This window comes from Syngnathus scovelli, chromosome 12 (genome assembly GCF_024217435.2).
Source record: "Syngnathus scovelli strain Florida chromosome 12, RoL_Ssco_1.2, whole genome shotgun sequence".
NCBI lineage: Eukaryota > Metazoa > Chordata > Actinopteri > Syngnathiformes > Syngnathidae > Syngnathus > Syngnathus scovelli.
This window is the reverse complement of record NC_090858.1, coordinates 15,568,271-15,639,343: the sequence shown is the minus strand read 5'-3', so window position 1 is coordinate 15,639,343 and position 71,073 is coordinate 15,568,271. Positions and strand designations below refer to the sequence as shown.

General features: G+C 45.6%; 2 long non-coding RNA genes across 2 annotated transcripts; both read right to left on the bottom strand.

Annotated features, from left to right (window-relative positions):
• Positions 1-40,802: 40,802 nt before the first annotated feature.
• Positions 40,803-47,223, bottom strand: LOC137840808 (uncharacterized). Its single transcript, XR_011087869.1, has 3 exons — positions 47,072-47,223; positions 46,873-46,987; positions 40,803-42,238 (listed from the first exon to the last, which is right to left on the bottom strand). It is a non-coding gene; the product is annotated as an uncharacterized lncRNA (long non-coding RNA).
• Positions 47,224-47,232: 9 nt separating this feature from the next.
• On the bottom strand, positions 47,233-48,321 carry LOC137840809 (uncharacterized). Its single transcript, XR_011087870.1, has 3 exons — positions 47,601-48,321; positions 47,424-47,501; positions 47,233-47,349 (listed from the first exon to the last, which is right to left on the bottom strand). It is a non-coding gene; the product is annotated as an uncharacterized lncRNA (long non-coding RNA).
• Between the last annotated feature and the right edge of the window lie 22,752 nt (positions 48,322-71,073).

The following is a 71,073-nucleotide window of genomic DNA, read 5'->3' as shown; positions in this document are numbered from 1 at the left end:
AATCGCATTTTCTCGAGGAGCTGAGCACGTTTTCTGAAATGTGCTCCTCCCGTCACTCTGGTTGGGTGCGCATGGTAAAAAGTGCTCTTGGCAGCTAGAGAGTGCCGCGTTGACCACTGCGCATGAAGAAATAACCGCCTGCAACGTTTGGTTTAGGTTTTGGGTGCATTTTTAATTTTATTGCTTAAATCGCATTTTCTCGTCGAGCTGAGCACGTTTTCTGAAATGTGCTCCTCCCGTCACTCTGGTTGGGTGCGCATAGTAAAAATTGCTCTTGGCAGCTAGAGAGTGCCGCGTTGACCACTGCGCATGAAGAAATAACCACGTGCAACGTTTGTTTTAGGTTTTGGGTGCATTTTTAATTTTATTGCTTAAATCGCATTTTCTCGTCGAGCTGAGCACGTTTTCAGAAATGTGCTCCTCCTGTCACTCTGGTTGGGTGTGCATAGTAAAAAGTGCTCTTGGCAGCTAGAGAGTGCCGCGTTGACCACTGCGCATGAAGAAATGACCATCTGCAACGTTTGGTTTAGGTTTTGGGTGCATTTTTAATTTTATTGCTTAAATCGCATTTTCTCGACGAGCTGAGCACGTTTTCTGAAATGTGCTCCTCCCGTCACTCTGTGTCACGTGCTGGTGCCACCTGCGACGGGACCACGCCCCCCTGTCAGTGGGATCACCGTCACCTGCCACGGGTTCATGGACAGCGCTATATCAGCGCCGCCAGCGCAGACCCGAGTGCCAGTCTGTCCCTTGATGCTGCTTCGCTCATCATTCCCGGAGAGAATTGACTCACTTGACTACTCGAAACCCTCGCAGAATCGTTGTCCTCTCCAGCCCGATCGCCGCTCCAGCGCCAGCTGTTCCCATCATCCCCTTCAAATAAAGTCCGTCGTTACGCACTTGGCTGTACTGTCCGATCCTTAACACTCTGGTTGGGTGCGCATAGTAAAAAGTGCTCTTGGCAGCTAGAGAGTGCCGCGTTGACCATTGCGCGTGAAGAAATAACCACCTGCAACGTTTGGTTTAGATTTTAGGTGCATTTTTAATTTTATTGCTTAAATCGCATTTTCTCGACGAGCTGAGCACGTTTTCTGAAATGTGCTCCTCCCGTCACTCTGGTTGGGTGCGCATAGTAAAAAGTGCTCTTGGCAGCTAGAGAGTGCCGCGTTGACCACTGCGCATGAAGAAATAACCACCTGCAACGTTTAGTTTAGGTTTTGGGTGCATTTTTAATTTTATTGCTTAAATCGCATTTTCTCGTCGAGCTGAGCACGTTTTCTGAAATGTGCTCCTCCCGTCACTCTGGTTGGGTGCGCATAATAAAAAGTGCTCTTGGCAGCTAGAGAGTGCCGCGTTGACCACTGCGCATGAAGAAATAACCGCCTGCAACGTTTGGTTTAGGTTTTGGGTGCATTTTTAATTTCATTGCTTAAATCGCATTTTCTCGTCGAGCTGAGCACGTTTTCTGAAATGTGCTCCTCCCGTCACTCTGGTTGGGTGCGCATAATAAAAAGTGCTCTTGGCAGCTAGAGAGTGCCGCGTTGACCACTGCGCATGAAGAAAAGACCATCTGCAACGTTTGGTTTAGGTTTTGGGTGCATTTTTAATTTTATTGCTTAAATCGCATTTTCTCGACGAGCTGAGCACGTTTTCTAAAATGTGCTCCTCCCGTCACTCTGGTTGGGTGCGCATAGTAAAAAGTGCTCTTGGCAGCTAGAGAGTGCCGCGTTGACCAATGCGCATGAAGAAATAACCACGTACAACGTTTGTTTTAGGTTTTAGGTGCATTTTTAATTTTATTGCTTAAATCGCATTTTCTCGACGAGCTGAGCACGTTTTCTGAAATGTGCTCCTCCCGTCACTCTGGTAGGGTGCGCATAGTAAAAAGTGCTCTTGGCAGCTAGAGAGTGCCGCGTTGACTGCTGCGCATGAAGAAATAACCACCTGCAACGTTTGGTTTAGGTTTTTGGTGCATTTTTAATTTTATTGCTTAAATCGCATTCCCTCGACGAGCTGAGCACGTTTTCTGAAACGTGCTCCTCCCGTCACTCTGGTTGGGTGTGCATAGTAAAAAGTGCTCTTGGCAGCTAGAGAGTGCCGCGTTGACTGCTGCGCATGAAGAAATAACCACCTGCAACGTTTGGTTTAGGTTTTAGGTGCATTTTTAATTTTATTGCTTAAATTGACTTTTCTCGACGAGCTGAGCACGTTTTCTGAAATGTGCTCCTCCCGTCACTCTGGTTGGGTGCGCATGGTAAAAATTGCTCTTGGGAGCTAGAGAGTGCCGCGTTTACCACTGCGCATGAAGAAATAACCGCCTGCAACGTTTGGTTTAGGTTTTGGGTGCATTTTTAATTTTATTGCTTAAATCGCATTTTCTCGTCGAGCTGAGCACGTTTTCTGAAATGTGCTCCTCCCGTCACTCTGGTTGGGTGCGCATAGTAAAAAGTGCTCTTGGCAGCTAGAGAGTGCTGCGTTGACCACTGCGCATGAAGAAATGACCATCTGCAACGTTTGGTTTAGGTTTTGGGCGCATTTTTAATTTTATTGCTTAAATCGCATTTTCTCGACGAGCTGAGCACGTTTTCTGAAATGTGCTCCTCCCGTCACTCTGGTTGGGTGCGCATAGTAAAAAGTGCTCTTGGCAGCTAGAGAGTGCCGCGTTGACCACTGCGCATGAAGAAATGACCATCTGCAACGTTTGGTTTAGGTTTTGGGTGCATTTTTAATTTTATTGCTTAAATCGCATTTTCTCGACGAGCTGAGCACGTTTTCTGAAATGTGCTCCTCCCGTCACTCTGGTTGGGTGCGCATAGTAAAAAGTGCTCTTGGCAGCTAGAGAGTGCCGCGTTGACCACTGCGCATGAAGAAATAACCACGTGCAACGTTTGTTTTAGGTTTTAGGTGCATTTATAATTTGATTGCTTAAATCGCATTTTCTCGACGAGCTGAGCACGTTTTCTGAAATGTGCTCCTCCCGTCACTCTGGTTGGGTGCGCATAGTAAAAAGTGCTCTTGGCAGCTAGAGAGTGCCGCGTTGACTGCTGCGCATGAAGAAATAACCACCTGCAACGTTTGGTTTAGGTTTTAGGTGCATTTTTAATTTTATTGCTTAAATCGCATTTTCTCGACGAGCTGAGCACGTTTTCTGAAATGTGCTCCTCCCGTCACTCTGGTTGGGTGCGCATAGTAAAAAGTGCTCTTGGCAGCTAGAGAGTGCCGCGTTGACCACTGCGCATGAAGAAATAACCGCCTGCAACGTTTGGTTTAGGTTTTGGGTGCATTTTTAATTTTATTGCTTAAATCGCATTTTCTCGTCGAGCTGAGCACGTTTTCTGAAATGTGCTCCTCCCGTCACTCTGGTTGGGTGCGCATAGTAAAAAGTGCTCTTGGCAGCTAGAGAGTGCCGCGTTGACCACTGCGCATGAAGAAATGACCATCTGCAACGTTTGGTTTAGGTTTTCGGTGCATTTTTAATTTTATTGCTTAAATCGCATTTTCTCGACGAGCTGAGCACGTTTTCTGAAATGTGCTCCTCCCGTCACTCTCGTTGGGTGCGCATAGTAAAAAGTGCTCTTGGCAGCTAGAGAGTGCCGCGTTGACCACTGCGCATGAAGAAATAACCACCTGCAACGTTTGGTTTAGGTTTTAGGTGCATTTTTAATTTTATTGCTTAAATCGCATTTTCTCGACGAGCTGAGCACGTTTTCTGAAATGTGCTCCTCCCGTCACTCTGGTTGGGTGCGCATAGTAAAAAGTGCTCTTGGCAGCTAGAGAGTGCCGCGTTGACCACTGCGCATGAAGAAATAACCACCTGCAACGTTTGGTTTAGGTTTTGGGTGCATTTTTAATTTTATTGCTTAAATCGCATTTTCTGGACGAGCTGAGCACGTTTTCTGAAATGTGCTCCTCCCGTCACTCTGGTTGGGTGCGCATAGTAAAAAGTGCTCTTGGCAGCTAGAGAGTTCCGCGTTGACCACTGCGCATGAAGAAATAACCACGTGCAACGTTTGTTTTAGGTTTTAGGTGCATTTTTAATTTGATTGCTTAAATCGCATTTTCTCGACGAGCTGAGCACGTTTTCTGACATGTGCTCCTCCCGTCACTCTGGTTGGGTGCGCATAGTAAAAAGTGCTCTTGGCAGCTAGAGAGTGCCGCGTTGACCACTGCGCATGAAGAAATAACCACCTGCAACGTTTGGTTTAGGTTTTAGGTGCATTTTTAATTGTATTGCTTAAATTGCATTTTCTCTACGAGCTGAGCACGTTTTCTGAAATGTGCTCCTCCCGTCACTCTGGTCGGGTGCGCATAGTAAAAAGTGCTCTTGGCAGCTAGAGAGTGCCGCGTCGACTGCTGCACATGAAGAAATAACCACCTGCAACGTTTGGTTTAGGTTTTGGGTGCATTTTTAATTTTATTGCTTAAATCGCATTTTCTCGTCGAGCTGAGCACGTTTTCTGAAATGTGCTCCTCCCGTCACTCTGGTTGGGTGCGCATAGTAAAACGTGCTCTTGGCAGCTAGAGAGTGCCGCGTTGACCACTGCGCATGAAGAAATAACCACCTGCAACGTTTGGTTTAGGTTTTGGGTTCATTTTTAATTTTATTGCTTAAATCGCATTTTCTCGTCGAGCTGAGCACGTTTTCTGAAATGTGCTCCTCCCGTCACTCTGGTTGGGTGCGCATAGTAAAAAGTGCTCTTGGCAGCTAGAGAGTGCCGCGTTGACCACTGAGCATGAAGAAATGACCATCTGCAACGTTTGGTTTAGGTTTTGGGTGCATTTTTAATTTTATTGCTTAAATCGCATTTTCTCGACGAGCTGAGCACGTTTTCTGAAATGTGCTCCTCCCGTCACTCTGGTTGGGTGCGCATACTAAAAAGTGCTCTTGGCAGCTAGAGAGTGCCGCGTTGACCACTGCGCATGAAGAAATAACCACGTGCAACGTTTGTTTTAGGTTTTAGGTGCATTTTTAATTTGATTGCTTAAATCGCATTTTCTCGACGAGCTGAGCACGTTTTCTGAAATGTGCTCCTCCCGTCACTCTGGTTGGGTGCGCATAGTAAAAAGTTCTCTTGGCAGCTAGAGAGTGCCGCGTTGACCACTGCGCATGAAGAAATAACCACCTGCAGCGTTTGGTTTAGGTTTTGGGTGCATTTTTAATTGTATTGCTTAAATCGCATTTTCTGGACGAGCTGAGCACGTTTTCTGAAATGTGCTCCTCCCGTCACTCTTGTTGGGTGCGCATAGTAAAAAGTGCTCTTGGCAGCTAGAGAGTGCCGCGTTGACCACTGCGCATGAAGACATAACCACCTGCAACGTTTGGTTTAGGTTTTAGGTGCATTTTTAATTTTATTGCTTAAATCGCATTTTCTCGACGAGCTGAGCACGTTTTCTGAAATGTGCTCCTCCCGTCACTCTGGTTGGGTGCACATAGTAAAAAGTGCTCTTGGCAGCTAGAGAGTGCCGCGTTGACCACTGCGCATGAAGAAATAATCACCTGCAACGTTTGGTTTAGGTTTTAGGTACATTTTTAATTTTATTGCTTAAATCGCATTTTCTCGACGAGCTGAGCACGTTTTCTGAAATGTGCTCCTCCCGTCACTCTGGTTGGTGCGCATAGTAAAAAGTGCTCTTGGCAGCTAGAGAGTGCCGCGTTGACCACTGCGCATGAAGAAATGACCATCTGCAACGTTTGGTTTAGGTTTTGGGTGCATTTTCAATTTTATTGCTTAAATCGCATTTTCTCGACGAGCTGAGCACGTTTTCTGAAATGTGCTCCTCCCGTCACTCTGGTTGGGTGCGCATAGTAAAAAGTGCTCTTGGCAGCTAGAGAGTGCCGCGTTGACCTCTGCGCATGAAGAAATAACCACGTGCAACGTTTGTTTTAGGTTTCAGGTGCATTTTTAATTTTATTGCTTAAATCGCATTTTCTCGACGAGCTGAGCACGTTTTCTGAAATGTGCTCCTCCCGTCACTCTGGTTGGGTTCGCATAGTAAAAAGTGCTCTTGGCAGCTAGAGAGTGCCGCGTTGACTGCTGCGCATGAAGAAATAACCACCTGCAACGTTTGGTTTAGGTTTTAGGTGCATTTTTAATTTTATTGCTTAAATCGCATTTTCTCGACGAGCTGAGCACGTTTTCTGAAATGTGCTCCTCCCGTCACTCTGGTTGGGTGCGCATAGTAAAAAGTGCTCTTGGCAGCTAGAGAGTGCCGCGTTGACCACTGCGCATGAAGAAATAACCACGTGCAACGTTTGTTTTAGGTTTTGGGTGCATTTTTAATTTTATTGCTTAAATCGCATTTTCTCGTCGAGCTGAGCACGTTTTCAGATATGTGCTCCTCCCGTCACTCTGGTTGGGTGTGCATAGTAAAAAGTGCTCTTGGCAGCTAGAGAGTGCCGCGTTGACTGCTGCGCATGAAGAAATAACCACCTGCAACGTTTGGTTTAGGTTTTAGGTGCATTTTTAATTTTATTGCTTAAATCGCATTTTCTCGACGAGCTGAGCACGTTTTCTGAAATGTGCTCCTCCCGTCACTCTGGTCAGGTGCGCATAGTAAAAAGTGCTCTTGGCAGCTAGAGAGTGCCGCGTTGACTGCTGCGCATGAAGAAATAACCACCTGCAACGTTTGGTTTAGGTTTTAGGTGCATTTTTAATTTTATTGCTTAAATCGCATTTTCTCGACGAGCTGAGCACGTTTTCTGAAATGTGCTCCTCCCGTCACTCTGGTTGGGTGCGCATAGTAAAAAGTGCTCTTGGCAGCTAGAGAGTGCCGCGTTGACCACTGCGCATGAAGAAATAACCACCTGCAACGTTTGATTTAGATTTTGGGTGCATTTTTAATTTTATTACTTAAATCGCATTTTCTGGACGAGCTGAGCACGTTTTCTGAAATGTGCTCCTCCCGTCACTCTGGTTGGGTGCGCATAGTAAAAAGTGCTCTTGGCAGCTAGAGAGTGCCGCGTTGACCACTGCGCATGAAGAAATAACCACCTGCAACGTTTGGTTTAGGTTTTGAGTGCATTTTTAATTTTATTGCTTAAATCGCATTTTCTCGTCGAGCTGAGCACGTTTTCTGAAATGTGCTCCTCCCGTCACTCTGGTTGGGTGCGCATAGTAAAAAGTGCTCTTGGCAGCTAGAGAGTGCCGCGTTGACCACTGCGCATGAAGAAATAACCACGTGCAACGTTTGTTTTAGGTTTTGGGTGCATTTTTAATTTTATTGCTTAAATCGCATTTTCTCCTCGAACTGAGCACGTTTTCAGAAATGTGCTCCTCCCGTCACTCTGGTTGGGTGTGCATAGTAAAAAGTGCTCTTGGCAGCTAGAGAGTGCCGCGTTGACCACTGCGCATGAAGAAATGACCATCTGCAACGTTTGGTTTAGGTTTTGGGTGCATTTTTAATTTTATTGCTTAAATCGCATTTTCTCGACGAGCTGAGCACGTTTTCTGAAATGTGCTCCTCTCGTCACTCTGGTTGGGTGCGCATAGTAAAAAGTGCTCTTGGCAGCTAGAGAGTGCCGCGTTGACCACTGCGCATGAAGAAATAACCACGTGCAACGTTTGTTTTAGGTTTTGGGTGCATTTTTAATTTTATTGCTTAAATCGCATTTTCTCGTCGAGCTGAGCACGTTTTCAGAAATGTGCTCCTCCCGTCACTCTGGTTGGGTGTGCAAAGTAAAAAGTGCTCTTGGCAGCTAGAGAGTGCCGCGTTGACCACTGCGCATGAAGAAATGACCATCTGCAACGTTTGGTTTAGGTTTTGGGTGCATTTTTAATTTTATTGCTTAAATCGCATTTTCTCGACGAGCTGAGCACATTTTCTGAAATGTGCTCCTCCCGTCACTCTGGTTGGGTGCGCATAGTAAAAAGTGCTCTTGGCAGCTAGAGAGTGCCGCGTTGACCATTGCGCATGAAGAAATAACCACCTGCAACGTTTGGTTTAGGTTTTAGGTGCATTTTTAATTTTATTGCTTAAATCGCATTTTCTCGACGAGCTGAGCACGTTTTCTGAAATGTGCTCCTCCCGTCACTCTGATTGGGTGCGCATAGTAAAAAGTGCTCTTGGCAGCTAGAGAGTGCCGCGTTGACCACTGCGCATGAAGAAATAACCACCTGCAACGTTTGGTTTAGGTTTTTGGTGCATTTTTAATTTTATTGCTTAAATCGCATTTTCTCGTCGAGCTGAGCACGTTTTCTGAAATGTGCTCCTCCCGTCACTCTGTTTGGGTGCGCATAGTAAAAGGTGCTCTTGGCAGCTAGAGAGTGCCGCGTTGACCACTGCGCATGAAGAAATGACCATCTGCAACGTTTGGTTTAGGTTTTGGGTGCATTTTTAATTTTATTGCTTAAATCGCATTTTCTCGACGAGCTGAGCACGTTTTCTGAAATGTGCTCCTCCCGTCACTCTGGTTGTGTGTGCATAAAAAAAAGTGCTCTTGGCAGCTAGAGAGTGCCGCGTTGACCACTGCGCATAAGGAAATAACCACTTGCAACGTTTGGTTTAGGTTTTAGGTGCATTTTTAATTTTATTGCTTAAATCGCATTTTCTCGACGAGCTGAGCACGTTTTCTGAAATGTGCTCCTCCCGTCACTCTTGTTGGGTGCGCATAGTAAAAAGTGCTCTTGGCAGCTAGAGAGTGCCGCGTTGACCACTGCGCATGAAGACATAACCACCTGCAACGTTTGGTTTAGGTTTTAAGTGCATTTTTAATTTTATTGCTTAAATCGCATTTTCTCGACGAGCTGAGCACGTTTTCTGAAATGTGCTCCTCCCGTCACTCTGGTTGGGTGCACATAGTAAAAAGTGCTCTTGGCAGCTAGAGAGTGCCGCGTTGACCACTGCGCATTAAGAAATAATCACCTGCAACGTTTGGTTTAGGTTTTAGGTGCATTTTTAATTTTATTGCTTAAATCGCATTTTCTCGACGAGCTGAGCACGTTTTCTGAAATGTGCTCCTCCCGTCACTCTGGTTGGTGCGCATAGTAAAAAGTGCTCTTGGCAGCTAGAGAGTGCCGCGTTGACCATTGCGCATGAAGAAATGACCATCTGCAACGTTTGGTTTAGGTTTTAGGTGCATTTTTAATTTTATTGCTTAAATCGCATTTTCTCGACGAGCTGAGCACGTTTTCTGAAATGTGCTCCTCCCGTCACTCTGGTTGGGTGCGCATAGTAAAAAGTGCTCTTGGCAGCTAGAGAGTGCCGCGTTGACCACTGCGCATGAAGAAATGACCATCTGCAACGTTTGTTTTAGGTTTTAGGTGCATTTTTAATTTTATTGCTTTAATCGCAATTTCTCGACGAGCTGAGCACTTTTTCTGAAATGTGCTCCTCCCGTCACTCTGGTTGGGTGCGCATAGTAAAAAGTGCTCTTGGCAGCTAGAGAGTGCCGCGTTGACCACTGCGCATGAAGAAATAACCACCTGCAACGTTTGGTTTAGGTTTTAGGTGCATTTTTAATTTTATTGCTTAAATCGCATTTTCTCGACGAGCTGAGCACGTTTTCTGAAATGTGCTCCTCCCGTCACTCTGGTCGGGTGCGCATAGTAAAAAGTGCTCTTGGCAGCTAGAGAGTGCCGCGTTGACTTCTGCACATGAAGAAATAACCACCCCCAACGTTCGGTTTAGGTTTTAGGTGCATTTTTAATTTTATTGCTTAAATCGCATTTTCTCGACGAGCTGAGCACGTTTTCTGAAATGTGCTCCTCCCGTCACTCTGGTTGGGTGCGCATAGTAAAAAGTGCTCTTGGCAGCTAGAGAGTGCCGCGTTGACCACTGCGCATGAAGAAATAACCACCTGCAACGTTTAGTTTAGGTTTTGGGTGCATTTTTAATTTTATTGCTTAAATCGCATTTTCTCGTCGAGCTGAGCACGTTTTCTGAAATGTGCTCCTCCCGTCACTCTGGTTGGGTGCGCATAATAAAAAGTGCTCTTGGCAGCTAGAGAGTGCCGCGTTGACCACTGCGCATGAAGAAATAACCGCCTGCAACGTTTGGTTTAGGTTTTGGGTGCATTTTTAATTTCATTGCTTAAATCGCATTTTCTCGTCGAGCTGAGCACGTTTTCTGAAATGTGCTCCTCCCGTCACTCTGGTTGGGTGCGCATAATAAAAAGTGCTCTTGGCAGCTAGAGAGTGCCGCGTTGACCACTGCGCATGAAGAAAAGACCATCTGCAACGTTTGGTTTAGGTTTTGGGTGCATTTTTAATTTTATTGCTTAAATCGCATTTTCTCGACGAGCTGAGCACGTTTTCTAAAATGTGCTCCTCCCGTCACTCTGGTTGGGTGCGCATAGTAAAAAGTGCTCTTGGCAGCTAGAGAGTGCCGCGTTGACCAATGCGCATGAAGAAATAACCACGTACAACGTTTGTTTTAGGTTTTAGGTGCATTTTTAATTTTATTGCTTAAATCGCATTTTCTCGACGAGCTGAGCACGTTTTCTGAAATGTGCTCCTCCCGTCACTCTGGTAGGGTGCGCATAGTAAAAAGTGCTCTTGGCAGCTAGAGAGTGCCGCGTTGACTGCTGCGCATGAAGAAATAACCACCTGCAACGTTTGGTTTAGGTTTTTGGTGCATTTTTAATTTTATTGCTTAAATCGCATTCCCTCGACGAGCTGAGCACGTTTTCTGAAACGTGCTCCTCCCGTCACTCTGGTTGGGTGTGCATAGTAAAAAGTGCTCTTGGCAGCTAGAGAGTGCCGCGTTGACTGCTGCGCATGAAGAAATAACCACCTGCAACGTTTGGTTTAGGTTTTAGGTGCATTTTTAATTTTATTGCTTAAATTGACTTTTCTCGACGAGCTGAGCACGTTTTCTGAAATGTGCTCCTCCCGTCACTCTGGTTGGGTGCGCATGGTAAAAATTGCTCTTGGGAGCTAGAGAGTGCCGCGTTTACCACTGCGCATGAAGAAATAACCGCCTGCAACGTTTGGTTTAGGTTTTGGGTGCATTTTTAATTTTATTGCTTAAATCGCATTTTCTCGTCGAGCTGAGCACGTTTTCTGAAATGTGCTCCTCCCGTCACTCTGGTTGGGTGCGCATAGTAAAAAGTGCTCTTGGCAGCTAGAGAGTGCTGCGTTGACCACTGCGCATGAAGAAATGACCATCTGCAACGTTTGGTTTAGGTTTTGGGCGCATTTTTAATTTTATTGCTTAAATCGCATTTTCTCGACGAGCTGAGCACGTTTTCTGAAATGTGCTCCTCCCGTCACTCTGGTTGGGTGCGCATAGTAAAAAGTGCTCTTGGCAGCTAGAGAGTGCCGCGTTGACCACTGCGCATGAAGAAATGACCATCTGCAACGTTTGGTTTAGGTTTTGGGTGCATTTTTAATTTTATTGCTTAAATCGCATTTTCTCGACGAGCTGAGCACGTTTTCTGAAATGTGCTCCTCCCGTCACTCTGGTTGGGTGCGCATAGTAAAAAGTGCTCTTGGCAGCTAGAGAGTGCCGCGTTGACCACTGCGCATGAAGAAATAACCACGTGCAACGTTTGTTTTAGGTTTTAGGTGCATTTATAATTTGATTGCTTAAATCGCATTTTCTCGACGAGCTGAGCACGTTTTCTGAAATGTGCTCCTCCCGTCACTCTGGTTGGGTGCGCATAGTAAAAAGTGCTCTTGGCAGCTAGAGAGTGCCGCGTTGACTGCTGCGCATGAAGAAATAACCACCTGCAACGTTTGGTTTAGGTTTTAGGTGCATTTTTAATTTTATTGCTTAAATCGCATTTTCTCGACGAGCTGAGCACGTTTTCTGAAATGTGCTCCTCCCGTCACTCTGGTTGGGTGCGCATAGTAAAAAGTGCTCTTGGCAGCTAGAGAGTGCCGCGTTGACCACTGCGCATGAAGAAATAACCGCCTGCAACGTTTGGTTTAGGTTTTGGGTGCATTTTTAATTTTATTGCTTAAATCGCATTTTCTCGTCGAGCTGAGCACGTTTTCTGAAATGTGCTCCTCCCGTCACTCTGGTTGGGTGCGCATAGTAAAAAGTGCTCTTGGCAGCTAGAGAGTGCCGCGTTGACCACTGCGCATGAAGAAATGACCATCTGCAACGTTTGGTTTAGGTTTTCGGTGCATTTTTAATTTTATTGCTTAAATCGCATTTTCTCGACGAGCTGAGCACGTTTTCTGAAATGTGCTCCTCCCGTCACTCTCGTTGGGTGCGCATAGTAAAAAGTGCTCTTGGCAGCTAGAGAGTGCCGCGTTGACCACTGCGCATGAAGAAATAACCACCTGCAACGTTTGGTTTAGGTTTTAGGTGCATTTTTAATTTTATTGCTTAAATCGCATTTTCTCGACGAGCTGAGCACGTTTTCTGAAATGTGCTCCTCCCGTCACTCTGGTTGGGTGCGCATAGTAAAAAGTGCTCTTGGCAGCTAGAGAGTGCCGCGTTGACCACTGCGCATGAAGAAATAACCACCTGCAACGTTTGGTTTAGGTTTTGGGTGCATTTTTAATTTTATTGCTTAAATCGCATTTTCTGGACGAGCTGAGCACGTTTTCTGAAATGTGCTCCTCCCGTCACTCTGGTTGGGTGCGCATAGTAAAAAGTGCTCTTGGCAGCTAGAGAGTTCCGCGTTGACCACTGCGCATGAAGAAATAACCACGTGCAACGTTTGTTTTAGGTTTTAGGTGCATTTTTAATTTGATTGCTTAAATCGCATTTTCTCGACGAGCTGAGCACGTTTTCTGACATGTGCTCCTCCCGTCACTCTGGTTGGGTGCGCATAGTAAAAAGTGCTCTTGGCAGCTAGAGAGTGCCGCGTTGACCACTGCGCATGAAGAAATAACCACCTGCAACGTTTGGTTTAGGTTTTAGGTGCATTTTTAATTGTATTGCTTAAATTGCATTTTCTCTACGAGCTGAGCACGTTTTCTGAAATGTGCTCCTCCCGTCACTCTGGTCGGGTGCGCATAGTAAAAAGTGCTCTTGGCAGCTAGAGAGTGCCGCGTCGACTGCTGCACATGAAGAAATAACCACCTGCAACGTTTGGTTTAGGTTTTGGGTGCATTTTTAATTTTATTGCTTAAATCGCATTTTCTCGTCGAGCTGAGCACGTTTTCTGAAATGTGCTCCTCCCGTCACTCTGGTTGGGTGCGCATAGTAAAACGTGCTCTTGGCAGCTAGAGAGTGCCGCGTTGACCACTGCGCATGAAGAAATAACCACCTGCAACGTTTGGTTTAGGTTTTGGGTTCATTTTTAATTTTATTGCTTAAATCGCATTTTCTCGTCGAGCTGAGCACGTTTTCTGAAATGTGCTCCTCCCGTCACTCTGGTTGGGTGCGCATAGTAAAAAGTGCTCTTGGCAGCTAGAGAGTGCCGCGTTGACCACTGAGCATGAAGAAATGACCATCTGCAACGTTTGGTTTAGGTTTTGGGTGCATTTTTAATTTTATTGCTTAAATCGCATTTTCTCGACGAGCTGAGCACGTTTTCTGAAATGTGCTCCTCCCGTCACTCTGGTTGGGTGCGCATACTAAAAAGTGCTCTTGGCAGCTAGAGAGTGCCGCGTTGACCACTGCGCATGAAGAAATAACCACGTGCAACGTTTGTTTTAGGTTTTAGGTGCATTTTTAATTTGATTGCTTAAATCGCATTTTCTCGACGAGCTGAGCACGTTTTCTGAAATGTGCTCCTCCCGTCACTCTGGTTGGGTGCGCATAGTAAAAAGTTCTCTTGGCAGCTAGAGAGTGCCGCGTTGACCACTGCGCATGAAGAAATAACCACCTGCAGCGTTTGGTTTAGGTTTTGGGTGCATTTTTAATTGTATTGCTTAAATCGCATTTTCTGGACGAGCTGAGCACGTTTTCTGAAATGTGCTCCTCCCGTCACTCTTGTTGGGTGCGCATAGTAAAAAGTGCTCTTGGCAGCTAGAGAGTGCCGCGTTGACCACTGCGCATGAAGACATAACCACCTGCAACGTTTGGTTTAGGTTTTAGGTGCATTTTTAATTTTATTGCTTAAATCGCATTTTCTCGACGAGCTGAGCACGTTTTCTGAAATGTGCTCCTCCCGTCACTCTGGTTGGGTGCACATAGTAAAAAGTGCTCTTGGCAGCTAGAGAGTGCCGCGTTGACCACTGCGCATGAAGAAATAATCACCTGCAACGTTTGGTTTAGGTTTTAGGTACATTTTTAATTTTATTGCTTAAATCGCATTTTCTCGACGAGCTGAGCACGTTTTCTGAAATGTGCTCCTCCCGTCACTCTGGTTGGTGCGCATAGTAAAAAGTGCTCTTGGCAGCTAGAGAGTGCCGCGTTGACCACTGCGCATGAAGAAATGACCATCTGCAACGTTTGGTTTAGGTTTTGGGTGCATTTTCAATTTTATTGCTTAAATCGCATTTTCTCGACGAGCTGAGCACGTTTTCTGAAATGTGCTCCTCCCGTCACTCTGGTTGGGTGCGCATAGTAAAAAGTGCTCTTGGCAGCTAGAGAGTGCCGCGTTGACCTCTGCGCATGAAGAAATAACCACGTGCAACGTTTGTTTTAGGTTTCAGGTGCATTTTTAATTTTATTGCTTAAATCGCATTTTCTCGACGAGCTGAGCACGTTTTCTGAAATGTGCTCCTCCCGTCACTCTGGTTGGGTTCGCATAGTAAAAAGTGCTCTTGGCAGCTAGAGAGTGCCGCGTTGACTGCTGCGCATGAAGAAATAACCACCTGCAACGTTTGGTTTAGGTTTTAGGTGCATTTTTAATTTTATTGCTTAAATCGCATTTTCTCGACGAGCTGAGCACGTTTTCTGAAATGTGCTCCTCCCGTCACTCTGGTTGGGTGCGCATAGTAAAAAGTGCTCTTGGCAGCTAGAGAGTGCCGCGTTGACCACTGCGCATGAAGAAATAACCACGTGCAACGTTTGTTTTAGGTTTTGGGTGCATTTTTAATTTTATTGCTTAAATCGCATTTTCTCGTCGAGCTGAGCACGTTTTCAGATATGTGCTCCTCCCGTCACTCTGGTTGGGTGTGCATAGTAAAAAGTGCTCTTGGCAGCTAGAGAGTGCCGCGTTGACTGCTGCGCATGAAGAAATAACCACCTGCAACGTTTGGTTTAGGTTTTAGGTGCATTTTTAATTTTATTGCTTAAATCGCATTTTCTCGACGAGCTGAGCACGTTTTCTGAAATGTGCTCCTCCCGTCACTCTGGTCAGGTGCGCATAGTAAAAAGTGCTCTTGGCAGCTAGAGAGTGCCGCGTTGACTGCTGCGCATGAAGAAATAACCACCTGCAACGTTTGGTTTAGGTTTTAGGTGCATTTTTAATTTTATTGCTTAAATCGCATTTTCTCGACGAGCTGAGCACGTTTTCTGAAATGTGCTCCTCCCGTCACTCTGGTTGGGTGCGCATAGTAAAAAGTGCTCTTGGCAGCTAGAGAGTGCCGCGTTGACCACTGCGCATGAAGAAATAACCACCTGCAACGTTTGATTTAGATTTTGGGTGCATTTTTAATTTTATTACTTAAATCGCATTTTCTGGACGAGCTGAGCACGTTTTCTGAAATGTGCTCCTCCCGTCACTCTGGTTGGGTGCGCATAGTAAAAAGTGCTCTTGGCAGCTAGAGAGTGCCGCGTTGACCACTGCGCATGAAGAAATAACCACCTGCAACGTTTGGTTTAGGTTTTGAGTGCATTTTTTATTTTATTGCTTAAATCGCATTTTCTCGTCGAGCTGAGCACGTTTTCTGAAATGTGCTCCTCCCGTCACTCTGGTTGGGTGCGCATAGTAAAAAGTGCTCTTGGCAGCTAGAGAGTGCCGCGTTGACCACTGCGCATGAAGAAATAACCACGTGCAACGTTTGTTTTAGGTTTTGGGTGCATTTTTAATTTTATTGCTTAAATCGCATTTTCTCCTCGAACTGAGCACGTTTTCAGAAATGTGCTCCTCCCGTCACTCTGGTTGGGTGTGCATAGTAAAAAGTGCTCTTGGCAGCTAGAGAGTGCCGCGTTGACCACTGCGCATGAAGAAATGACCATCTGCAACGTTTGGTTTAGGTTTTGGGTGCATTTTTAATTTTATTGCTTAAATCGCATTTTCTCGACGAGCTGAGCACGTTTTCTGAAATGTGCTCCTCTCGTCACTCTGGTTGGGTGCGCATAGTAAAAAGTGCTCTTGGCAGCTAGAGAGTGCCGCGTTGACCACTGCGCATGAAGAAATAACCACGTGCAACGTTTGTTTTAGGTTTTGGGTGCATTTTTAATTTTATTGCTTAAATCGCATTTTCTCGTCGAGCTGAGCACGTTTTCAGAAATGTGCTCCTCCCGTCACTCTGGTTGGGTGTGCAAAGTAAAAAGTGCTCTTGGCAGCTAGAGAGTGCCGCGTTGACCACTGCGCATGAAGAAATGACCATCTGCAACGTTTGGTTTAGGTTTTGGGTGCATTTTTAATTTTATTGCTTAAATCGCATTTTCTCGACGAGCTGAGCACATTTTCTGAAATGTGCTCCTCCCGTCACTCTGGTTGGGTGCGCATAGTAAAAAGTGCTCTTGGCAGCTAGAGAGTGCCGCGTTGACCATTGCGCATGAAGAAATAACCACCTGCAACGTTTGGTTTAGGTTTTAGGTGCATTTTTAATTTTATTGCTTAAATCGCATTTTCTCGACGAGCTGAGCACGTTTTCTGAAATGTGCTCCTCCCGTCACTCTGATTGGGTGCGCATAGTAAAAAGTGCTCTTGGCAGCTAGAGAGTGCCGCGTTGACCACTGCGCATGAAGAAATAACCACCTGCAACGTTTGGTTTAGGTTTTTGGTGCATTTTTAATTTTATTGCTTAAATCGCATTTTCTCGTCGAGCTGAGCACGTTTTCTGAAATGTGCTCCTCCCGTCACTCTGTTTGGGTGCGCATAGTAAAAGGTGCTCTTGGCAGCTAGAGAGTGCCGCGTTGACCACTGCGCATGAAGAAATGACCATCTGCAACGTTTGGTTTAGGTTTTGGGTGCATTTTTAATTTTATTGCTTAAATCGCATTTTCTCGACGAGCTGAGCACGTTTTCTGAAATGTGCTCCTCCCGTCACTCTGGTTGTGTGTGCATAAAAAAAAGTGCTCTTGGCAGCTAGAGAGTGCCGCGTTGACCACTGCGCATAAGGAAATAACCACTTGCAACGTTTGGTTTAGGTTTTAGGTGCATTTTTAATTTTATTGCTTAAATCGCATTTTCTCGACGAGCTGAGCACGTTTTCTGAAATGTGCTCCTCCCGTCACTCTTGTTGGGTGCGCATAGTAAAAAGTGCTCTTGGCAGCTAGAGAGTGCCGCGTTGACCACTGCGCATGAAGACATAACCACCTGCAACGTTTGGTTTAGGTTTTAAGTGCATTTTTAATTTTATTGCTTAAATCGCATTTTCTCGACGAGCTGAGCACGTTTTCTGAAATGTGCTCCTCCCGTCACTCTGGTTGGGTGCACATAGTAAAAAGTGCTCTTGGCAGCTAGAGAGTGCCGCGTTGACCACTGCGCATTAAGAAATAATCACCTGCAACGTTTGGTTTAGGTTTTAGGTGCATTTTTAATTTTATTGCTTAAATCGCATTTTCTCGACGAGCTGAGCACGTTTTCTGAAATGTGCTCCTCCCGTCACTCTGGTTGGTGCGCATAGTAAAAAGTGCTCTTGGCAGCTAGAGAGTGCCGCGTTGACCATTGCGCATGAAGAAATGACCATCTGCAACGTTTGGTTTAGGTTTTAGGTGCATTTTTAATTTTATTGCTTAAATCGCATTTTCTCGACGAGCTGAGCACGTTTTCTGAAATGTGCTCCTCCCGTCACTCTGGTTGGGTGCGCATAGTAAAAAGTGCTCTTGGCAGCTAGAGAGTGCCGCGTTGACCACTGCGCATGAAGAAATGACCATCTGCAACGTTTGTTTTAGGTTTTAGGTGCATTTTTAATTTTATTGCTTTAATCGCAATTTCTCGACGAGCTGAGCACTTTTTCTGAAATGTGCTCCTCCCGTCACTCTGGTTGGGTGCGCATAGTAAAAAGTGCTCTTGGCAGCTAGAGAGTGCCGCGTTGACCACTGCGCATGAAGAAATAACCACCTGCAACGTTTGGTTTAGGTTTTAGGTGCATTTTTAATTTTATTGCTTAAATCGCATTTTCTCGACGAGCTGAGCACGTTTTCTGAAATGTGCTCCTCCCGTCACTCTGGTCGGGTGCGCATAGTAAAAAGTGCTCTTGGCAGCTAGAGAGTGCCGCGTTGACTTCTGCACATGAAGAAATAACCACCCCCAACGTTCGGTTTAGGTTTTAGGTGCATTTTTAATTTTATTGCTTAAATCGCATTTTCTCGACGAGCTGAGCACGTTTTCTGAAATGTGCTCCTCCCGTCACTCTGGTTGGGTGCGCATAGTAAAAAGTGCTCTTGGCAGCTAGAGAGTGCCGCGTTGACCACTGCGCATGAAGAAATAACCACGTGCAACGTTTGTTTTAGGTTTTGGGTGCATTTTTAATTTTATTGCTTAAATCGCATTTTCTCGTCGAGCTGAGCACGTTTTCAGATATGTGCTCCTCCCGTCACTCTGGTTGGGTGTGCATAGTAAAAAGTGCTCTTGGCAGCTAGAGAGTGCCGCGTTGACTGCTGCGCATGAAGAAATAACCACCTGCAACGTTTGGTTTAGGTTTTAGGTGCATTTTTAATTTTATTGCTTAAATCGCATTTTCTCGACGAGCTGAGCACGTTTTCTGAAATGTGCTCCTCCCGTCACTCTGGTCAGGTGCGCATAGTAAAAAGTGCTCTTGGCAGCTAGAGAGTGCCGCGTTGACTGCTGCGCATGAAGAAATAACCACCTGCAACGTTTGGTTTAGGTTTTAGGTGCATTTTTAATTTTATTGCTTAAATCGCATTTTCTCGACGAGCTGAGCACGTTTTCTGAAATGTGCTCCTCCCGTCACTCTGGTTGGGTGCGCATAGTAAAAAGTGCTCTTGGCAGCTAGAGAGTGCCGCGTTGACCACTGCGCATGAAGAAATAACCACCTGCAACGTTTGATTTAGATTTTGGGTGCATTTTTAATTTTATTACTTAAATCGCATTTTCTGGACGAGCTGAGCACGTTTTCTGAAATGTGCTCCTCCCGTCACTCTGGTTGGGTGCGCATAGTAAAAAGTGCTCTTGGCAGCTAGAGAGTGCCGCGTTGACCACTGCGCATGAAGAAATAACCACCTGCAACGTTTGGTTTAGGTTTTGAGTGCATTTTTTATTTTATTGCTTAAATCGCATTTTCTCGTCGAGCTGAGCACGTTTTCTGAAATGTGCTCCTCCCGTCACTCTGGTTGGGTGCGCATAGTAAAAAGTGCTCTTGGCAGCTAGAGAGTGCCGCGTTGACCACTGCGCATGAAGAAATAACCACGTGCAACGTTTGTTTTAGGTTTTGGGTGCATTTTTAATTTTATTGCTTAAATCGCATTTTCTCCTCGAACTGAGCACGTTTTCAGAAATGTGCTCCTCCCGTCACTCTGGTTGGGTGTGCATAGTAAAAAGTGCTCTTGGCAGCTAGAGAGTGCCGCGTTGACCACTGCGCATGAAGAAATGACCATCTGCAACGTTTGGTTTAGGTTTTGGGTGCATTTTTAATTTTATTGCTTAAATCGCATTTTCTCGACGAGCTGAGCACGTTTTCTGAAATGTGCTCCTCTCGTCACTCTGGTTGGGTGCGCATAGTAAAAAGTGCTCTTGGCAGCTAGAGAGTGCCGCGTTGACCACTGCGCATGAAGAAATAACCACGTGCAACGTTTGTTTTAGGTTTTGGGTGCATTTTTAATTTTATTGCTTAAATCGCATTTTCTCGTCGAGCTGAGCACGTTTTCAGAAATGTGCTCCTCCCGTCACTCTGGTTGGGTGTGCAAAGTAAAAAGTGCTCTTGGCAGCTAGAGAGTGCCGCGTTGACCACTGCGCATGAAGAAATGACCATCTGCAACGTTTGGTTTAGGTTTTGGGTGCATTTTTAATTTTATTGCTTAAATCGCATTTTCTCGACGAGCTGAGCACATTTTCTGAAATGTGCTCCTCCCGTCACTCTGTTTGGGTGCGCATAGTAAAAGGTGCTCTTGGCAGCTAGAGAGTGCCGCGTTGACCACTGCGCATGAAGAAATGACCATCTGCAACGTTTGGTTTAGGTTTTGGGTGCATTTTTAATTTTATTGCTTAAATCGCATTTTCTCGACGAGCTGAGCACGTTTTCTGAAATGTGCTCCTCCCGTCACTCTGGTTGTGTGTGCATAAAAAAAAGTGCTCTTGGCAGCTAGAGAGTGCCGCGTTGACCACTGCGCATAAGGAAATAACCACTTGCAACGTTTGGTTTAGGTTTTAGGTGCATTTTTAATTTTATTGCTTAAATCGCATTTTCTCGACGAGCTGAGCACGTTTTCTGAAATGTGCTCCTCCCGTCACTCTTGTTGGGTGCGCATAGTAAAAAGTGCTCTTGGCAGCTAGAGAGTGCCGCGTTGACCACTGCGCATGAAGACATAACCACCTGCAACGTTTGGTTTAGGTTTTAAGTGCATTTTTAATTTTATTGCTTAAATCGCATTTTCTCGACGAGCTGAGCACGTTTTCTGAAATGTGCTCCTCCCGTCACTCTGGTTGGGTGCACATAGTAAAAAGTGCTCTTGGCAGCTAGAGAGTGCCGCGTTGACCACTGCGCATTAAGAAATAATCACCTGCAACGTTTGGTTTAGGTTTTAGGTGCATTTTTAATTTTATTGCTTAAATCGCATTTTCTCGACGAGCTGAGCACGTTTTCTGAAATGTGCTCCTCCCGTCACTCTGGTTGGTGCGCATAGTAAAAAGTGCTCTTGGCAGCTAGAGAGTGCCGCGTTGACCATTGCGCATGAAGAAATGACCATCTGCAACGTTTGGTTTAGGTTTTAGGTGCATTTTTAATTTTATTGCTTAAATCGCATTTTCTCGACGAGCTGAGCACGTTTTCTGAAATGTGCTCCTCCCGTCACTCTGGTTGGGTGCGCATAGTAAAAAGTGCTCTTGGCAGCTAGAGAGTGCCGCGTTGACCACTGCGCATGAAGAAATGACCATCTGCAACGTTTGTTTTAGGTTTTAGGTGCATTTTTAATTTTATTGCTTTAATCGCAATTTCTCGACGAGCTGAGCACTTTTTCTGAAATGTGCTCCTCCCGTCACTCTGGTTGGGTGCGCATAGTAAAAAGTGCTCTTGGCAGCTAGAGAGTGCCGCGTTGACCACTGCGCATGAAGAAATAACCACCTGCAACGTTTGGTTTAGGTTTTAGGTGCATTTTTAATTTTATTGCTTAAATCGCATTTTCTCGACGAGCTGAGCACGTTTTCTGAAATGTGCTCCTCCCGTCACTCTGGTCGGGTGCGCATAGTAAAAAGTGCTCTTGGCAGCTAGAGAGTGCCGCGTTGACTTCTGCACATGAAGAAATAACCACCCCCAACGTTCGGTTTAGGTTTTAGGTGCATTTTTAATTTTATTGCTTAAATCGCATTTTCTCGACGAGCTGAGCACGTTTTCTGAAATGTGCTCCTCCCGTCACTCTGGTTGGGTGCGCATAGTAAAAAGTGCTCTTGGCAGCTAGAGAGTGCCGCGTTGACCACTGCCCATGAAGAAATAACCACCTGCAACGTTTGGTTTAGGTTTTAGGTGCATTTTTAATTTTATTGCTTAAATCGCATTTTCTCGACGAGCTGAGCACGTTTTCTGAAATGTGCTCCTCCCGTCACTCTGGTTGGGTGCGCATAGTAAAAAGTGCTCTTGGCAGCTAGAGAGTGCCGCGTTGACCACTGCGCATGAAGAAATGACCATCTGCAACGTTTGGTTTAGGTTTTAGGTGCATTTTTAATTTTATTGCTTAAATCGCATTTTCTCGACGAGCTGAGCACATTTTCTGAAATGTGCTCCTCCCGTCACTCTGTTTGGGTGCGCATAGTAAAAAGTGCTCTTGGCAGCTAGAGAGTGCCGCGTTGACCACTGCGCATGAAGAAATGACCATCTGCAACGTTTGGTTTAGGTTTTGGGTGCATTTTTAATTTTATTGCTTAAATCGCATTTTCTGGACAAGCTGAGCACGTTTTCTGAAATGTGCTCCTCCCGTCACTCTGGTTGGGTGCGCATAGTAAAAAGTGCTCTTGGCAGGTAGAGAGTGCCGCGTTGACCACTGCGCATGAAGAAATGACCATCTGCAACGTTTGGTTTAGGTTTTAGGTGCATTTTTAATTTTATTGCTTAAATCGCATTTTCTCGACGAGCTGAGCACGTTTTCTGAAATGTGCTCCTCCCGTCACTCTGGTTGGGTGCGCATAGTAAAAAGTGCTCTTGGCAGCTAGAGAGTGCCGCGTTGACCACTGCGCATGAAGAAATAACCACCTGCAACGTTAGGTTTAGGTTTTAGGTGCATTTTTAATTTTATTGCTTAAATAGCATTTTCTCGACGAGCTGAGCACGTTTTCTGAAATGTGCTCCTCCCGTCACTCTGGTTGGGTGCGCATAGTAAAAAGTGCTCTTGGCAGCTAGAGAGTGCCGCGTTGACCACTGCGCATGAAGAAATAACCACCCCCAACGTTTGGTTTAGGTTTTAGGTGCATTTTTAATTTTATTGCTTAAATTGCATTTTCTCGACGAGCTGAGCACGTTTTCTGAAATGTGCTCCTCCCGTCACTCTGGTTGGGTGCGCATAGTAAAAAGTGCTCTTGGCAGCTAGAGAGTGCCGCGTTGACCACTGCGCATGAAGAAATGACCATCTGCAAAGTTTAGTTTAGGTTTTAGGTGTATTTTTAATTTTATTGCTTAAATCGCATTTTCTCGACGAGCTGAGCACGTTTTCTGAAATGTGCTCCTCCCGTCACTCTGGTTGGGTGCGCATAGTAAAAAGTGCTCTTGGCAGCTAGAGAGTGCCGCGTTGACCACTGCGCATGAAGAAATAACCACCTGCAACGTTTGGTTTAGGTTTTAGGTGCATTTTTAATTTTATTGCTTAAATCGCATTTTCTCGACGAGCTGAGCACGTTTTCTGAAATGTGCTCCTCCCGTCACTCTGGTTGGGTGCGCATAGTAAAAAGTGCTCTTGGCAGCTAGAGAGTGCCGCGTTGACCACTGCGCATGAAGAAATAACCACCTGCAACGTTTGATTTAGGTTTTGGGTGCATTTTTAATTTTATTGCTTAAATCGCATTTTCTCGACGAGCTGAGCACGTTTTCTGAAATGTGCTCCTCCCGTCACTCTGGTTGGGTGCGCATAGTAAAAAGTGCTCTTGGCAGCTAGAGAGTGCCGCGTTGACCACTGCGCATGAAGAAATGACCATCTGCAACGTTTGGTTTAGGTTTTAGGTGCATTTTTAATTTTATTGCTTTTATCGCATTTTCTCGACGAGCTGAGCACGTTTTCTGAAATGTGCTCCTCCCGTCACTCTGGTTGGGTGCGCATAGTAAAAAGTGCTCTTGGCAGCTAGAGAGTGCCGCGTTGACCACTGCCCATGAAGAAATAACCATCTGCAACGTTTGATTTAGGTTTTAGGTGCATTTTTAATTTTATTGCTTAAATTGCATTTTCTTGACGAGCTGAGCACGTTTTCTGAAATGTGCTCCTCCCGTCACTCTGGTCGGGTGCGCATAGTAAAAAGTGCTCTTGGCAGCTAGAGAGTGCCGCGTTGACTGCTGCACATGAAGAAATAACCACCCCCAACGTTTGGTTTAGGTTTTAGGTGCATTTTTAATTTTATTGCTTAAATCATATTTTCTCGACGAGCTGAGCACGTTTTCTGAAATGTGCTCCTCCCGTCACTCTGGTTGAGTGCGCATAGTAAAAAGTGCTCTTGGCAGCTAGAGAGTGCCGCGTTGACCACTGCGCATGAAGAAATAACCACCTGCAACGTTTGGTTTAGGTTTTAGGTGCATTTTTAATTTTATTGCTTAAATCGCATTTTCTCGACGAGCTGAGCACTTTTTCTGAAATGTGCTCCTCCCGTCACTCTGGTTGGGTGCGCATAGTAAAAAGTGCTCTTGGCAGCTAGAGAGTGCCGCGTTGACCACTGCGCATGAAGAAATAACCACCTGCAACGTTTGGTTTAGGGTTTGGGTGCATTTTTAATTTTATTGCTTAAATCGCATTTCCTCGACGAGCTGAGCACGTTTTCTGAAATGTGCTCCTCCCGTCACTCTGGTTGGGTGCGCATAGTAAAAAGTGCTCTTGGCAGCTAGAGAGTGCCGCGTTGACCACTGCGCATGAAGAAATAACCACCTGCAACGTTTGGTTTAGGTTTTAGGTGCATTTTTAATTTTATTGCTTAAATCGCATTTTCTTGACGAGCTGAGCACGTTTTCTGAAATGTGCTCCTCCCGTCACTCTGGTTGGGTGCGCATAGTAAAAAGTGCTCTTGGCAGCTAGAGAGTGCCGCGTTGACCACTGCGTATGAAGAAATAACCGCCTGCAACGTTTGGTTTAGGTTTTGGGTGCATTTTTAATTTTATTGTTTAAATCGCATTTTCTCGTCGAGCTGAGCACGTTTTCTGAAATGTGCTCCTCCCGTCACTCTGGTTGGGTGTGCATAGTAAAAAGTGCTCTTGGCAGCTAGAGAGTGCCGCGTTGACCACTGCGCATGAAGAAATGACCATCTGCAACGTTTGGTTTAGGTTTTGGGTGCATTTTTAATTTTATTGCTTAAATCGCATTTTCTCGACGAGCTGAGCACGTTTTCTGAAATGTGCTCCTCCCGTCACTCTGGTTGGGTGCGCATAGTAAAAAGTGCTCTTGGAAGCTAGAGAGTGCCGCGTTGACCACTGCGCATGAAGAAATGACCATCTGCAACGTTTGGTTTAGGTTTTAGGTGCATTTTTAATTTTATTGCTTAAATCGCATTTTCTCGACGAGCTGAGCATGTTTTCTGAAATGTGCTCCTCCCGTCACTCTGGTTGGGTGCGCATAGTAAAAAGTGCTCTTGGCAGCTAGAGAGTGCCGCGTTGACCACTGCGCATGAAGAAATAACCACCTGCAACGTTTGGTTTAGGTTTTAGGTGCATTTTTAATTTTATTGCTTAAATAAATGGTTTTCAAGATGGCGGCGCGTGCACACGCAGCGGCCACTCTCTGTCCCGTCGGTACGGTGATTTGTTCGTCTAATGAGTGTTCGTCCGACAGTCTTGTGTGTTCGTCTCGTCCGTGCTACAAGTACAGCAGGCAGGTTCTGCTTGACATCGGCAGAAGTGGGTTTTGCGGCGTTCTGGACTTTGAAGCGTCGACATTAAAGGCGCTCGGACTGCTACGTCCTGAAACGTCGCCGACCTCACCCGCTATTCCTCCCCCGGTTGGGAGCCGTCGGAAACGGTGTGCGAGGAGGCAGAAGAGGGGCAAGCGCGGAGGCGTCCGGGCCAGGCTGGCGGCCAACCCAGCGCGACCGGCGGTGCCCTCCATTCTTCTGGCGAATGTTCGATCGCTGGACAACAAAATGTTCGCCTGCTGAGGTCTACGAACCGGACGGTGCGGAACTGCTGTGTGCTCGTGTTCACCGAGACCTGGTTGAGTGACAACATTCGGGACTCTGCAGTGCACCTGGAGCGGCTAGCGTGCTATCGGGCGGACCGTGCCATTGTTCAACGGGGAAAGTCGCGTGGAGGTGGAATATGCGTCTACATCCGAGAAGAATGCTGCCGGGACTCTGTGGTGGTATGTAAGCACTGCTCGCCGCTTGTGGAGTTTGTGATCATTAAGTGCCGTCCTTTTTATCTGCCGAGGGAATTTACCGCGATTCTGCTAGTCGCGGTATACATCCCGCCTTCCAACATCGAAGGAGACAGGATCGCGGCGCTTGGTGAACTGTACCAGGCTGTCAGTGAACAGCAAACAGCGCACCCTGACGGTTTCACCATCTTCGCTGGAGACTTCAATCATGCCAACCTGAAGTCTGTTTTCCCGAGGCTTCACCAGCATGTTCCTTTTCCGACACGTGGCGACAGCTTCCTGGACCTAGTCTACTCGGCGCAAAAGGGAGCTTTCAAAGCCACCCCCCTCCCCCATCTGGGGCTTTCTGACCATCTCACCGTTTTGCTTTTGCCCGCATACAGACAATTGGTAAAGGCATCCAGGCCGGTTCGGAGGCAGGTTCGAGTGTGGCCTGAGGGTGCCTCCGATGCACTTCGTGACTGTTTCGACACCACTGACTGGGACTTGTTTAAGCAGGCAGCCACCTACAACGATTGGACGGACATAGAGGAGTATGCTGACTCTGTTACCTCTTACATCACGAAGTGCATCGATGATGTGACTTGCTCGAAATCCGTCGTCACTCGCGCGAACTGGAAGCCGTGGCTGACGGGGGCTGTCCTCAGACTGTTGAGGGCCAGAGACAAGGCTTTCAGAGCGGGGGATGAGGCTGGCTTGAGGACAGCGAGGGCCGACCTGTCCCGAGGCATCAAAGAAGCGAAGAAGGCGTTCTCGTGCAAGGTCTCCACCCACTTCAAGGACAGCAAGGACGCACGTAGCCTTTGGCGGGGCATTCAGACCATCACGGACTACAAGCCCGCGCCGAGGAGCTGTGAGGGCGACATCCGTCTGCTGAACGATCTGAACCGCTTCTTTGCTCGCTTCGACGCCCAGAACAGCACTTGCCCGCTGAAGACCACTCCCCCCCCCACACGAGCAGCCCCTGCGCCTCTCTGCCGACGGTGTGAGGAGGGTGCTTGCCGCTATTGACACCCGTAAGGCGGCGGGCCCTGACAACATCCCGGGTCGAGCGCTGAAGGACTGCGCTGGGGAGCTGTCGGGTGTCTTCACGGACATCTTTAACGTTTCCCTGCAGCAGGCCATCGTCCCCTCGTGTTTCAAGGCTGCCACCATCGTTCCTGTGCCGAAGAAACCTGCACCGTCCTGCTTCAATGACTACCGCCCCGTGGCACTGACGCCAATCATCATGAAGTGCTTTGAGCGGCTGGTCATGGAGCACATCAAGTCCGTTCTCCCCCCCACCATTGACCCTTTCCAGTTTGCGTACCGTGCCAAGCGGTCCTCTGAGGATGCCATCTGCTCTGCCCTCCACTCGGCCCTCACCCATCTGGAGAGAAAGGACTCATATGTGAGGTTGCTGTTTGTGGACTTCAGCTCTGCCTTCAACACCATTGTGCCGCAGCGACTCATCTGCAAACTCGACGAGCTGGGCCTCAGTACCTCCCTCTGCAACTGGATACTGGACTTCCTCTGTCAGAGGCCTCAGGTGGTGCGTGTTGGCGACAAAATCTCCGCCAGCATCACGCTGAGCACGGGGGCCCCCCAGGGCTGCGTGCTCAGTCCATTACTCTTCACCCTGCTGACGCATGACTGCACTGCGACCTACAGCGACAACCGCATAGTGAAGTTTGCTGACGACACGACTCTGGTGGGTCTCATCACAAAGGGCGACGAGACTCGGTACAGGTCGGAGGTTGACCTTCTGACCACGTGGTGCAGGGACAACAACCTCCTGCTGAACGTTAATAAGACCAAGGAAATCATTGTTGACTTCCGGAAGGGTCACACAACACACCTGCCGTTGATCATCGATGGTGCTGTGGTGGAGAGGGTGAGCTGCACCAAGTTCCTGGGGGTGCACATCAGTGAGGACCTCTCCTGGTCCGCAAACACCTCGTCACTGGCAAAGAAAGCTCAGCGCCGCCTGTACTTCCTGCGGAAGCTCAGGCGTGCATGTGCTCCTCAGGCAGTCCTGTCTACATTCTACCGTGGCACTATTGAGAGCGTCATCACCAGTTGCATCGCTGTCCGGGGTGGTAACTGCACTGAACAGAACTTGAAGGCCCTGCAGCGCATAGTGAATACGGCTGGTAAGATTATTGGTGCTTCGCTCCCCTCCCTGAAGGACATTTACACCTCCCATCTCGCCCGCAAGTCAACCTCGATTGCCAGAGATGTGAGTCACCCGGCTCACTCTTTGTTTGACCTTCTGCCCTCTGGGAAGAGGTACAGGAGCCTGCGCTCCCGCACCACCAGACTTGCCAACAGCTTCTTTCCCCAGGCTGTTAGGGCCCTGAACTCGCTACCCCCCTTCTGAGTAGCGTGTGGCACTGTTGCGCTATTTTCGGGAATGTCTGCTGTACGCGCACTTGCTCCTTTTTTTTTCTGCTCCTCTTATTTATTTATTTATTGTTGTGTTATTTATTCATTATTTATTCAGCACGCTTTTGTTATACTTGTTACTTGATTGTCTGTTGTGAGCCATGTCTTGTCACCGTGGGACAGGGGGGAACGAAATTTCGGTTTCTTTGTGTGTCTTTGGCATGTGGAGAAATTGACAATAAAGCTGACTTTGACTTTGACTTTGACTTTGACTAAATCACATTTTCTGGACAACTGAGCACGTTTTCTGAAATGTGCTCCTCCCGTCACTCTGGTTGGGTGCGCATAGTAAAAAGTGCTCTTGACAGCTAGAGAGTGCCGCGTTGACCACTGCGCATGAAGAAATGACCATCTGCAACGTTTGGTTTAGGTTTTAGGTGCATTTTTAATTTTATTGCTTAAATCGCATTTTCTCGACGAGCTGAGCATGTTTTCTGAAATGTGCTCCTTCCGTCACTCTGGTTGGGTGCGCATAGTAAAAAGTGCTCTTGGCAGCTAGAGAGTGCCGCGTTGACCACTGCGCATGAAGAAATGACCATCTGCAACGTTTGGTTTAGGTTTTAGGTGCATTTTTAATTTTATTGCTTAAATCGCATTTTCTCGACGAGCTGAGCACGTTTTCTGAAATGTGCTCCTCCCGTCACTCTGGTTGGTTGCGCATAGTAAGAAGTGCTCTTGGCAGCTAGAGAGTGCCGCGTTGACCACTGCGCAAAAAGAAATAACCACCTGCAGCGTTTGGTTTAGGTTTTAGGTGCATTTTTAATTTTATTGCTTAAATCGCATTTTCTCGACGAGCTGAGCACGTTTTCTGAAATGTGCTCCTCCCGTGACTCTGGTAGGGTGCGCATAGTAAAAAGTGCTCTTGGCAGCTAGAGAGTGCCGCGTTGACCACTGCACATGAAGAAATAACCACCTGCAACGTTTGGTTTAGGTTTTGGGTACATTTTTAATTTTATTGCTTAAATCGCACTTTCTCGTCGAGCTGAGCACGTTTTCTGAAATGTGCTCCTCCCGTCACTCTGGTTGGGTGCGCATAGTAAAAAGTGCTCTTGGCAGCTAGAGAGTGCCGCGTTGACCACTGCGCATGAAGAAATAACCGCCTGCAACGTTTGGTTTAGGTTTTGGGTGCATTTTTAATTTTATTGCTTAAATCGCATTTTCTCGTCGAGCTGAGCACGTTTTCTGAAATGTGCTCCTCCCGTCACTCTGGTTGGGTGCGCATAGTAAAAAGTGCTCTTGGCAGCTAGAGAGTGCCGCGTTGACCACTGCGCATGAAGAAATGACCATCTGCAACGTTTGGTTTAGGTTTTGGGTGCATTTTTAATTTTATTGCTTAAATCGCATTTTCTCGACGAGCTGAGCACGTTTTCTGAAATGTGCTCCTCCCGTCACTCTGGTTGGGTGCGCATAGTAAAAAGTGCTCTTGGCAGCTAGAGAGTGCCGCGTTGACCACTGCGCATGAAGAAATAACCACCTGCAACGTTTGGTTTAGGTTTTAGGTGCATTTTTAATTTTATTGCTTAAATCGCATTTTCTCGACGAGCTGAGCACGTTTTCTGAAATGTGCTCCTCCCGTCATTCTGGTTGGGTGCGCATATTAAAAAGTGCTCTTGGCAGCTAGAGAGTGCCGCGTTGACCACTGCGCATGAAGAAATGACCATCTGCAACGTTTGGTTTAGGTTTTAGGTGCATTTATAATTTTATTGCTTAAATCGCATTTTCTCGACGAGCTGAGCACGTTTTCTGAAATGTGATCCTCCCGTCACTCTGGTTGGGTGCGCATAGTAAAAAGTGCTCTTGGCAGCTAGAGAGTGCCGCGTTGACCACTGCGCATGAAGAAATAACCACCTGCAACGTTTGGTTTAGGTTTTAGGTGCATTTTTAATTTTATTGCTTAAATCGCATTTTCTCGACGAGCTGAGCACGTTTTCTGAAATGTGCTCCTCCCGTCACTCTGGTTGGGTGCGCATAGTAAAAAGTGCTCTTGGCAGCTAGAGAGTGCTGCGTTGACCACTGCGCATGAAGAAATAACCACCTGCAACGTTTGGTTTAGGGTTTGGGTGCATTTTTAATTTTATTGCTTAAATCGCATTTTCTGGACGAGCTGAGCACGTTTTCTGAAATGTGCTCCTCCCGTCACTCTGGTTGGGTGCGCATAGTAAAAAGTGCTCTTGGCAGCTAGAGAGTGCCGCGTTGACCACTGCGCATGAAGAAATGACCATCTGCAACGTTTGGTTTAGGTTTTAGGTGCATTTTTAATTTTATTGCTTAAATCGCATTTTCTCGACGAGCTGAGCATGTTTTCTGAAATGTGCTCCTTCCGTCACTCTGGTTGGGTGCGCATAGTAAAAAGTGCTCTTGGCAGCTAGAGAGTGCCGCGTTGACCACTGCGCATGAAGAAATGACCATCTGCAACGTTTGGTTTAGGTTTTAGGTGCATTTTTAATTTTATTGCTTAAATCGCATTTTCTCGACGAGCTGAGCACGTTTTCTGAAATGTGCTCCTCCCGTCACTCTGGTTGGTTGCGCATAGTAAGAAGTGCTCTTGGCAGCTAGAGAGTGCCGCGTTGACCACTGCGCAAAAAGAAATAACCACCTGCAGCGTTTGGTTTAGGTTTTAGGTGCATTTTTAATTTTATTGCTTAAATCGCATTTTCTCGACGAGCTGAGCACGTTTTCTGAAATGTGCTCCTCCCGTGACTCTGGTAGGGTGCGCATAGTAAAAAGTGCTCTTGGCAGCTAGAGAGTGCCGCGTTGACCACTGCACATGAAGAAATAACCACCTGCAACGTTTGGTTTAGGTTTTGGGTACATTTTTAATTTTATTGCTTAAATCGCACTTTCTCGTCGAGCTGAGCACGTTTTCTGAAATGTGCTCCTCCCGTCACTCTGGTTGGGTGCGCATAGTAAAAAGTGCTCTTGGCAGCTAGAGAGTGCCGCGTTGACCACTGCGCATGAAGAAATAACCGCCTGCAACGTTTGGTTTAGGTTTTGGGTGCATTTTTAATTTTATTGCTTAAATCGCATTTTCTCGTCGAGCTGAGCACGTTTTCTGAAATGTGCTCCTCCCGTCACTCTGGTTGGGTGCGCATAGTAAAAAGTGCTCTTGGCAGCTAGAGAGTGCCGCGTTGACCACTGCGCATGAAGAAATGACCATCTGCAACGTTTGGTTTAGGTTTTGGGTGCATTTTTAATTTTATTGCTTAAATCGCATTTTCTCGACGAGCTGAGCACGTTTTCTGAAATGTGCTCCTCCCGTCACTCTGGTTGGGTGCGCATAGTAAAAAGTGCTCTTGGCAGCTCGAGAGTGCCGCGTTGACCACTGCGCATGAAGAAATAACCACCTGCAACGTTTGGTTTAGGTTTTAGGTGCATTTTTAATTTTATTGCTTAAATCGCATTTTCTCGACGAGCTGAGCACGTTTTCTGAAATGTGCTCCTCCCGTCACTCTGGTTGGGTGCGCATAGTTAAAAGTCCTCTTGGCAGCTAGAGAGTGCCGCGTTGACCACTGCGCATGAAGAAATGACCATCTGCAACGTTTGGTTTAGGTTTTGGGTGCATTTTTAATTTTATTGCTTAAATCGCATTTTCTCGACGAGCTGAGCACGTTTTCTGAAATGTGCTCCTCCCGTCACTCTGGTTGGGTGCGCATAGTAAAAAGTGCTCTTGGCAGCTAGAGAGTGCCGCGTTGACCACTGCGCATGAAGAAATAACCACCTGCAACGTTTGGTTTAGGTTTTAGGTGCATTTTTAATTTTATTGCTTAAATCGCATTTTCTCGACGAGCTGAGCACGTTTTCTGAAATGTGCTCCTCCCGTCACTCTGGTTGGGTGCGCATAGTTAAAAGTCCTCTTGGCAGCTAGAGAGTGCCGCGTTGACCACTGCACATGAAGAAATAACCACCTGCAAGTTTGGTTTAGGTTTTAGGTGCATTTTTAATTTTATTGCTTAAATCGCATTTTCTCGACGAGCTGAGCACGTTTTCTGAAATGTGCTCCTCCCGTCACTCTGGTTGGGTGCGCATAGTAAAAAGTGCTCTTGGCAGCTAGAGAGTGCCGCGTTGACCACTGCGCATGAAGAAATGACCATCTGCAACGTTTGGTTTAGGTTTTGGGTGCATTTTTAATTTTATTGCTTAAATTGCATTTTCTCGACGAGCTGAGCACGTTTTCTGAAATGTGCTCCTCCCGTCACTCTGGTTGGGTGCGCATAGTAAAAAGTGCTCTTGGCAGCTAGAGAGTGCCGCGTTGACCACTGCGCATGAAGAAATAACCACCTGCAACGTTTGGTTTAGGTTTTAGGTGCATTTTTAATTTTATTGCTTAAATCACATTTTCTCGACGAGCTGAGCACGTTTTCTGAAATGTGCTCCTCCCGTCACTCTGGTTGGGTGCGCATAGTAAAAAGTGCTCTTGGCAGCTAGAGAGTGCCGCGTTGACCACTGCGCATGAAGAAATAACCGCCTGCAACGTTTGGTTTAGGTTTTGGGTGCATTTTTAATTTTATTGCTTAAATCGCATTTTCTCGTCGAGCTGAGCACGTTTTCTGAAATGTGCTCCTCCCGTCACTCTGGTTGGGTGCGCATAGTAAAAAGTGCTCTTGGCAGCTAGAGAGTGCCGCGTTGACCACTGCGCATGAAGAAATAACCACCTGCAACGTTTGGTTTAGGTTTTAGGTGCATTTTTAATTTTATTGCTTAAATCGCATTTTCTCGACGAGCTGAGCACGTTTTCTGAAATGTGCTCCTCCCGTCACTCTGGTTGGGTGCGCAAAGTAAAAAGTGCTCTTGGCAGCTAGAGAGTGCCGCGTTGACCAATGCGCATGAAGAAATAACCACCTGCAACGTTTGGTTTAGGTTTTAGGTGCATTTTAAATTATATTGCTTGAATCGCATTTTCTCGACGAGCTCAGCACGTTTTCTGAAATGTGCTCCTCCCGTCACTCTGGTTGGGTGCGCATAGTAAAAAGTGCTCTTGGAGCTAGAGAGTGCCGCGTTGACCACTGCGCATGAAGAAATAACCACCTGCAACGTTTGGTTTAGGTTTTAGGTGCATTTTAAATTATATTGCTTGAATCGCATTTTCTCGACGAGCTCAGCACGTTTTCTGAAATGTGCTCCTCCCGTCACTCTGGTTGGGTGCGCATAGTAAAAAGTGCTCTTGGCAGCTAGAGAGTGCCGCGTTGACTGCTGCGCATGAAGAAATGACCATCTGCAACGTTTGGTTTAGGTTTTGGGTGCATTTTTAATTTTATTGCTTGAATCGCATTTTCTCGACGAGCTTAGCACGTTTTCTGAAATGTGCTCCTCCCGTCACTCTGGTTGGGTGCGCATAGTAAAAAGTGCTCTTGGCAGCTAGAGAGTGCCGCGTTGACCACTGCGCATGAAGAAATAACCACCTACAACGTTTGGTTCAGGTTTTGGGTGCATTTTTAATTTTATTGCTTAAATCGCATTTTCTCGACGAGCTGAGCACGTTTTCTGAAATGCGCTCCTCACGTCACTCTGGTTGGGTGTGCATTGTAAAAAGTGCTCTTGGCAGCTAGAGAGTGCCGCGTTGACCACTGCACATGAAGAAATGACCATCTGCAACGTTTGGTTTAGGTTTTGGGTGCATTTTTAATTTTACTACTTAAATCGCATTTTCTCGACGAGCTGAGCACGTTTTCTGAAATGTGCTCCTCCCGTCACTCTGGTTGGGTGCGCATAGTAAAAAGTGCTCTTGGCAGCTAGAGAGTGCCGCGTTGACTGCTGCGCATGAAGAAATAACCACCTGCAGCTTTTGGTTTAGGTTTTAGGTGCATTTTTAATTTTATTGCTTAAATCGCATTTTCTCGACGAGCTGAGCACGTTTTCTGAAATGCGCTCCTCCCGTCACTCTGGTTGGGTGCGCATAGTAAAAAGTGCTCTTGGCAGCTAGAGAGTGCGGCGTTGACCACTGCGCATGAAGAAATAACCAACTGCAACGTTTGGTTTAGGTTTTGGGTGCATTTTTAATTTTATTGCTTAAATCGCATTGTCTGGACGAGCTGAGCACGTTTTCTGAAATGTGCTCCTCCCGTCACTCTGGTTGGGTGTGCATAGTAAAAAGTGCTCTTGGCAGCTAGAGAGTGCCACGTTGACCACTGCGCATGAAGAAATGACCATCTGCAACGTTTGGTTTAGGTTTTGGGTGCATTTTTAATTTTATTGCTTAAATCGCATTTTCTCGACGAGCTGAGCACGTTTTCTGGAATGTGCTCCTCCCGTCACTCTGGTTGGGTGCGCATAGTAAAAAGTGCTCTTGGCAGCTAGAGAGTGCCGCGTTGACCACTGCGCATGAAGAAATGACCATCTGCAACGTTTGGTTTAGGTTTTAGGTGCATTTTTAATTTTATTGCTTAAATCGCATTTTCTGGACGAGCTGAGCACGTTTTCTGAAATGTGCTCCTCCCGTCACTCTGGTTGGGTGCGCATAGTAAAAAGTGCTCTTGGCAGCTAGAGAGTGCCGCGTTGACCACTGCGCATGAAGAAATAACCACCTGCAACGTTTGGTTTAGGTTTTAGGTGCATTTTTAATTTTATTGCTTAAATCGCATTATCTGGACGAGCTGAGCACGTTTTCTGAAATGTGCTCCTCCCGTCACTCTGGTTGGGTGCGCATAGTAAAAAGTGCTCTTGGCAGCTAGAGAGCTCCGCGTTGACCACTGCATATGAAGAAATAACCACCTGCAACGTTTGGTTTAGGTTTTAGGTGCATTTTTAATTTTATTGCTTAAATCGCATTTTCTGGACGAGCTGAGCACGTTTTCTGAAATGTGCTCCTTCCGTCACTCTGGTTGGGTGCGCATAGTAAAAAGTGCTCTTGGCAGCTAGAGAGTGCCGCGTTGACCACTGCACATGAAGAAATGACCTTCTGCAACGTTTGGTTTAGGTTTTAGGTGCATTTTTTTATTTTAATGCTTAAATAGCATTTTCTGGACGAGCTGAGCACGTTTTCTGAAATGTGCTCCTACCGTCAGAGAGAGGTTTATAAGGCGGCAAGCTTTGATGTCTATTCATATGCAAATGAGTTAGGGGGTAATAAAATTTTATGACCTATTGATGTTAAGATTTATGGCTTTTTTTTATTGGGGGTCATAAATCACCCTCTTTTGATTTGTGGCGGGGTTGGGGGCATCAAGATGGCGTCAGTCGTGACGGCGCCATCTTTGACTGTCGCCATTTTGGTTTGCTGGCGCCATTTTTAAGATGTGGATATGTATGGGCATGTATTTTTATGAATCAAGACAGGTGCAGCACCTGAGCTAGCTTTGCTAACAGCCCTCTGAGCTACCTTTGCAGAGCCTTTCTGTTGAGAAGAGGAAGGGAGGAGGGGGTTAGAGAGGCGTCATTAGAGGTGGCAAAGTTGGCTTCAAGAGAGTCGCATATAATTTGAGAAACAATAGCTCAGCCAAAGTTATCTGAAAGCGGGAGACGCATGTAATTTGGTAAACATTGCTTTAGAGGATCAAGGGGGTTTTGGAGGATCAAGGGGGGTTTTGTTGAGAAAATCACACTGCTACAAGTCGCAAGGTGTTGGTGCATAATTTGACAAACAATACTGGGTCCGACGATATGAGAAAGACCTCTTTGATGCGTCATCAACAAGCGGCCAAAGTTATCCGATTTCGTGCGACACGTGAGCTCATAGGCGTGGTCTTATCCCCGCCGAATTTAAAGTTTGGTGTGGACGAGCATCATTTTGGAGAAGACAAGACAAGACAAGCCATCGCTCGGACCAACGGGGGTCGAAGCGCGTCGAAAAGCTGTTTTCGAGAATGGTTAAAGGTAAGTCATTTTACTACATTTCTCACAATAATAATAATAATAACAAATAATAATAATGATAAATAATAATAATAGGTTATTTTATAAAACAAGATGTATTGTTTACAGACAACATCGTTTTTGCCGATGTCCACGCATCTTTTGACGACGATTTTAGCGACGTTTACCTAACACAATCAGACTACGGTGAGTCAATCGCGCATCTAAGATAGTTCATATAGAGGGTATTAGTTGCTGATTTTATTTTTTGTATGCGTCAGATCTCCTGGCCGCTGCCACTAGAAAAAACAATCGGCCGACACAAGCTGCCTCCGACCGCCATATTGGAGCAGTCGAAACGTCCGACCGCCATATTGGAGCAGTCGAAACGTCAGCGCCAGCGCGACCGGCGGTATCAGAGTCACGTGCTACTGTTGAAACCAATCCAATCTCAACCCACACCGTTCAGCCGGAATCAGCGACGGACTCAGAACTAGTTGAAGCTCTGTCTACTTACGAGGGCTTGTCAGACCTGTTTGCTTTATTAACAGCGTCACAATCTGATATCCATCAGAATTTACTTAACAATGGGTAGCGACAGGTGTCTTCAGAGACTCTACTATAGCGCTAAAAATCCAGCGAGTTTTGGCGGCGAGAAACGGCTGCACAGGGAGGCGATTAATAGCTGTAAAAACACTAACATAAGAAAAGTAAAAGCTTTTTTATCCGATCAGGATGCGTACACTTTACACAAACCAGCCAGAATAACTTTTCCTAGAAATAAAGTTTTTGTTCGAGGTCCTATGAGACAATTCCAAGCAGATTTGTGCGATATGCAATCACTAGCACGCTACAACGATGGATATAAATATTTACTAACCGCAATCGATATATTCTCGAAACGTGCATATGTACGTGTTTTGAAAACGAAAACTGGTACACAGGTCACCAAAGCATTTGAAGATATCCTGACAGTTCGCGGTTCACCATTACGCCTTCAAACAGATAAAGGGGTGGAGTTTTTTAACAAACATTTCCAGAAATTAATGAGAAAGCACAATATTACACATTTTTCCACCGCCTCGGACACCAAAGCGCAAACGATCGAAAGGTTCAACAAAACGTTAAAAACGCGGATGTGGAGGTATTTCACTGCTAAGAACACACAACGATACGTCGATGTAATTCAGGATTTTATTGTCAGTTATAACAACAGTTTTCACAGCAGTATAAAAATGACACCTAACGCTGTAAACGAAGAGAATAAGAATATCGTTTTCACTAACCTCTACTCAAGAAATCCTTTTCAACGGGGATGCAAGTTCCGGTTCGCACCGGGTGACACTGTGCGAATTTCCAAAATAAAAGGGAATTTTGAAAAAGGTTATTTACAAAGTTACACGGATGAAATTTTCAGAATAAGACAGCGTCTCCACCGCGTTCCTCCCGTCTATAAAATATCGGACTTGGATGGTATGCCCGTGCAAGGCAGCTTCTACAAAGAGGAATTACAAAAAGTAAAAATTAAAAAAAATAAAATTTTTCGCATACAGAAAATTCTTAAATCACGTACTGTGGCAGGTAAACGCGAGTCCCTCGTCCACTGGGTGGGCTGGCCAGCCAAATTCGACAGTTGGGTACCCACAAAGAGTATTAAAACCATCTGACGGTCTCTAAAACGGCCATTCTGTGGAAATTACAAGATGGGTGACCATCAGAGAGAATTCTACATCACATTAGCGTCAAATGCCAGTGTGCATCTTTTTAGCTCAAACACGCTCACAGAATTCAAAACCGAACTAGCTCAACATATCGATTTAAAAGGTTCGTGGGAGGTCGGTTTATGCGAGATTTCCTACATCAACACAATACCCACCATTCCTGAGAAAAAAACGGAACTTTTACCTAAAACAACCTAAAAATCCGCCCCCTAGAGGTGATACGTTCCAAGACGACTCATCAGAAATTCGACATTTGCTCAAAACAAGGGGAGGTGTTTATCAAAATTATGACTCGTTAGCTTTGGACATTCAAACTCTATTAACTAAAGCGAGTAACAAAAAGATTGACGTCCGATTTGATCAGCACAAACAGAGGTTCATGTTTTCGGGCGAAGAAGGATTGAGAGTTATGTTCAAGAGCCCCCTGGCGTACATTGTTGGAATGACACCAGAGAATTGGTTGCCACTCAAACCGGAAGGCGTCAACGCACAACATCCTGCCGATATATGCGCCGGATCATATTTCATGTTCATCTACACCGACATTATACATCATCAGACAGTTGGTGACGCGTACGCCCCCATGTTACGAACTCTGCCTCTGGAAGGCGGATTCGGTGAAGTTGTAAACAAAACTTTTAATCCGGTTTACTATTTAGATGTGTGCAGAAGCCATATTGAAACCATTTCGGTTTACCTACGAACAGACCAGAACAACCCGATAGATTTCGAATACGGGAAGGTTATTCTCACTCTGCATTTTAGATCTAAATAATAATAAATTTAAAAAGAAATAATAATAAATTTAAAAAAAAAAAAAAAAAAAAAGACGTCATCGTCAATGCATCCCGACTTGTATCGTTTTGTTGATTATTATGAAACACAAGTGGGGGGCTCTTTTCAGGGATTTTCGGGAAGCCCTGTGCAGTACGGACGAGGGATTGGGTCTATTTTTGCAAAATTATTTCGTTTCGTGATGCCTATGTTTAAAAGCGGGTTTAACTTGGCGAAGCCGCATCTTCAAGCAGCCGCTAAAAACATAGCAACGGATGTAGCGGGGCGCGTCATTCAAAGAATCCACCAGAAACAAGGCCCCGAGCAAGAAGGTTCCGGGCTTGCTGTATTGTCACGTGGGACGATCCATCCTGGGGGGCGGAGAAAAAGAAGCGTTAAAAGGAAAAGACGCTCCACCCGTCTCAGACCAGTTGTCAGAAAAAAGCGGAGAAGAAGCAAGACAGATATTTTCTCTTAAAAAATGGCCCTTCTACATTTTAAAAGTCAAGAGGCGACGCTATCAAGTCTGGATCTGTTTAGTGCGCCCCTGACGCAACTCTCCATAGAAGATAGCTCACATGTCGAATTCCAACCGTTAACAGCAATCGTGGACCAAGGCCCAATAGAATTTTATATACCCGGGGACGGCTCAAAATATTTAGATTTATCCGACACTTTACTACATCTCCGTAACAAAGGTGACGCGTAGGGATGGGACAAATATTCCACCGCAAGAACAAGTCGGCATCGTGAATTTTCCTATAAACACAATTTTTAGTCAATTAGATATTTCGTTGGGTGGACGGTTAATCTCACAATCTAGCGCCACGCACGCCTACAGATCCATCATCGAGCTGCTGTTAAACTTTTCAAACGATTCTTTGGAGTCACAATTCACAGCAGGAATGTTCGCAAAAGACTCTAGGGGGCGCATGGACTCCATTTCTTTCGAAGAGGGCGTGGCTAACGCTGGTTTTGTGCGGCGCGCACGACAGATTGCAGGCTCACGTGAATTTCATCTTATGGGACCGCTTCATGGAGATATTTTCTTTTCCGAACGCCATCTACTGAATAATGTGGATCTGCGTCTAAAGTTAACTAGAGCTTCTGATGATTTCTGTCTCATGAGCGCTCCAGACAGTGATTCGTGTCTCAAAATACTAGGAGCATCCCTGTTTGTGAAAAAAGTATCAATCTCACCGGCTGTGGCTATAGGTCACGCCGCCGCATTACAAAAAGGTAATGCCCTCTATCCCGTCAGTCGCGTGAACATGAAAACCTTCAGTATCCCGCAAAACTGTAGAATCTGTCAGCAGGATAATCTCTTCCTCGGACACATCCCCAAGCAAATTGTATTAGCTCTCGTAAACCACAACAGTTTTATGGGACGGAGAGATTTAAACCCGTTTAATTTTTTGCATTATAACATAGAGTATTTAGCTCTCAGCCACGAAGGTCGACAAATACCTGCCAAACCTTTTCAGCCCAATTTCGAAGCTGGACTGTGTACACGTGAATTTCATAATTTATACACAGCAACGGGGCGTTTTCTAAAAGATTTACCTCACTGTATAAACCAACAGGATTTTACTCAGGGCTATTCACTTTTTGTTTTCAATTTAAGTCAGGTGGATGACTCAGGCGCGTTAACGCCGATCAATAGCGGGGTGCTGAGACTCGATTTGCGCTTCAGAACCCCATTACCGCATACAGCAACCCTCATTGTATATGCGGTTTATGATTCGCTTATAGAGATTAATGCTAAGAGATGGACTATTATTAACGCTATGAACGGCCGTGAATTGGACATGATTATGACCCGGATGCAGAGAACCTTATTTGGAGGCGTTTTCGCATCGGATGAGCTAGGTGACGTCAGAGACACGCCTCCGAAACATTACATCGTCAATACGCATCCAAGACATTTACCCGGAGAGCACTGGCTCGCTTTGACTTTAGAATCGGACGGCTCGGCCACATTCTTTGATCCTTTTGGGCTACCACCGGACGGGTCGTACTACCCGGCGAGTATATACAGATTTTTGAAGAAGCATTCTAAACGGATCGACTATCAGAACGGGCAGTTGCAGCACGAGCTCACAGACACCTGCGGTCAACACTGTGTGTATTATTTAACCCAACGCGGATGGGGGCACACTTATCGTGAAGTGCTGACTCATTACAATTCCGACCCTCTCCATAACGACGCGATGGTTAGAGAGTTTGTCAAAAAATGTCGAAGACCAGACCGGATGTGCGGCGGGCAAACATCATGTTCGTTGCATAAATTTAAAAAATGTCATTGTCTGAAACCATGTTAATGTTTTATAAAATCTCTTTTATTCAATAAACATTGTTAAAGAGAGTTACAGAGTCATGCGTTGTTTTTTCCACTAACAACAATAGTGTCATCTAATAACTAACCCATTTTACTACCGGTGATGTCCTCTTTCTTTTTTTTTTATTCATCATGTTTAGTACATCTTCTACATAAGAAACATCCCCATCTTCACCTGTAGCGTATTTTAAACGTTTAAAATCTGCGCGAGCCAAGGGGTTGGAGATGCTTGTTTCCGGCAAGTTTAACCGTGCTAGCGTTCGGAGAAATTCACTCCATCCTACCGGCTTCTCGTTGATTTTTTTCCCACTCGTACACAAATGTCTCAACAGATCGCTCATATGGGAGCCTTTGATAGTTTTTCCTCTAAAAACAAATTCACTTAACGGCGTCCAGCTTACATCTTCTGCCGATAGTCTTTTCAGCACATAGTTGGCATTGCGTCGGAAACGTGGACCTATGGCGTCCAGAATATCATCAGTTGCGCTCTCATCAGCGGCCTTTATTTCACCCCTCTCATTGTCTTCGTGGCGAATCGTAATAGGAATTTGCTCGGAGTCTTTTTGTTTGACCAACCCCAAGTAACGCTGCATTAAGGTCTGATAAATTTTGATCTTTTCATATTGATTTAAATTTTTATTATCCAAAACCTGTTTCATCTCTTCATCCAAAGAATGCTCTGCTGTATCACGGATGGTCGGCGCTGGTCGATTCAGCCTCTCGAGCTGATAAGGCGAAATCAGGAACATTTTCTGAGCCGTTTTCAAACTCATTTTATGCTTTGTTCATAAAGCCACTAATGACACTCCCGAGAACAGGTGCGAAAGCGGCCAGTAACGGTAAAATAAAACCACCTTTCTGAACTAACACAGCTCTTTTCTTCTTCAAAGTATTTTTCTTATCAGCCAAAAAGCGGATATTTTTCTTTTGCTTTTTAAGTCTCTTGTAAAGTTTTGATTTTAAGGGTACATGTCCTTTAAGAAGATTTAGAGCAATCTCACATAATGCTTTCACCAAACTACTGGGGCCTCTGAGTAGCAAATGCTTACGTTTGGCCGGCTTGGATGTAAACAGAGATTTGAGTAACGGTGCGTTTGTTTTTAAAAGCTTCGTCATCGCTTTATTGTTTGGGTATATAAACGACAGGCCACTGGTTATGTAGTACACCTGTACGTAGTCTATATTGTTCTGGGCATGAAGGTGTCAAATCTACCAGTAAATACCCATGCGGCTCTCTTGTAGCATCTTCAAAGCATTCCAGGAAAAACTTCCGGTTGCTGGGAGAAATTTGATTCGCCAGGACACTCACCTGCAGTTTATCGCGGGGGTTTTTGAACAAAATCAAATAATTACTGTTCAAACTAATAGTCCGGCTAAATTTCCCCTGATGGAATACATTCTGCGTTAGCATTATAACGCTTAAATTTTTATGATGTCTATATTGGGTGAATATTCGAACCACTTCAGGGTTATCCGAAGCTTGGAAGATGACGTCATCCAGAATCAACAGATGGTGCTGCTGTGGCGGGAACAGCTTCTCGTCGTCAAAAGATTCAGGCAGCCCCTTGATAAAAACAATGTCTTTATTCAGGTTTTTGAGCTCATCGTACATTGGCTGGTATGAAGTATAAACCCAGACAATATTATCAGGTTTTTTTCTCAGAACATGTTCAGGATTTTGCAATACATTTTTTACAAAGAAAGTCTTGCCACAACCCGAAGGCCCTGCTACTAGAGATGAAAAAGGGAGTTCTAATCTGGGGTCGAATTCAATCTGATTAAAAGCCATTTCCACACACAGACACACGTATGGATAGATAGAAATATCAGTAGCCAAACGGTTCAGTGGTGCCTCGCTCTAGCAGCCTTCTTTTATCGTACACCACACGAAGCCGCTTGGAAAATGACACGTTTCTGAGATGAAACCCTCTCTTATCGCGAACGATATTATGCTGGGGCGCGTAAAGCACATCTGAGGTCGCACCTGCTGTATCGAGGTAGCCTTGAACCAAACTGAGCATGCTGTCGAGATTGATGCTCTGACCGCTTTCGTGACTTTGTGTGATACCCTTTACCTTCATGACCGTCTGAGATGACCCTCGTGTTTTATAAGCGTATGTTTTGGGGCCGGCTGAGACAAATTCTAAAATGCTGTCGTTCGAAAGCTCATCTGTCAAATCACCCAGATAATCACCTAGCGGGAGAACACTTTCACCTGGCTTCACAGTGTACACGAGGCTGTCTGTATCTGTGTAAAGGACACGCTTCTGTAAAATTTCTAAATAGCTGTACATTTTTAGGCGTGCATAGGCTGTTGTGAAACACGCTGCAGCCACGTTTGATGTTTTTGAGGCGGGGATCTCGTTGTTTATGTTGATACAATACTGCACAATTGAGAGCTTCTCATTGATAAAATGGAAGAATTTCACATTGTACAGACCTGAAAACAAAAGTTCAAAAAAATCCTCTGATTTTGTCACAATTTTTGTGTTTGTCATGTTGTCACGTTGCGCGAGTTTTCCCCACAGATTGTTAAGACAGAGTTTTGACACTTGCCTTTTGCCAGGGTTTACAGCAATTTTGGAAGGATCGAGTTGGATACCCTGATGAATGGCATACCCTTCTATGTATCTTTCTCTGTCAGCCTGGTTGACCACGTGAGGCGGGTAACCTGAAGATTCTTGTTTACCTTTTAGAAATGTTCGCATGTAATCACGGAAAATTGTGTCGCTCGTTCTTGTGTAATGCCACACTTCTGTAATTTCCGCAACCGTGTACCCGAGATCGAGTGCCTTAACAAATTCAGGGGTTGTCCAAACACCTGTTAACGATCTTTGCTCATCACTATGTGTACAAGCCGTCTGCTGGTTGTTACACTCGGCACATGTGCGGCACAGTGTGAAGACGAGTTTACCTTTAGCTGTTTTGAACGGTAGAACGGGAAAATATAAACCACGGGGTGGGTTGACTGTGGCGCTGATGAAACCAAAATACGACCTAGGGTCTTTAAAATCATCGTGGATAATCGTTGGATGATCGATTGGGTATGTGGCTGTACTGTTGATGAAAGGATATAATGATGTCACATCAACATACAACACACGCTCGTCTGGCTCTGCCGTGTATTTTAAAACGAATGCGTTTGTTCGGCCCCCAAAAAGAGCCTGCCTCGGTTTGAGCGGTGTAGGAAATTTGTTTTTTTTAAGGAATTCCTTCACCTCTATGTCCATCTTTTTCATTTGCAACCATTCATGCTCCCACATAATTACAAGGTACACATCCTGTCTAAGCTGTAGATCCTGAATTTTCTTTTGTGTTTTATCAAACCTCTCCTGAAAAGGGCGTTTGGTTGTCGGGCATATTTTAGAGAGGTCGAAGCATTCTGCGCAGCCGTGGTGATAACAACCAAAATACTCAAACACTATTTTTACGCCCCCGATTTCACAATAACCATCTACAAAGTAGTTGTCTATCCTAACTTCACCACCGTTCAACGCATGTCTAATTTGGATATTTTGGCTGTGCATGATCCATTGCATGTACTGAATAGAATCGTGCGAGAAAGCTTTGTACTGACGCATATAGTTGTCTGATGGTGTAATGGCTAGTGTTTGAGGAGTCAGAAAATTAGCTCGAAAAACTTTCATGCACGCCGACGCAATTGTTACCGCATTGAATGGATCTGTTCCGGTGGCCTCAAAAAACTCACTCCTGAATTTTTCACACCCTTGCATTAACAGATCAACATCATTCTCGCAGTAGGCTATTGCCTGTTTAGCAAAATCAAACACATTGCTAGCTTCTTTGGCATACCACTCGTCAAACTTTGATCGTTGGGAGGGTGACATTCGCTCGGTGCCGTAGTACATGGGGTCAGGGTGAGACCCTACGTAGTTTAGATGCTCTAAAGAGCTGAATTTGTGTGGGAAGTAACCCTTTGATTTGTCTTCAAACCCCAGGGCCTTAGGCATTGCGCTTAGAGGCATCGTCAAGAATGAGAGAGAGTCTATAAATCGTGATTTTGTGTCTAAATCGACAAATGATAGAACTTTACTCCCTTGCATCAGAATGTCGAGTTTGAGACCTAATTCAAGCATTCTCCTTATCAGTATGTATGAATCAAAACCTCTCGCATTATGTGCAACAAACGTAGTTTGTTTAAACCGTGGCATTCGGAAAAATCTGAGAAATTCATCAACACAATCTGTGCCATACCAATGCTTCGCCAGTCCATTATTTGATTCGCAACAGATGAGAAAAGGTTTGTGTAAACCGTCTGAATCTACATAAGTTTCGAAATCGTAGTAGACTACATTTTTGCACGGTGGTTGTGGTTTGATGGGCTGAATGTAGCACATGTGAGGGTTCAACAATGCGTCATCTTGATTTATGATCTCATCACACACTGTGCATTTTTTAACGGGGCAACGATGTTTAGCACCGGTACCATCAGCTCTCACATAATATTGAAGACCGCACTCCATGCATTTTTTGTATGAAGTGCAGTTGCTGACACGATTCATTGATCGAGACTCTTTATGTTTGGTAAAGCATTCCTCATTACGACAAGATTTGTTACAGTCGGGGCAGATGACATGTTTAAACCGTCGCTGTTTACAGCCTGGATCAAGACAAACGCCACAGTGTCCTTCACAATGGTGCTGTTGCCAATTCTCATGCCCTTTGTAACAATACCTGCAAAAAAATGCGTGGCCGACAAAGGCCTCAATCGCTTTCACGCCGTAAAAATGGCCCTCAAGATTTAAGACAAATAAAGTGTCGTTATCTGTTTTGGGGTAACGCGTGTCGAAAAAGGTCATGGGGCGGCAGTCCTCTTTTCGATACATTACAGTTATTTTCCGTTTGAGGACTTTCTCAAATTTATGGACATCGCCCAGACTCACAGGTGTTTGACAATCCAATCCTACACTCTCATGTAAGAGTCGCGCTTGTCTTGTGGCCTGTTTTGTCGTGAGTGTGTCATTTAGCAGATAGGTTAGTGAGAGAGCGAAACACAATTTATTGTCTGTATTACGAGGTATGTGTAGGTGTCGTTTTTTCAACCTCAAAATCTCTCTGTTGGTAGTGTTCAACAGCCTTCGACGCATTCCACCACCACCACGCAATGGTGTGACTATTTGTACAATGAGCTCTAAGCCCTCATCAGCCAGAAGCTCTGTGTTTGATTGGGCTAAACGTTCAAGCAAGTTTGATACATTATCTCTGATAGAGTTTATATCACTAGTTTGCTGGTAGATGTGAGCTCTATCGTTACCAGCCGCAAGCTCTATCTGAATTACATCACCTGTTTGTGCCCTGCTAGCTACCTCTTGCACGACATCATCTATTTTATCTTCAATCTGGAGGTAGAAGGTTGCAAAATCATTAATGTTCTGTTGCGATGGTATATTTAACCGTCGCCTTACCTCTACATTATTGAAATGTGGCCTATTGATTACAATAGAACCGCCGTGTTGGTCAGCTAATACAGAACCGTTGTTAGATTGCTGGGGCGTGTGTTGAAATGCTGGTGTGTTGTTGTCAATAACGTCTATTTCGTGATCAATTATAACAGAGCAGTTGTTAGGCTGAAATATCGGCTGAACATCGTCAACAGCAAACGATGATGAATCGACAGTGTTAGCGGTCAACGGGTCAACCAGAGGCTGTGTATTTAGATTTTGGATCATGTTTAGCAACTGCACAGGAATGTCAGGACTGATACGCCCGTTGTTGCCATTAGCTTGGTTGTTTAATTCCGCTATCATGTTTAGCAATTGTGACGGGATTTGTGTCGGACTCTGTCGACCTTCATTCATACTTTGATTGTTCAATTCATCTATGACAGCCTGTAAATGAGTGAGAATAGCAGGACTGTCTGGTCTCTCCCCCTCTGACAAAGCCGCGGTCACATTGTTGAGCAAATCTGTTATTTGACTCGTAGACGTATTGTTAACGTTTGATAAATCTAGCTCTGGTGTGTCACTTCTTTGGCTTGGCCCGCTAAATGACGGTAAATCTATTTCAGAAATGTTTGCTAAGAAATCTGACTCCGTTGACGTAAGGTTTGGATGATCCATTATATTTTCTTTTACAAAACACAACAGAAACAACACAAACCTATTTTGATTCGGCTAAATCTGTAAGAGCACGTATAATCTTAAAACACTCTTGTAACCGTCTTTTGTAGACAGTTACCACGACACTTTAGAGACCCCCTGCTGGTTGAGTGGTGCGTGTTGTAGAAGGGGTGCCCTCTCCTCCTCCCCCGCCTCTTCCTGTCTCTCGTGTCACGACGCTCACCTGGAAGTGGCTATAAAAAACAAAAAAACGGTTAACCCTTTATATTATCAAAAATAGCAAGTCGAATGATAACATAGAAGGAAATGCTTCTAACTTTGTTTGTCGACTCTTGATGATGCTTCAAGCCCTCGTAAGTAGACAGAGCTTCAACTAGTTCTGAGTCCGTCGCTGATTCCGGCTGAACGGTGCGGGTTGAGATTGGATTGGTTTCAACAGTAGCACGTGACTCTGATGCCGCCGGTCGCGCTGGCGCTGGCGCTGACGTTTCGACTGCTCCAATATGGCGGTCGGACGTTTCGACTGCTCCAATATGGCGGTCGGAGGCAGCTTGTGTCGGCCGATTGTTTTTTCTAGTGGCAGCGGCCAGGAGATCTGACGCATACAAAAAATAAAATCAGCAACTAGTACCCTCTATATGAACTATCTTAGATGCGCGATTGACTCACCGTAGTCTGATTGTGTTAGGTAAACGTCGCTAAAATCGTCGTCAAAAGATGCGTGGACATCGGCAAAAACGATGTTGTCTGTAAACAATACATCTTGTTTTATAAAATAACCTATTATTATTATTTATCATTATTATTATTTGTTATTATTGTGAGAAATGTAGTAAAATGACTTACCTTTAACCATTCTCGAAAACAGCTTTTTGACGCGCTTCGACCCCCGTTGGTCCGAGCGATGGGTTGTCTTGTCTTGTCTTCTCCAAAATGATGCTCGTCCACACCAAACTTTAAATTCGGCGGGGATAAGACCACGCCTATGAGCTCACGTGTCGCACGAAATCGGATAACTTTGGCCGCTTGTTGATGACGCATCAAAGAGGTCTTTCTCATATCGTCGGACCCAGTATTGTTTGTCAAATTACATTAGAGATAACTTGTGACTTGTAGCCGTGTGATTTTCTCAACAAAACCCCCTTGATCCTCCAAAACCCCCTTGATCCTCTAAAGCAATGTTTACCAAATTACATGCGTCTCCCGCTTTCAGATAACTTTGGCTGAGCTATTGTTTCTCAAATTATATGCGACTCTCTTGAAGCCAACTTTGCCACCTCTAATGACTTTGCCACCTCTAATGACGCCTCTCTAACCCCCTCCTCCCCTTCCTCTTCTCAACAGAAAGGCTCTCTTCAAGCTCACACGTACGGGCCGGAAGCAAAGGTAGCTCAGAGGGCTGTTAGCAAAGCTAGCTCAGGTGCTGCACCTGTCTTGATTCATAAAAATACATGCCCATACATATCCACATCTTAAAAATGGCGCCAGCAAACCAAAATGGCGACAGTCAAAGATGGCGCCGTCATGACTGGCGCCATCTTGATGCCCCCAAGGGTGATTTATGACCCCCAATAAAAAAAAAGCCATAAATCTTAACATCAATAGGTCATAAAATTTTATTACCTCCTAACTCATTTGCATATGAATAGACATCAAAGCCTGCCGCCTTATAATACTCTCTACCGTCACTCTGGTTGGGTGCGCATAGTAAAAAGTGCTCTTGGCAGCTAGAGAGTGCCGCGTTGACCACTGCGCATGAAGAAATAACCACCTGCAACGTTTGGTTCAGGTTTTAGGTGCATTTTTAATTTTATTGCTTAAATCGCATTTTCTCGACGAGCTGAGCACGTTTTCTGAAATGTGCTCCTCCCGTCACTCTGGTTGGGTGCGCATAGTAAAAAATGCTCTTGGCAGCTAGAGAGTGCCGCGTTGACCACTGCGCGTGAAGAAATAACCACCTGCAACGTTTGGTTTAGGTTTTGGGTGCATTTTTAATTTTATTGCTTAAATCGCATTTTCTCGACGAGCTGAGCACGTTTTCTGAAATGTGCTCCTCCCGTCACTCTGGTTGGGTGTGCATAGTAAAAAGTGCTCTTGGCAGCTAGAGAGTGCCGCGTTGACCACTGCGCATGAAGAAATGACCATCTGCAACGTTTGGTTTCGGTTTTGGGTGCATTTTTAATTTTATTGCTTAAATCGCATTGTCTCGACGAGCTGAGCACGTTTTCTGGAATGTGCTCCTCCCGTCACTCTGGTTGGGTGTGCATAGTAAAAAGTGCTCTTGGCAGCTAGAGAGTGCCGCGTTGACTGCTGCGCATGAAGAAATGACCATCTGCAGCGTTTGGTTTAGGTTTTAGGTGCATTTTTAATTTTATTGCTTAAATCGCATTTTCTCGACGAGCTAAGCACGTTTTCTGACATGTGCTCCTCCCGTCACTCTGGTTGGGTGCGCATAGTAAAAAGTGCTCTTGGCAGCTAGACAGTGCCGCGTTGACCACTGCGCATGAAGAAATAACCACCTGCAACGTTTGGTTTAGGTTTTAGGTGCATTTTTAATTTTATTGCTTAAATCGCATTTTCTCGACGAGCTGAGCACGTTTTCTGAAATGTGCTCCTCCCGTCACTCTGGTTGGGTGCGCATAGTAAAAAGTGCTCTTGGCAGCTAGAGAGTGCCGCGTTGACCACTGCGCATGAAGAAATAACCACCTGCAACGTTTGGTTTGGGTTTTAGGTGCATTTTTAATTTTATTGCTTAAATCGCATTTTCTCGACGAGCTGAGCACGTTTTCTGAAATGTGCTCCTCCCGTCACTCTGGTTGGGTGCGCATAGTAAAAAGTGCTCTTGGCAGCTAGAGAGTGCCGCGTTGACTGCTGCGCATGAAGAAATAACCACCTGCAACGTTTGGTTTAGGTTTTGGGTGCATTTTTAATTTTATTGCTTAAATCGCATTTTCTCGACGAGCTGAGCACGTTTTCTGGAATGTGCTCCTCCCGTCACTCTAGTTGGGTGTGTATAGTAAAAAGTGCTCTTGGCAGCTAGAGAGTGCCGCGTTGACCACTGCGCATGAAGAAATAACCACCTGCAACGTTTGGTTTAGGTTTTGGGTGCATTTTTAATTTTATTGCTTAAATCGCATTTTCTCGTCGAGCTGAGCACGTTTTCTGAAATGCGCTCCTCCCGTCACTCTGGTTGGGTGTGCATAGTAAAAAGTGCTCTTGGCAGCTAGAGAGTGCCGCGTTGACTGCTGCGCATGAAGAAATAACCACCTGCAACGTTTGGTTTAGGTTTTAGGTGCATTTTTTTATTTTAATGCTTAAATAGCATTTTCTGGACGAGCTGAGCACGTTTTCTGAAATGTGCTCCCCCGTCACTCTGGTTGGGTGCGCATAGTAAAAAGTGCTCTTGGCAGCTAGAGAGTGCCGCGTTGACCACTGCGCATGAAGAAATAACCACCTGCAACGTTTGGTTTAGGTTTTGGGTGCATTTTTAATTTTATTGCTTAAATCGCATGTTCTCATCGAGCTGAGCACGTTTTCTGAAATGCGCTCCTCCCGTCACTCTTGTCTGGTGTGCATAGTAAAAAGTGCTCTTGGCAGCTAGAGAGTGCCGCGTTGACCACTGCGCATGAAGAAATGACCATCTGCAACGTTTGGTTTAGGTTTTGGGTGCATTTTTAATTTTATTGCTTAAATCGCATTTTCTCGACGAGCTGAGCACGTTTTCTGAAATGTGCTCCTCCCGTCACTCTGGTTGGGTGCGCATAGTAAAAAGTGCTCTTGGCAGCTAGAGAGTGCCGCGTTGACCACTGCGCATGAAGAAATAACCACCTGCAACGTGTGGTTTAGGTTTTGGGTGCTTTTTTAATTTTATTGCTTAAATCGCATTTTCTCGACGAGCTGAGCACGTTTTCTGAAATGTGCTCCTCCCGTCACTCTGGTTGGGTGTGCATAGTAAAAAGTGCTCTTGGCAGCTAGAGAGTGCCGCGTTGACCACTGCGCATGAAGAAATAACCACCTGCAACGTTTAGTTTAGGTTTTGGGTGCATTTTTAATTTTATTGCTTAAATCGCATTTTCTCGTCGAGCTGAGCACGTTTTCTGAAATGTGCTCCTCCCGTCACTCTGGTTGGGTGCGCATAATAAAAAGTGCTCTTGGCAGCTAGAGAGTGCCGCGTTGACCACTGCGCATGAAGAAATAACCGCCTGCAACGTTTGGTTTAGGTTTTGGGTGCATTTTTAATTTCATTGCTTAAATCGCATTTTCTCGTCGAGCTGAGCACGTTTTCTGAAATGTGCTCCTCCCGTCACTCTGGTTGGGTGCGCATAATAAAAAGTGCTCTTGGCAGCTAGAGAGTGCCGCGTTGACCACTGCGCATGAAGAAAAGACCATCTGCAACGTTTGGTTTAGGTTTTGGGTGCATTTTTAATTTTATTGCTTAAATCGCATTTTCTCGACGAGCTGAGCACGTTTTCTAAAATGTGCTCCTCCCGTCACTCTGGTTGGGTGCGCATAGTAAAAAGTGCTCTTGGCAGCTAGAGAGTGCCGCGTTGACCAATGCGCATGAAGAAATAACCACGTACAACGTTTGTTTTAGGTTTTAGGTGCATTTTTAATTTTATTGCTTAAATCGCATTTTCTCGACGAGCTGAGCACGTTTTCTGAAATGTGCTCCTCCCGTCACTCTGGTAGGGTGCGCATAGTAAAAAGTGCTCTTGGCAGCTAGAGAGTGCCGCGTTGACTGCTGCGCATGAAGAAATAACCACCTGCAACGTTTGGTTTAGGTTTTTGGTGCATTTTTAATTTTATTGCTTAAATCGCATTCCCTCGACGAGCTGAGCACGTTTTCTGAAACGTGCTCCTCCCGTCACTCTGGTTGGGTGTGCATAGTAAAAAGTGCTCTTGGCAGCTAGAGAGTGCCGCGTTGACTGCTGCGCATGAAGAAATAACCACCTGCAACGTTTGGTTTAGGTTTTAGGTGCATTTTTAATTTTATTGCTTAAATTGACTTTTCTCGACGAGCTGAGCACGTTTTCTGAAATGTGCTCCTCCCGTCACTCTGGTTGGGTGCGCATGGTAAAAATTGCTCTTGGGAGCTAGAGAGTGCCGCGTTTACCACTGCGCATGAAGAAATAACCGCCTGCAACGTTTGGTTTAGGTTTTGGGTGCATTTTTAATTTTATTGCTTAAATCGCATTTTCTCGTCGAGCTGAGCACGTTTTCTGAAATGTGCTCCTCCCGTCACTCTGGTTGGGTGCGCATAGTAAAAAGTGCTCTTGGCAGCTAGAGAGTGCTGCGTTGACCACTGCGCATGAAGAAATGACCATCTGCAACGTTTGGTTTAGGTTTTGGGCGCATTTTTAATTTTATTGCTTAAATCGCATTTTCTCGACGAGCTGAGCACGTTTTCTGAAATGTGCTCCTCCCGTCACTCTGGTTGGGTGCGCATAGTAAAAAGTGCTCTTGGCAGCTAGAGAGTGCCGCGTTGACCACTGCGCATGAAGAAATGACCATCTGCAACGTTTGGTTTAGGTTTTGGGTGCATTTTTAATTTTATTGCTTAAATCGCATTTTCTCGACGAGCTGAGCACGTTTTCTGAAATGTGCTCCTCCCGTCACTCTGGTTGGGTGCGCATAGTAAAAAGTGCTCTTGGCAGCTAGAGAGTGCCGCGTTGACCACTGCGCATGAAGAAATAACCACGTGCAACGTTTGTTTTAGGTTTTAGGTGCATTTATAATTTGATTGCTTAAATCGCATTTTCTCGACGAGCTGAGCACGTTTTCTGAAATGTGCTCCTCCCGTCACTCTGGTTGGGTGCGCATAGTAAAAAGTGCTCTTGGCAGCTAGAGAGTGCCGCGTTGACTGCTGCGCATGAAGAAATAACCACCTGCAACGTTTGGTTTAGGTTTTAGGTGCATTTTTAATTTTATTGCTTAAATCGCATTTTCTCGACGAGCTGAGCACGTTTTCTGAAATGTGCTCCTCCCGTCACTCTGGTTGGGTGCGCATAGTAAAAAGTGCTCTTGGCAGCTAGAGAGTGCCGCGTTGACCACTGCGCATGAAGAAATAACCGCCTGCAACGTTTGGTTTAGGTTTTGGGTGCATTTTTAATTTTATTGCTTAAATCGCATTTTCTCGTCGAGCTGAGCACGTTTTCTGAAATGTGCTCCTCCCGTCACTCTGGTTGGGTGCGCATAGTAAAAAGTGCTCTTGGCAGCTAGAGAGTGCCGCGTTGACCACTGCGCATGAAGAAATGACCATCTGCAACGTTTGGTTTAGGTTTTCGGTGCATTTTTAATTTTATTGCTTAAATCGCATTTTCTCGACGAGCTGAGCACGTTTTCTGAAATGTGCTCCTCCCGTCACTCTCGTTGGGTGCGCATAGTAAAAAGTGCTCTTGGCAGCTAGAGAGTGCCGCGTTGACCACTGCGCATGAAGAAATAACCACCTGCAACGTTTGGTTTAGGTTTTAGGTGCATTTTTAATTTTATTGCTTAAATCGCATTTTCTCGACGAGCTGAGCACGTTTTCTGAAATGTGCTCCTCCCGTCACTCTGGTTGGGTGCGCATAGTAAAAAGTGCTCTTGGCAGCTAGAGAGTGCCGCGTTGACCACTGCGCATGAAGAAATAACCACCTGCAACGTTTGGTTTAGGTTTTGGGTGCATTTTTAATTTTATTGCTTAAATCGCATTTTCTGGACGAGCTGAGCACGTTTTCTGAAATGTGCTCCTCCCGTCACTCTGGTTGGGTGCGCATAGTAAAAAGTGCTCTTGGCAGCTAGAGAGTTCCGCGTTGACCACTGCGCATGAAGAAATAACCACGTGCAACGTTTGTTTTAGGTTTTAGGTGCATTTTTAATTTGATTGCTTAAATCGCATTTTCTCGACGAGCTGAGCACGTTTTCTGACATGTGCTCCTCCCGTCACTCTGGTTGGGTGCGCATAGTAAAAAGTGCTCTTGGCAGCTAGAGAGTGCCGCGTTGACCACTGCGCATGAAGAAATAACCACCTGCAACGTTTGGTTTAGGTTTTAGGTGCATTTTTAATTGTATTGCTTAAATTGCATTTTCTCTACGAGCTGAGCACGTTTTCTGAAATGTGCTCCTCCCGTCACTCTGGTCGGGTGCGCATAGTAAAAAGTGCTCTTGGCAGCTAGAGAGTGCCGCGTCGACTGCTGCACATGAAGAAATAACCACCTGCAACGTTTGGTTTAGGTTTTGGGTGCATTTTTAATTTTATTGCTTAAATCGCATTTTCTCGTCGAGCTGAGCACGTTTTCTGAAATGTGCTCCTCCCGTCACTCTGGTTGGGTGCGCATAGTAAAACGTGCTCTTGGCAGCTAGAGAGTGCCGCGTTGACCACTGCGCATGAAGAAATAACCACCTGCAACGTTTGGTTTAGGTTTTGGGTTCATTTTTAATTTTATTGCTTAAATCGCATTTTCTCGTCGAGCTGAGCACGTTTTCTGAAATGTGCTCCTCCCGTCACTCTGGTTGGGTGCGCATAGTAAAAAGTGCTCTTGGCAGCTAGAGAGTGCCGCGTTGACCACTGAGCATGAAGAAATGACCATCTGCAACGTTTGGTTTAGGTTTTGGGTGCATTTTTAATTTTATTGCTTAAATCGCATTTTCTCGACGAGCTGAGCACGTTTTCTGAAATGTGCTCCTCCCGTCACTCTGGTTGGGTGCGCATACTAAAAAGTGCTCTTGGCAGCTAGAGAGTGCCGCGTTGACCACTGCGCATGAAGAAATAACCACGTGCAACGTTTGTTTTAGGTTTTAGGTGCATTTTTAATTTGATTGCTTAAATCGCATTTTCTCGACGAGCTGAGCACGTTTTCTGAAATGTGCTCCTCCCGTCACTCTGGTTGGGTGCGCATAGTAAAAAGTTCTCTTGGCAGCTAGAGAGTGCCGCGTTGACCACTGCGCATGAAGAAATAACCACCTGCAGCGTTTGGTTTAGGTTTTGGGTGCATTTTTAATTGTATTGCTTAAATCGCATTTTCTGGACGAGCTGAGCACGTTTTCTGAAATGTGCTCCTCCCGTCACTCTTGTTGGGTGCGCATAGTAAAAAGTGCTCTTGGCAGCTAGAGAGTGCCGCGTTGACCACTGCGCATGAAGACATAACCACCTGCAACGTTTGGTTTAGGTTTTAGGTGCATTTTTAATTTTATTGCTTAAATCGCATTTTCTCGACGAGCTGAGCACGTTTTCTGAAATGTGCTCCTCCCGTCACTCTGGTTGGGTGCACATAGTAAAAAGTGCTCTTGGCAGCTAGAGAGTGCCGCGTTGACCACTGCGCATGAAGAAATAATCACCTGCAACGTTTGGTTTAGGTTTTAGGTACATTTTTAATTTTATTGCTTAAATCGCATTTTCTCGACGAGCTGAGCACGTTTTCTGAAATGTGCTCCTCCCGTCACTCTGGTTGGTGCGCATAGTAAAAAGTGCTCTTGGCAGCTAGAGAGTGCCGCGTTGACCACTGCGCATGAAGAAATGACCATCTGCAACGTTTGGTTTAGGTTTTGGGTGCATTTTCAATTTTATTGCTTAAATCGCATTTTCTCGACGAGCTGAGCACGTTTTCTGAAATGTGCTCCTCCCGTCACTCTGGTTGGGTGCGCATAGTAAAAAGTGCTCTTGGCAGCTAGAGAGTGCCGCGTTGACCTCTGCGCATGAAGAAATAACCACGTGCAACGTTTGTTTTAGGTTTCAGGTGCATTTTTAATTTTATTGCTTAAATCGCATTTTCTCGACGAGCTGAGCACGTTTTCTGAAATGTGCTCCTCCCGTCACTCTGGTTGGGTTCGCATAGTAAAAAGTGCTCTTGGCAGCTAGAGAGTGCCGCGTTGACTGCTGCGCATGAAGAAATAACCACCTGCAACGTTTGGTTTAGGTTTTAGGTGCATTTTTAATTTTATTGCTTAAATCGCATTTTCTCGACGAGCTGAGCACGTTTTCTGAAATGTGCTCCTCCCGTCACTCTGGTTGGGTGCGCATAGTAAAAAGTGCTCTTGGCAGCTAGAGAGTGCCGCGTTGACCACTGCGCATGAAGAAATAACCACGTGCAACGTTTGTTTTAGGTTTTGGGTGCATTTTTAATTTTATTGCTTAAATCGCATTTTCTCGTCGAGCTGAGCACGTTTTCAGATATGTGCTCCTCCCGTCACTCTGGTTGGGTGTGCATAGTAAAAAGTGCTCTTGGCAGCTAGAGAGTGCCGCGTTGACTGCTGCGCATGAAGAAATAACCACCTGCAACGTTTGGTTTAGGTTTTAGGTGCATTTTTAATTTTATTGCTTAAATCGCATTTTCTCGACGAGCTGAGCACGTTTTCTGAAATGTGCTCCTCCCGTCACTCTGGTCAGGTGCGCATAGTAAAAAGTGCTCTTGGCAGCTAGAGAGTGCCGCGTTGACTGCTGCGCATGAAGAAATAACCACCTGCAACGTTTGGTTTAGGTTTTAGGTGCATTTTTAATTTTATTGCTTAAATCGCATTTTCTCGACGAGCTGAGCACGTTTTCTGAAATGTGCTCCTCCCGTCACTCTGGTTGGGTGCGCATAGTAAAAAGTGCTCTTGGCAGCTAGAGAGTGCCGCGTTGACCACTGCGCATGAAGAAATAACCACCTGCAACGTTTGATTTAGATTTTGGGTGCATTTTTAATTTTATTACTTAAATCGCATTTTCTGGACGAGCTGAGCACGTTTTCTGAAATGTGCTCCTCCCGTCACTCTGGTTGGGTGCGCATAGTAAAAAGTGCTCTTGGCAGCTAGAGAGTGCCGCGTTGACCACTGCGCATGAAGAAATAACCACCTGCAACGTTTGGTTTAGGTTTTGAGTGCATTTTTAATTTTATTGCTTAAATCGCATTTTCTCGTCGAGCTGAGCACGTTTTCTGAAATGTGCTCCTCCCGTCACTCTGGTTGGGTGCGCATAGTAAAAAGTGCTCTTGGCAGCTAGAGAGTGCCGCGTTGACCACTGCGCATGAAGAAATAACCACGTGCAACGTTTGTTTTAGGTTTTGGGTGCATTTTTAATTTTATTGCTTAAATCACATTTTCTCCTCGAACTGAGCACGTTTTCAGAAATGTGCTCCTCCCGTCACTCTGGTTGGGTGTGCATAGTAAAAAGTGCTCTTGGCAGCTAGAGAGTGCCGCGTTGACCACTGCGCATGAAGAAATGACCATCTGCAACGTTTGGTTTAGGTTTTGGGTGCATTTTTAATTTTATTGCTTAAATCGCATTTTCTCGACGAGCTGAGCACGTTTTCTGAAATGTGCTCCTCTCGTCACTCTGGTTGGGTGCGCATAGTAAAAAGTGCTCTTGGCAGCTAGAGAGTGCCGCGTTGACCACTGCGCATGAAGAAATAACCACGTGCAACGTTTGTTTTAGGTTTTGGGTGCATTTTTAATTTTATTGCTTAAATCGCATTTTCTCGTCGAGCTGAGCACGTTTTCAGAAATGTGCTCCTCCCGTCACTCTGGTTGGGTGTGCAAAGTAAAAAGTGCTCTTGGCAGCTAGAGAGTGCCGCGTTGACCACTGCGCATGAAGAAATGACCATCTGCAACGTTTGGTTTAGGTTTTGGGTGCATTTTTAATTTTATTGCTTAAATCGCATTTTCTCGACGAGCTGAGCACATTTTCTGAAATGTGCTCCTCCCGTCACTCTGGTTGGGTGCGCATAGTAAAAAGTGCTCTTGGCAGCTAGAGAGTGCCGCGTTGACCATTGCGCATGAAGAAATAACCACCTGCAACGTTTGGTTTAGGTTTTAGGTGCATTTTTAATTTTATTGCTTAAATCGCATTTTCTCGACGAGCTGAGCACGTTTTCTGAAATGTGCTCCTCCCGTCACTCTGATTGGGTGCGCATAGTAAAAAGTGCTCTTGGCAGCTAGAGAGTGCCGCGTTGACCACTGCGCATGAAGAAATAACCACCTGCAACGTTTGGTTTAGGTTTTTGGTGCATTTTTAATTTTATTGCTTAAATCGCATTTTCTCGTCGAGCTGAGCACGTTTTCTGAAATGTGCTCCTCCCGTCACTCTGTTTGGGTGCGCATAGTAAAAGGTGCTCTTGGCAGCTAGAGAGTGCCGCGTTGACCACTGCGCATGAAGAAATGACCATCTGCAACGTTTGGTTTAGGTTTTGGGTGCATTTTTAATTTTATTGCTTAAATCGCATTTTCTCGACGAGCTGAGCACGTTTTCTGAAATGTGCTCCTCCCGTCACTCTGGTTGTGTGTGCATAAAAAAAAGTGCTCTTGGCAGCTAGAGAGTGCCGCGTTGACCACTGCGCATAAGGAAATAACCACTTGCAACGTTTGGTTTAGGTTTTAGGTGCATTTTTAATTTTATTGCTTAAATCGCATTTTCTCGACGAGCTGAGCACGTTTTCTGAAATGTGCTCCTCCCGTCACTCTTGTTGGGTGCGCATAGTAAAAAGTGCTCTTGGCAGCTAGAGAGTGCCGCGTTGACCACTGCGCATGAAGACATAACCACCTGCAACGTTTGGTTTAGGTTTTAAGTGCATTTTTAATTTTATTGCTTAAATCGCATTTTCTCGACGAGCTGAGCACGTTTTCTGAAATGTGCTCCTCCCGTCACTCTGGTTGGGTGCACATAGTAAAAAGTGCTCTTGGCAGCTAGAGAGTGCCGCGTTGACCACTGCGCATTAAGAAATAATCACCTGCAACGTTTGGTTTAGGTTTTAGGTGCATTTTTAATTTTATTGCTTAAATCGCATTTTCTCGACGAGCTGAGCACGTTTTCTGAAATGTGCTCCTCCCGTCACTCTGGTTGGTGCGCATAGTAAAAAGTGCTCTTGGCAGCTAGAGAGTGCCGCGTTGACCATTGCGCATGAAGAAATGACCATCTGCAACGTTTGGTTTAGGTTTTAGGTGCATTTTTAATTTTATTGCTTAAATCGCATTTTCTCGACGAGCTGAGCACGTTTTCTGAAATGTGCTCCTCCCGTCACTCTGGTTGGGTGCGCATAGTAAAAAGTGCTCTTGGCAGCTAGAGAGTGCCGCGTTGACCACTGCGCATGAAGAAATGACCATCTGCAACGTTTGTTTTAGGTTTTAGGTGCATTTTTAATTTTATTGCTTTAATCGCAATTTCTCGACGAGCTGAGCACTTTTTCTGAAATGTGCTCCTCCCGTCACTCTGGTTGGGTGCGCATAGTAAAAAGTGCTCTTGGCAGCTAGAGAGTGCCGCGTTGACCACTGCGCATGAAGAAATAACCACCTGCAACGTTTGGTTTAGGTTTTAGGTGCATTTTTAATTTTATTGCTTAAATCGCATTTTCTCGACGAGCTGAGCACGTTTTCTGAAATGTGCTCCTCCCGTCACTCTGGTCGGGTGCGCATAGTAAAAAGTGCTCTTGGCAGCTAGAGAGTGCCGCGTTGACTTCTGCACATGAAGAAATAACCACCCCCAACGTTCGGTTTAGGTTTTAGGTGCATTTTTAATTTTATTGCTTAAATCGCATTTTCTCGACGAGCTGAGCACGTTTTCTGAAATGTGCTCCTCCCGTCACTCTGGTTGGGTGCGCATAGTAAAAAGTGCTCTTGGCAGCTAGAGAGTGCCGCGTTGACCACTGCGCATGAAGAAATAACCACCTGCAACGTTTAGTTTAGGTTTTGGGTGCATTTTTAATTTTATTGCTTAAATCGCATTTTCTCGTCGAGCTGAGCACGTTTTCTGAAATGTGCTCCTCCCGTCACTCTGGTTGGGTGCGCATAATAAAAAGTGCTCTTGGCAGCTAGAGAGTGCCGCGTTGACCACTGCGCATGAAGAAATAACCGCCTGCAACGTTTGGTTTAGGTTTTGGGTGCATTTTTAATTTCATTGCTTAAATCGCATTTTCTCGTCGAGCTGAGCACGTTTTCTGAAATGTGCTCCTCCCGTCACTCTGGTTGGGTGCGCATAATAAAAAGTGCTCTTGGCAGCTAGAGAGTGCCGCGTTGACCACTGCGCATGAAGAAAAGACCATCTGCAACGTTTGGTTTAGGTTTTGGGTGCATTTTTAATTTTATTGCTTAAATCGCATTTTCTCGACGAGCTGAGCACGTTTTCTAAAATGTGCTCCTCCCGTCACTCTGGTTGGGTGCGCATAGTAAAAAGTGCTCTTGGCAGCTAGAGAGTGCCGCGTTGACCAATGCGCATGAAGAAATAACCACGTACAACGTTTGTTTTAGGTTTTAGGTGCATTTTTAATTTTATTGCTTAAATCGCATTTTCTCGACGAGCTGAGCACGTTTTCTGAAATGTGCTCCTCCCGTCACTCTGGTAGGGTGCGCATAGTAAAAAGTGCTCTTGGCAGCTAGAGAGTGCCGCGTTGACTGCTGCGCATGAAGAAATAACCACCTGCAACGTTTGGTTTAGGTTTTTGGTGCATTTTTAATTTTATTGCTTAAATCGCATTCCCTCGACGAGCTGAGCACGTTTTCTGAAACGTGCTCCTCCCGTCACTCTGGTTGGGTGTGCATAGTAAAAAGTGCTCTTGGCAGCTAGAGAGTGCCGCGTTGACTGCTGCGCATGAAGAAATAACCACCTGCAACGTTTGGTTTAGGTTTTAGGTGCATTTTTAATTTTATTGCTTAAATTGACTTTTCTCGACGAGCTGAGCACGTTTTCTGAAATGTGCTCCTCCCGTCACTCTGGTTGGGTGCGCATGGTAAAAATTGCTCTTGGGAGCTAGAGAGTGCCGCGTTTACCACTGCGCATGAAGAAATAACCGCCTGCAACGTTTGGTTTAGGTTTTGGGTGCATTTTTAATTTTATTGCTTAAATCGCATTTTCTCGTCGAGCTGAGCACGTTTTCTGAAATGTGCTCCTCCCGTCACTCTGGTTGGGTGCGCATAGTAAAAAGTGCTCTTGGCAGCTAGAGAGTGCTGCGTTGACCACTGCGCATGAAGAAATGACCATCTGCAACGTTTGGTTTAGGTTTTGGGCGCATTTTTAATTTTATTGCTTAAATCGCATTTTCTCGACGAGCTGAGCACGTTTTCTGAAATGTGCTCCTCCCGTCACTCTGGTTGGGTGCGCATAGTAAAAAGTGCTCTTGGCAGCTAGAGAGTGCCGCGTTGACCACTGCGCATGAAGAAATGACCATCTGCAACGTTTGGTTTAGGTTTTGGGTGCATTTTTAATTTTATTGCTTAAATCGCATTTTCTCGACGAGCTGAGCACGTTTTCTGAAATGTGCTCCTCCCGTCACTCTGGTTGGGTGCGCATAGTAAAAAGTGCTCTTGGCAGCTAGAGAGTGCCGCGTTGACCACTGCGCATGAAGAAATAACCACGTGCAACGTTTGTTTTAGGTTTTAGGTGCATTTATAATTTGATTGCTTAAATCGCATTTTCTCGACGAGCTGAGCACGTTTTCTGAAATGTGCTCCTCCCGTCACTCTGGTTGGGTGCGCATAGTAAAAAGTGCTCTTGGCAGCTAGAGAGTGCCGCGTTGACTGCTGCGCATGAAGAAATAACCACCTGCAACGTTTGGTTTAGGTTTTAGGTGCATTTTTAATTTTATTGCTTAAATCGCATTTTCTCGACGAGCTGAGCACGTTTTCTGAAATGTGCTCCTCCCGTCACTCTGGTTGGGTGCGCATAGTAAAAAGTGCTCTTGGCAGCTAGAGAGTGCCGCGTTGACCACTGCGCATGAAGAAATAACCGCCTGCAACGTTTGGTTTAGGTTTTGGGTGCATTTTTAATTTTATTGCTTAAATCGCATTTTCTCGTCGAGCTGAGCACGTTTTCTGAAATGTGCTCCTCCCGTCACTCTGGTTGGGTGCGCATAGTAAAAAGTGCTCTTGGCAGCTAGAGAGTGCCGCGTTGACCACTGCGCATGAAGAAATGACCATCTGCAACGTTTGGTTTAGGTTTTCGGTGCATTTTTAATTTTATTGCTTAAATCGCATTTTCTCGACGAGCTGAGCACGTTTTCTGAAATGTGCTCCTCCCGTCACTCTCGTTGGGTGCGCATAGTAAAAAGTGCTCTTGGCAGCTAGAGAGTGCCGCGTTGACCACTGCGCATGAAGAAATAACCACCTGCAACGTTTGGTTTAGGTTTTAGGTGCATTTTTAATTTTATTGCTTAAATCGCATTTTCTCGACGAGCTGAGCACGTTTTCTGAAATGTGCTCCTCCCGTCACTCTGGTTGGGTGCGCATAGTAAAAAGTGCTCTTGGCAGCTAGAGAGTGCCGCGTTGACCACTGCGCATGAAGAAATAACCACCTGCAACGTTTGGTTTAGGTTTTGGGTGCATTTTTAATTTTATTGCTTAAATCGCATTTTCTGGACGAGCTGAGCACGTTTTCTGAAATGTGCTCCTCCCGTCACTCTGGTTGGGTGCGCATAGTAAAAAGTGCTCTTGGCAGCTAGAGAGTTCCGCGTTGACCACTGCGCATGAAGAAATAACCACGTGCAACGTTTGTTTTAGGTTTTAGGTGCATTTTTAATTTGATTGCTTAAATCGCATTTTCTCGACGAGCTGAGCACGTTTTCTGACATGTGCTCCTCCCGTCACTCTGGTTGGGTGCGCATAGTAAAAAGTGCTCTTGGCAGCTAGAGAGTGCCGCGTTGACCACTGCGCATGAAGAAATAACCACCTGCAACGTTTGGTTTAGGTTTTAGGTGCATTTTTAATTGTATTGCTTAAATTGCATTTTCTCTACGAGCTGAGCACGTTTTCTGAAATGTGCTCCTCCCGTCACTCTGGTCGGGTGCGCATAGTAAAAAGTGCTCTTGGCAGCTAGAGAGTGCCGCGTCGACTGCTGCACATGAAGAAATAACCACCTGCAACGTTTGGTTTAGGTTTTGGGTGCATTTTTAATTTTATTGCTTAAATCGCATTTTCTCGTCGAGCTGAGCACGTTTTCTGAAATGTGCTCCTCCCGTCACTCTGGTTGGGTGCGCATAGTAAAACGTGCTCTTGGCAGCTAGAGAGTGCCGCGTTGACCACTGCGCATGAAGAAATAACCACCTGCAACGTTTGGTTTAGGTTTTGGGTTCATTTTTAATTTTATTGCTTAAATCGCATTTTCTCGTCGAGCTGAGCACGTTTTCTGAAATGTGCTCCTCCCGTCACTCTGGTTGGGTGCGCATAGTAAAAAGTGCTCTTGGCAGCTAGAGAGTGCCGCGTTGACTGCTGCGCATGAAGAAATAACCACCTGCAACGTTTGGTTTAGGTTTTAGGTGCATTTTTAATTTTATTGCTTAAATCGCATTTTCTCGACGAGCTGAGCACGTTTTCTGAAATGTGCTCCTCCCGTCACTCTGGTCAGGTGCGCATAGTAAAAAGTGCTCTTGGCAGCTAGAGAGTGCCGCGTTGACTGCTGCGCATGAAGAAATAACCACCTGCAACGTTTGGTTTAGGTTTTAGGTGCATTTTTAATTTTATTGCTTAAATCGCATTTTCTCGACGAGCTGAGCACGTTTTCTGAAATGTGCTCCTCCCGTCACTCTGGTTGGGTGCGCATAGTAAAAAGTGCTCTTGGCAGCTAGAGAGTGCCGCGTTGACCACTGCGCATGAAGAAATAACCACCTGCAACGTTTGATTTAGATTTTGGGTGCATTTTTAATTTTATTACTTAAATCGCATTTTCTGGACGAGCTGAGCACGTTTTCTGAAATGTGCTCCTCCCGTCACTCTGGTTGGGTGCGCATAGTAAAAAGTGCTCTTGGCAGCTAGAGAGTGCCGCGTTGACCACTGCGCATGAAGAAATAACCACCTGCAACGTTTGGTTTAGGTTTTGAGTGCATTTTTTATTTTATTGCTTAAATCGCATTTTCTCGTCGAGCTGAGCACGTTTTCTGAAATGTGCTCCTCCCGTCACTCTGGTTGGGTGCGCATAGTAAAAAGTGCTCTTGGCAGCTAGAGAGTGCCGCGTTGACCACTGCGCATGAAGAAATAACCACGTGCAACGTTTGTTTTAGGTTTTGGGTGCATTTTTAATTTTATTGCTTAAATCGCATTTTCTCCTCGAACTGAGCACGTTTTCAGAAATGTGCTCCTCCCGTCACTCTGGTTGGGTGTGCATAGTAAAAAGTGCTCTTGGCAGCTAGAGAGTGCCGCGTTGACCACTGCGCATGAAGAAATGACCATCTGCAACGTTTGGTTTAGGTTTTGGGTGCATTTTTAATTTTATTGCTTAAATCGCATTTTCTCGACGAGCTGAGCACGTTTTCTGAAATGTGCTCCTCTCGTCACTCTGGTTGGGTGCGCATAGTAAAAAGTGCTCTTGGCAGCTAGAGAGTGCCGCGTTGACCACTGCGCATGAAGAAATAACCACGTGCAACGTTTGTTTTAGGTTTTGGGTGCATTTTTAATTTTATTGCTTAAATCGCATTTTCTCGTCGAGCTGAGCACGTTTTCAGAAATGTGCTCCTCCCGTCACTCTGGTTGGGTGTGCAAAGTAAAAAGTGCTCTTGGCAGCTAGAGAGTGCCGCGTTGACCACTGCGCATGAAGAAATGACCATCTGCAACGTTTGGTTTAGGTTTTGGGTGCATTTTTAATTTTATTGCTTAAATCGCATTTTCTCGACGAGCTGAGCACATTTTCTGAAATGTGCTCCTCCCGTCACTCTGGTTGGGTGCGCATAGTAAAAAGTGCTCTTGGCAGCTAGAGAGTGCCGCGTTGACCATTGCGCATGAAGAAATAACCACCTGCAACGTTTGGTTTAGGTTTTAGGTGCATTTTTAATTTTATTGCTTAAATCGCATTTTCTCGACGAGCTGAGCACGTTTTCTGAAATGTGCTCCTCCCGTCACTCTGATTGGGTGCGCATAGTAAAAAGTGCTCTTGGCAGCTAGAGAGTGCCGCGTTGACCACTGCGCATGAAGAAATAACCACCTGCAACGTTTGGTTTAGGTTTTTGGTGCATTTTTAATTTTATTGCTTAAATCGCATTTTCTCGTCGAGCTGAGCACGTTTTCTGAAATGTGCTCCTCCCGTCACTCTGTTTGGGTGCGCATAGTAAAAGGTGCTCTTGGCAGCTAGAGAGTGCCGCGTTGACCACTGCGCATGAAGAAATGACCATCTGCAACGTTTGGTTTAGGTTTTGGGTGCATTTTTAATTTTATTGCTTAAATCGCATTTTCTCGACGAGCTGAGCACGTTTTCTGAAATGTGCTCCTCCCGTCACTCTGGTTGTGTGTGCATAAAAAAAAGTGCTCTTGGCAGCTAGAGAGTGCCGCGTTGACCACTGCGCATAAGGAAATAACCACTTGCAACGTTTGGTTTAGGTTTTAGGTGCATTTTTAATTTTATTGCTTAAATCGCATTTTCTCGACGAGCTGAGCACGTTTTCTGAAATGTGCTCCTCCCGTCACTCTTGTTGGGTGCGCATAGTAAAAAGTGCTCTTGGCAGCTAGAGAGTGCCGCGTTGACCACTGCGCATGAAGACATAACCACCTGCAACGTTTGGTTTAGGTTTTAAGTGCATTTTTAATTTTATTGCTTAAATCGCATTTTCTCGACGAGCTGAGCACGTTTTCTGAAATGTGCTCCTCCCGTCACTCTGGTTGGGTGCACATAGTAAAAAGTGCTCTTGGCAGCTAGAGAGTGCCGCGTTGACCACTGCGCATTAAGAAATAATCACCTGCAACGTTTGGTTTAGGTTTTAGGTGCATTTTTAATTTTATTGCTTAAATCGCATTTTCTCGACGAGCTGAGCACGTTTTCTGAAATGTGCTCCTCCCGTCACTCTGGTTGGTGCGCATAGTAAAAAGTGCTCTTGGCAGCTAGAGAGTGCCGCGTTGACCATTGCGCATGAAGAAATGACCATCTGCAACGTTTGGTTTAGGTTTTAGGTGCATTTTTAATTTTATTGCTTAAATCGCATTTTCTCGACGAGCTGAGCACGTTTTCTGAAATGTGCTCCTCCCGTCACTCTGGTTGGGTGCGCATAGTAAAAAGTGCTCTTGGCAGCTAGAGAGTGCCGCGTTGACCACTGCGCATGAAGAAATGACCATCTGCAACGTTTGTTTTAGGTTTTAGGTGCATTTTTAATTTTATTGCTTTAATCGCAATTTCTCGACGAGCTGAGCACTTTTTCTGAAATGTGCTCCTCCCGTCACTCTGGTTGGGTGCGCATAGTAAAAAGTGCTCTTGGCAGCTAGAGAGTGCCGCGTTGACCACTGCGCATGAAGAAATAACCACCTGCAACGTTTGGTTTAGGTTTTAGGTGCATTTTTAATTTTATTGCTTAAATCGCATTTTCTCGACGAGCTGAGCACGTTTTCTGAAATGTGCTCCTCCCGTCACTCTGGTCGGGTGCGCATAGTAAAAAGTGCTCTTGGCAGCTAGAGAGTGCCGCGTTGACTTCTGCACATGAAGAAATAACCACCCCCAACGTTCGGTTTAGGTTTTAGGTGCATTTTTAATTTTATTGCTTAAATCGCATTTTCTCGACGAGCTGAGCACGTTTTCTGAAATGTGCTCCTCCCGTCACTCTGGTTGGGTGCGCATAGTAAAAAGTGCTCTTGGCAGCTAGAGAGTGCCGCGTTGACCACTGCCCATGAAGAAATAACCACCTGCAACGTTTGGTTTAGGTTTTAGGTGCATTTTTAATTTTATTGCTTAAATCGCATTTTCTCGACGAGCTGAGCACGTTTTCTGAAATGTGCTCCTCCCGTCACTCTGGTTGGGTGCGCATAGTAAAAAGTGCTCTTGGCAGCTAGAGAGTGCCGCGTTGACCACTGCGCATGAAGAAATGACCATCTGCAACGTTTGGTTTAGGTTTTAGGTGCATTTTTAATTTTATTGCTTAAATCGCATTTTCTCGACGAGCTGAGCACATTTTCTGAAATGTGCTCCTCCCGTCACTCTGTTTGGGTGCGCATAGTAAAAAGTGCTCTTGGCAGCTAGAGAGTGCCGCGTTGACCACTGCGCATGAAGAAATGACCATCTGCAACGTTTGGTTTAGGTTTTGGGTGCATTTTTAATTTTATTGCTTAAATCGCATTTTCTGGACAAGCTGAGCACGTTTTCTGAAATGTGCTCCTCCCGTCACTCTGGTTGGGTGCGCATAGTAAAAAGTGCTCTTGGCAGGTAGAGAGTGCCGCGTTGACCACTGCGCATGAAGAAATGACCATCTGCAACGTTTGGTTTAGGTTTTAGGTGCATTTTTAATTTTATTGCTTAAATCGCATTTTCTCGACGAGCTGAGCACGTTTTCTGAAATGTGCTCCTCCCGTCACTCTGGTTGGGTGCGCATAGTAAAAAGTGCTCTTGGCAGCTAGAGAGTGCCGCGTTGACCACTGCGCATGAAGAAATAACCACCTGCAACGTTAGGTTTAGGTTTTAGGTGCATTTTTAATTTTATTGCTTAAATAGCATTTTCTCGACGAGCTGAGCACGTTTTCTGAAATGTGCTCCTCCCGTCACTCTGGTTGGGTGCGCATAGTAAAAAGTGCTCTTGGCAGCTAGAGAGTGCCGCGTTGACCACTGCGCATGAAGAAATAACCACCCCCAACGTTTGGTTTAGGTTTTAGGTGCATTTTTAATTTTATTGCTTAAATTGCATTTTCTCGACGAGCTGAGCACGTTTTCTGAAATGTGCTCCTCCCGTCACTCTGGTTGGGTGCGCATAGTAAAAAGTGCTCTTGGCAGCTAGAGAGTGCCGCGTTGACCACTGCGCATGAAGAAATGACCATCTGCAAAGTTTAGTTTAGGTTTTAGGTGTATTTTTAATTTTATTGCTTAAATCGCATTTTCTCGACGAGCTGAGCACGTTTTCTGAAATGTGCTCCTCCCGTCACTCTGGTTGGGTGCGCATAGTAAAAAGTGCTCTTGGCAGCTAGAGAGTGCCGCGTTGACCACTGCGCATGAAGAAATAACCACCTGCAACGTTTGGTTTAGGTTTTAGGTGCATTTTTAATTTTATTGCTTAAATCGCATTTTCTCGACGAGCTGAGCACGTTTTCTGAAATGTGCTCCTCCCGTCACTCTGGTTGGGTGCGCATAGTAAAAAGTGCTCTTGGCAGCTAGAGAGTGCCGCGTTGACCACTGCGCATGAAGAAATAACCACCTGCAACGTTTGATTTAGGTTTTGGGTGCATTTTTAATTTTATTGCTTAAATCGCATTTTCTCGACGAGCTGAGCACGTTTTCTGAAATGTGCTCCTCCCGTCACTCTGGTTGGGTGCGCATAGTAAAAAGTGCTCTTGGCAGCTAGAGAGTGCCGCGTTGACCACTGCGCATGAAGAAATGACCATCTGCAACGTTTGGTTTAGGTTTTAGGTGCATTTTTAATTTTATTGCTTTTATCGCATTTTCTCGACGAGCTGAGCACGTTTTCTGAAATGTGCTCCTCCCGTCACTCTGGTTGGGTGCGCATAGTAAAAAGTGCTCTTGGCAGCTAGAGAGTGCCGCGTTGACCACTGCCCATGAAGAAATAACCATCTGCAACGTTTGATTTAGGTTTTAGGTGCATTTTTAATTTTATTGCTTAAATTGCATTTTCTTGACGAGCTGAGCACGTTTTCTGAAATGTGCTCCTCCCGTCACTCTGGTCGGGTGCGCATAGTAAAAAGTGCTCTTGGCAGCTAGAGAGTGCCGCGTTGACTGCTGCACATGAAGAAATAACCACCCCCAACGTTTGGTTTAGGTTTTAGGTGCATTTTTAATTTTATTGCTTAAATCATATTTTCTCGACGAGCTGAGCACGTTTTCTGAAATGTGCTCCTCCCGTCACTCTGGTTGAGTGCGCATAGTAAAAAGTGCTCTTGGCAGCTAGAGAGTGCCGCGTTGACCACTGCGCATGAAGAAATAACCACCTGCAACGTTTGGTTTAGGTTTTAGGTGCATTTTTAATTTTATTGCTTAAATCGCATTTTCTCGACGAGCTGAGCACTTTTTCTGAAATGTGCTCCTCCCGTCACTCTGGTTGGGTGCGCATAGTAAAAAGTGCTCTTGGCAGCTAGAGAGTGCCGCGTTGACCACTGCGCATGAAGAAATAACCACCTGCAACGTTTGGTTTAGGGTTTGGGTGCATTTTTAATTTTATTGCTTAAATCGCATTTCCTCGACGAGCTGAGCACGTTTTCTGAAATGTGCTCCTCCCGTCACTCTGGTTGGGTGCGCATAGTAAAAAGTGCTCTTGGCAGCTAGAGAGTGCCGCGTTGACCACTGCGCATGAAGAAATAACCACCTGCAACGTTTGGTTTAGGTTTTAGGTGCATTTTTAATTTTATTGCTTAAATCGCATTTTCTTGACGAGCTGAGCACGTTTTCTGAAATGTGCTCCTCCCGTCACTCTGGTTGGGTGCGCATAGTAAAAAGTGCTCTTGGCAGCTAGAGAGTGCCGCGTTGACCACTGCGTATGAAGAAATAACCGCCTGCAACGTTTGGTTTAGGTTTTGGGTGCATTTTTAATTTTATTGTTTAAATCGCATTTTCTCGTCGAGCTGAGCACGTTTTCTGAAATGTGCTCCTCCCGTCACTCTGGTTGGGTGTGCATAGTAAAAAGTGCTCTTGGCAGCTAGAGAGTGCCGCGTTGACCACTGCGCATGAAGAAATGACCATCTGCAACGTTTGGTTTAGGTTTTGGGTGCATTTTTAATTTTATTGCTTAAATCGCATTTTCTCGACGAGCTGAGCACGTTTTCTGAAATGTGCTCCTCCCGTCACTCTGGTTGGGTGCGCATAGTAAAAAGTGCTCTTGGAAGCTAGAGAGTGCCGCGTTGACCACTGCGCATGAAGAAATGACCATCTGCAACGTTTGGTTTAGGTTTTAGGTGCATTTTTAATTTTATTGCTTAAATCGCATTTTCTCGACGAGCTGAGCATGTTTTCTGAAATGTGCTCCTCCCGTCACTCTGGTTGGGTGCGCATAGTAAAAAGTGCTCTTGGCAGCTAGAGAGTGCCGCGTTGACCACTGCGCATGAAGAAATAACCACCTGCAACGTTTGGTTTAGGTTTTAGGTGCATTTTTAATTTTATTGCTTAAATAAATGGTTTTCAAGATGGCGGCGCGTGCACACGCAGCGGCCACTCTCTGTCCCGTCGGTACGGTGATTTGTTCGTCTAATGAGTGTTCGTCCGACAGTCTTGTGTGTTCGTCTCGTCCGTGCTACAAGTACAGCAGGCAGGTTCTGCTTGACATCGGCAGAAGTGGGTTTTGCGGCGTTCTGGACTTTGAAGCGTCGACATTAAAGGCGCTCGGACTGCTACGTCCTGAAACGTCGCCGACCTCACCCGCTATTCCTCCCCCGGTTGGGAGCCGTCGGAAACGGTGTGCGAGGAGGCAGAAGAGGGGCAAGCGCGGAGGCGTCCGGGCCAGGCTGGCGGCCAACCCAGCGCGACCGGCGGTGCCCTCCATTCTTCTGGCGAATGTTCGATCGCTGGACAACAAAATGTTCGCCTGCTGAGGTCTACGAACCGGACGGTGCGGAACTGCTGTGTGCTCGTGTTCACCGAGACCTGGTTGAGTGACAACATTCGGGACTCTGCAGTGCACCTGGAGCGGCTAGCGTGCTATCGGGCGGACCGTGCCATTGTTCAACGGGGAAAGTCGCGTGGAGGTGGAATATGCGTCTACATCCGAGAAGAATGCTGCCGGGACTCTGTGGTGGTATGTAAGCACTGCTCGCCGCTTGTGGAGTTTGTGATCATTAAGTGCCGTCCTTTTTATCTGCCGAGGGAATTTACCGCGATTCTGCTAGTCGCGGTATACATCCCGCCTTCCAACATCGAAGGAGACAGGATCGCGGCGCTTGGTGAACTGTACCAGGCTGTCAGTGAACAGCAAACAGCGCACCCTGACGGTTTCACCATCTTCGCTGGAGACTTCAATCATGCCAACCTGAAGTCTGTTTTCCCGAGGCTTCACCAGCATGTTCCTTTTCCGACACGTGGCGACAGCTTCCTGGACCTAGTCTACTCGGCGCAAAAGGGAGCTTTCAAAGCCACCCCCCTCCCCCATCTGGGGCTTTCTGACCATCTCACCGTTTTGCTTTTGCCCGCATACAGACAATTGGTAAAGGCATCCAGGCCGGTTCGGAGGCAGGTTCGAGTGTGGCCTGAGGGTGCCTCCGATGCACTTCGTGACTGTTTCGACACCACTGACTGGGACTTGTTTAAGCAGGCAGCCACCTACAACGATTGGACGGACATAGAGGAGTATGCTGACTCTGTTACCTCTTACATCACGAAGTGCATCGATGATGTGACTTGCTCGAAATCCGTCGTCACTCGCGCGAACTGGAAGCCGTGGCTGACGGGGGCTGTCCTCAGACTGTTGAGGGCCAGAGACAAGGCTTTCAGAGCGGGGGATGAGGCTGGCTTGAGGACAGCGAGGGCCGACCTGTCCCGAGGCAT